This window comes from Ambystoma mexicanum (assembly GCF_040938575.1).
Source record: "Ambystoma mexicanum isolate Mex_15411 chromosome 12 unlocalized genomic scaffold, UKY_AmexF1_1 Mex_chr12_unloc.2, whole genome shotgun sequence".
Taxonomy (NCBI): Eukaryota; Metazoa; Chordata; class Amphibia; order Caudata; family Ambystomatidae; genus Ambystoma; species Ambystoma mexicanum.
In genome coordinates, this window is record NW_027182323.1 from 5,932,396 (window position 1) to 6,004,484 (window position 72,089).

Below are 72,089 nucleotides of genomic sequence, written 5' to 3' on the forward strand. Positions count from 1 at the left end.
TGTAATTTTCTCTGGGAAGAAGTGGTGGCTCTGAAAAGAGCCTTTGGGTGGTGTTTGTAAGTCAAAAATTGTAAATGCTTAACGTCTACTTCAAAATCGTTTTTGTAATTCCAAAAAAGGTCACAATGCATTTTGTACGTTTCTCAGAAAAATCTGATTGCCAGTATAAGTAAGATGGACTCCATACTGCGAAAAATGTATGTACTACAAAACATAATATTTTCATTGTGAAAAGAAGACATGCCAAAATATCTTAGAAAGGCACAAACAGCCTTATTAACATTGCGCCTTGCTTTTTCCATTTGTGGACCAAATGAAGAAGAACGAAGCCACATTTGTCTCTGCGCAATCCGTGAAAATATCACTTGAGAATTAGGAAACATGTCCATAACCTTCCTAAGTCCTTCTTTCATAGCAAATTGCAAAACAATTCCAGTCACATGTCCTAAACTGTTCCCTCCACAATGAATTACAATTATGTCTGGATGTTGCTCTGTCTCCAAAGTAGCACAGAGAGGTAGCAAGTCCAACCACTTCATTCCACGTACTCCATGCCAGCGTACTTCCAAATGTGGGAATCCAAGATCTACAGCTACTCCACAGCTTTCTGCATGCACCTTCAACCAATGTATCCACGAATCTCCTAAAATCCAAACAATCTGTTTTCTGAAACACACAGCCATAGCTATCTTTTGTTCTCTCAGCAAAACGAGTATCTGAGAAAATCTCTCCTGGCACAACCCACCCACCAAACTTTCCTGACCAATCCCTTTCAGTGCTTATTCTCATTTGCATGACTTCTGAACCCAAAAATCCCCGGATGTAACTCCTGATGTCCGCGGACATATCGTAACATGAACAGCCCTTCTACCATTTCCACTACACTCTCTCTGCCATTCCCTCATTGGATGTACCTCAAAAATCACATGACCATGCACCAATCACATTCAAGACCTCTACATCTAACTGCATCATCATAGATCAGCACAGCAAACGTACTCTGAATCTCTCTGAGTACAAGTGTCATATCATTGGCAAGCAGCATCTACCAGAAATACTGTACAAGTCTTCAAGATTTCTACTTGCAGCTCCATGCATATCCATATGCATGAACACAAACTTCAGGTATGCATATTTTCTGTATAGTAGATGAACACATTTTCAAACAGACTTTTACCTTGTAAAATCTGTAAAATGAATTTACTGTACTTTTTTCAATTTTCTAAAATCAACTATAACTTATAAACCTTTATACTATTTACTTTCTTTATACACACACACTCAAATCATGAAATAAATAGACTACATATATTCAAACAAAATTGCATGCAAACACAATCTATGTTTAAACCTTTATAAAAATACTTATACAATTTCATATTTTTTTATATTATTTATTTATTTACTTAATTACTTTAAATTAGACATGACATTGAGGCGCTATTACCTAGAACAGTTTACTTACAGAAATAGTGGTATTCACTAATATATTATAAATTTCACAAGACATAGTAAAGATATTTTTTTTGCTACAGTTAGTCATTCAATACAATTTGTTCATTAAGAACATATCATATGTACTGAACTGATGCAATGTATCTTATGTAAACAAATTAGTTTAATGGTTTTACAGAAGGCACTGAGGATTTCAATTTAAAAAAATCAATATCTAAATTAAAAACAGTGCTCTATACAAAGTTACTAATTTGAAGCTTTTACAATTGCAGTGAAGACTAGTTTCCTGAAAAGAAGCAGCCGAATTCGAAGAAGAAAGAAAAACTATGAAGTTACCTGTTAATTTAAAAAAAAAGTAAGTCAAATATCAAAATAATATTTGTATTATTAATCAAATATACTATAACGTTAATACGAGCTATTTCGGTTTCTAAAAATAGAGATTTTGTACCATTTTGTCCAAAAATTTCCATGTCTTAAACAGCGATTTACAGCCAGAATGGCCCACAAATTTCTATTTTTGGACACACAAATTACCAAACTGAACCACTACACTTTTCATATTATAGAACAAACAACTGTTTTAATTGTATACATTAGATTTACTATTTGTACTTTTCCACACCACCAGCTTACTTTTGTTTTGTTATCTGAACCCCAGTTTAGTAACACATAAATTCAAGAATACCTATCCCTACTAGTTGTAGTTCCCAATGCACAATCACACACCATAACATACATCTTTATCATCTTACTCAAACACTCATGCACACAGCACATATACATTCCAGAACACCCCAACCCATATCTTCTTTATTTTTTTCATCAGACCCTAAAGAATGCCTACCAAAAGTCAAGTCCGTAGAAAGAAATGCAAAAGTAGAGCAAATGAAAATAAAGGTGTCCAACATAAGCATCCATCTCTAGCAGAATTTGTAAAGAAAAGTTGAAACAAAACAGCTAATACAATCATTTAGTGAAACACAAGAAGTTTCAAGTACAACAACTTCGCTTCCTCTATCAAAATGTAAAACACACCAAAAAACAATTAACAGAAAATCAGCTATCAGTACAGATAAAACTACTTCTTCAAATTTTAATATAGTGCAAAGTAAGCATACCAAGAAAAGTATTTTAGCCAAAATATACCGCCAAAACGTCCTTCAAAATCTTATAAAAACAGGAGCGAAATCAGGTTCAAAGCTTAAAACCTATCGTAAGAAATTAATCTTAGAAGCATTGATGGACAGTGCAATTCTTCTGAAAAGAAAGTTATTTATTTTACTGTTAAACAAAATGAAACCGGTAACAAAACTAATAACTAAATTACAAAAAAGACTTCTCAATAAGCGAAATATCAACAGAAAGAACTTCTTAAGTATCAGCGGAGGTGAATGGAATCACACTACAAGCACAGAACCATATTTTAATGAAGAAGCGTACAAACAAAAGCAAACAAATTCAATTGCCATACATAGCAGTGGTCGAGGTTATGAAAAAGTGAATACCATAATGGAACAAGAAGTACTTCTTACAAAAATATGCCCTGAAAACTTAGAGTTACCCCTCCATTCAACTGAATCAGAACGTCTAGTGTAGAAATGGCCATGCACGTCAATGTGTAACATTCCCAAACAATGTTTCAAATCTTTACGCCAATTCCTCAATAAATATGTAAAAAGCAAAGACAAAATCAAAATTAAATTACTGCAAAATATAGATACCTGTCCAGTGCGCAAGTAAACAGGACTACAAGGACATTCATTGGCCTGCATTACAGGACCTACTTGTAAAACCACTTTCCATGATATCAAAAGGATATCAACACATCATTCAACTAAGAAATCTAGTCTATAAACTGTACTATGCTAAAAGTCCTGCTTTAGCACTAGCAAAGTTAAATAACATCCTTCTACATGGTACAGCAGAAGACGTACTTGAAGAAATTCACTATATCCAGAAAAAATATTTTGGAAGTGAAAGCCATTTACAGAATGAAATAGCTTTAAACCAATTAAGCAACAATTCTACACATGGCAACCTTTTGCTAAACACATACAAAAAAGAAATACTAAAATTTAAAAGTACATCAGCTGAAGTACCAAACCATGTATGTGTATGTTGCCGTAGAATTTTTTCTAAAAGTAACACAAAAACTGTGGACCTATCATACAAAATAGAAGACAATGAAGATTCTAAATGGTTTGAATTAGCTCTCTACCTTGTAGCAGAAAACAAATACTGAGCCCTTAATACTTTGCAGTTATTGCACTACAAAACTTGACAACAACCAAACTCCTTCACGTTCTATCACAAATAATTTGGAATTATACCCAGTACCAAAACCTCTACAACAACTTAATTTATATGAGAGCATCATAATTCAAACAGTACACCCATTTCAAGCAAAAATATGCCTTCAACCAAAAACAGCAAAATTACCTCCCTCTGAATTGGTAAAAGGCATTCGTGGAAAAGTAGTTTATTTACCATTAAATCTAAAAGAAAATGTGCATACTCTAGGAGTGCAACGTCCAATGCAGCAATCTTTAATTATATTAGTAAATGGAGTACCTACAAAAGACAAAATATGGCAACAGCTGGTAGATTTATATAAAGTTAAACAAGCCTTCCAATATCTTAAAGAGAATAATGAATATTACAAAGAAATTAATATTGAAGAAAACTTGAAAGATACAACTGAAATAATTCAAGAAACACAAGAAGCTGGTCAATTTGAGCTACTAGATCCCGCTACAATATCAAATACTTTAGACCATTCATCCTTTGCACTGTAATGACACCGTACAAGATGTACTGGAAACTTACCAAATGCGTCAAACAAAAGGATCGCCAAACAGTATATGGGAAAAAAGTATAGAAGCACGTGCTTTTCCTCTACTCTTTCCTACTGGCAAAGGAGGAAGGTATGATGATAGACCTATTCAAATATCAGCTTCAGAATACCGCTCATTACGGATGTATTCTGAAGATCCACATTTTGTCTAAAACTGAGAATACATATTCCACCTACTCTTTGAAAGTGAACTAGCAACTTTATGTTACGGAGTTGCACACATATTAACCCTTTAAGTGCCAAGGACGAGGTATCTCGTCCTTGGAAGTGCATACGCAGTGCCAAGGACGAGATAGCTCGTCCTTTTCGGCACCTTGTTTTGAGCGATCCCTGCAAAGCGGGGATCGCTCAAAACTGTAATCCAACCCCCGGGCTATGTGAGGGGGAGGTCCCCCCTCACTGCCAGGGGGCTGGATTACCTTCAGTTTCACGTCGGCGTGCGTAACGCACGTCGGCGTGAAACTGAAAGTAAATTCCCCGCAGCAGCCATTTTCGGCTGCTGCGGGGAAGAGAGAAGGTAAGAGACCTTCTTTGTCCGCCTCGATTTCCGGCTGTATTTCAAGCCGGAGATCGAGGCGGGTATCGTTGGAAAGGGGAGATTCTCCCCTTTCCAACGATACCCATTGTGTGGCATTGCTGCCCGCGGATCGAGCGCAGGGCGCGCGATCCGTGGGCATCAATGCCACCGGATCAATACAGATCCGTTTGTGTCGCAGGGGGAGGAGGGGGCTGCTTACTAGGTAAGCACCCCCCTCCCGCGTGGCCCCAAGGCATGGGGCCACAGCGGCAGAGACCCCTGGGGGCAGATGATCACTGCCCCCAGGGGTGAGAAAAAAAAAAAAAAAAATCGAGTGATGGAGGAATGTGGGAGGGGGTTTGGGGCCCTGGGGCCCACTAGACCACCAGGGATTTTGTAAAAAATGGTGTCCTTGGAAAGGGGGGGTTCCCCCCTTTCCAAGGACACCACATATAGGAGGCATTGCTGGTCACGGATCGGCGCAGAGTGCCAGCAACCCACTAGACCCCCATGCCTCAAGTAAGCAGCCCTCTCCCCCTCCCGGCCCCCAAAGCATGGGGGTACATGCATGAGAACCCTCGGGCAGATGGCTGACCATCTGCCCCAGGGGAATGAACAAAAAAAATAATTGAAAGTATGTGGAAAGGGGGTGGGGGAAGGGGCGGGGGGCCACTAGCCACCATGGATTTTTTATTGAATGCCCCCCCACCGAAGTAGAAAGGGACACCCCTTGTAACCCTCCCTGGGGGCAGATATCTGCTCCTAGGAAGGGGCATCTGACCCCAGGGAGGGATGCATGAGGTGAGGCCCCCTCTATCTGCCCCCAGGGAGGGTTGCATGAGGTGGGGCCCTCCATTTGGGGTAGGGGGGGTTGAGGGCCACCCCCCGTTGCGGTACATCATGCGCTGCCAATTTAGGGTGGCCCTCAGCCCCCCCCTAAAAAGCAGCCTGTGATTTTGTATATTTTTTTTTGTTTACCCAACTTTGCTTGGTGCAGATGGCCACATTAGTGTGGCTATCTGCCCCCAGGGTGCCCAAACCCTACTGCCCCATCTATTGGGGGTCCTGCCCCACCTTTTGGGGTGGCCCTCTCCCCCCTCACCCCAAATGGAGATGGGGTGTACCTCACGCAGCCGTTTGGAGGAGGCCCAGGGAGGCCTGCATGAGGTGTGTCCCCCAGCCATTGGGGGTGGGGTGGGGGGGCACCCCAAAAGGTGGGGCAGGACCCCCAATAGATGGGGCAGTAAGGTTTGGGCACTCCGGCGCCAGATTGGCACACCAATGTGCCCCTGTGCACAAAGGGGAGTTGGGTTACCAAAGGAAAAAAGTGAAATTGTTGGAAGGTTTTTTAGGGGGGGCGGTGGGGCACCCCAAAGGGTTGGGAAAGTTTCTAAAGGAATGGGGCGTTAACCCCCCCCCCGCCCACAATGGAGTGGGTGCCATGTCATGCAGCCCTCCCTGGGATCAGATATCTGCTCTTAGGAACGGACGCCTGAGCCCAGGGAGGAGTGCAGGACAGCCTCCCCCCTTATCTGCCCCTTGGGAGGGCTACATGAGATGGGCCGTCCCTCAAATTGGGGTGGTGGTGGAGAGGTGCAACCCCCCTCACGTTAGAAAATTCCACAGCGGTGTAGGGGGCCCCTCCGGCCCCACAAAAGGGCAGCCTGCCATTTTGAATTGGGTTCTTCGTTTACTATACCTGCCTTGGCGTAGAGGGGCACATTGGTGTGCCAGTCTGGCGCCGGGGTGCCCAAAACGTACAGGCCAATGCAACAGGGGGGGCCAATATGGGTGGTCTGGTATGTGGGTGGGCTGACACAGATAATATATGTTTTGTTCTTCCCTTTACAGGTCTTGAGCAGTTCAAGCTTCTCCCTTGTTATGTACGTATGAAATTTTGCTTATTCCAACATTTTATAGTGGGTGGAGGGCACATTGCTATTGGGATGGGGGTGAACAGGGCCTGTAGTGTTCTGTTGTGAAGGAAGTGGGTGCTCTGGGGAGGTATTGGGGTGGCCAGGAACACACTTGCCCGGGTTGCGGACAAAACGCCCCCCAGTGCAGCTGAACAGTGCTGTTTCCCTGGGAGGGAAGTTTGCCACTTAGCCATCTGTGCAATATTTTTTTTGTGTGCTGGGGGTTGCCATACACCCATTGGTCTTAGGCCAGTTTACTATCACTGTGCAGTCCAGCCTTCTGTGGAGGTAGATGACTGAGAAGTTTCATGTATGTGGTGGAAGGAGCTGAAAAATGTACAGATATATGCCAGACAGTATGGATGTGTTATTGGTAGGCAAAGCACTGAATGTAATTCTTTTATGTTTCTGTTGCAGTTGCGGCTACTGAAAAGCTTATGCTGACTTATGTAAGTACCACATATATTACTTGGTAATGTGCGGGTGGAGGGTTACTGTGGTGGGAGAAACTGTGGCTGCAGTGTCAGTGGTATGGGTGAGAAAGGGTAGTAGGGCGGTTCGGGGGCCAGTGATGGGAGTGCCTTACATTGAGGAAGGTGGCTGCTTTGCAGAAGGAAAAATTGGCCGACATAAGTAGCAGCTCCTTTTCAAAAATGTTGCCGGTAGTAATGCAGATGGTCATTTTGTTCTGAGCATGGTACGCGTACTTGATACAGAGAACACTACTTTTACTGCAACGATCACCATTTCTGTGGTCCTTTTCCAGCAGTCGTCCCAGTGAGCCCCGCCAGGCTCCCCATCCTTTTGCAGGGGGAAAAGCTGTAACGCAGGGTAGCTAGAGGGGCAGGAGGGGTGGGGGTGAAGTCATTGGCCTTGGGCGTCCATCTCCAGATGGATATTTTGTCCCTCAAAAGCAGCAGTGGGTGCAGGGTGCCCCGGCACGGTCCTCATCCCGTCCTAGAGGGGAAAGCTGCGGTGCTGGCCAGGCAGAGATGTAGGGTGGTGGTGGTTGATGTGTGTGACCTTGGCTGCCTCTCTGCCTTGGTAGTCGAATGGCCCCAAGTTCACCAGTACTTTAGGAGCTGCGCCCCAATTTCTCACAATCAAAGTGTCCAAATTTGCATGCATGTGTAATGAATGGCGCACATTCTGTCAGAGTAACTATATTCGGAGAGGTTACAAAGCACCCTTGCTGCACAGGTCATATCCTCTGTCAGACTAGTCACCCTGCCAAAGTGTAATGGTGTAGCATGTGGAAGTCACCTTACCACCGTGCAGTGCAGGCGGTGGGCCACAGGAGCAGACAACCTTTACTGATTACAATTGCCCCAGCACAACTGTGTTATTGGCACAAGGTGACATACTGTCTTCTTCACCTCTTTCCCACCTCCTTCCCCTAAAACACAAGTGCCAATTACGTAATGACCTACTGTAAATTCACATGAGAGGTGCATGTCCGAATGGGTGACGTGTGTGTCTGGGATTGTTACAAGTGTCATGTGTTCACACAATTATTCAGCTAGTTGATAAACTGTATGTATAGGCATATTCATGGGGGTTCACTTGTTTCCATATCATAGTGACGATGAGGGTTGTGTAGATAATTGCCTACTCTTTCACCCAAAGGCCTGCACGATTTTCCGAGGGCCAACCACATCTGGCTCTCAAAGAGATGCCCTCCTGGTGCATTGGTTTGGGGTTAGGGGGAAGTGCTTTCACCAGCTCAGAGGAGCCATCAGCGATGTCCATGCAAAAGGAGATGCAACCCCCCCACCCTACAGTGGTGCACCTGGGAGGAAAAGATTTAGCGTCTGTGGGAGGGGAAGGGATACATGAGCTGCTAATGGAGGAACTGGAATGGATAGCACAGATGTTTCCAAACAGTGATGGTTTGGTGCCAGATTTACGGGATTTATTTATTTTTATGTTTTTTCTGCAGGATGCCATATGCCCACTTGTCTTATTTCCATTTCCAATCCATGTGCAGTCTAGTCTTCCTTAGTGGTAGATGACTGAGAAGTGTCATGGAACTGGTGGAAGGAAGTGAAAAATGTACAGATAGTTGCCAGACAGTTTGGATGTGTAATTGGTAGGCAAAGCATTGATTTTAATTCTTTTATGTTTCCTTTGCAATTGCGGCTACTGAAAAGCTATTGCTGACTTATGTAAGTACAACATTTATTACTTGGTAATGTGGGGGTGGAGGGTTACTGCGGTGGAAGGAATTGTGGCTGCATTGTCAGTGATAAGGGTGGGAAAGGGTAGTGGGGAGGGTCGGGGGCCAGTGATGGGTGTGCCTTGCATTGAGTAAGGCAGCTGCTTTGCAGAAGGAAAGGTTTGGCCGACATAAGTAGCAGCAAATTTTAAAACATTTTTTCCAGTAGTTATATAGATGGTCATTTTTTTTTAGCATGCTATGCACACTTGTTACAGAGCTCATTCCTTTCACTGCAAAGTTCACCATTTCTGTGGTCCAATTTCAGCAGTGGTCCCAGTGTGCCCTGTCAGGGTCCCCATCCTTTTGCAGGGGGAAAAACTGTAACGCAGGGTAGCTAGAGAGGGGGGTGTCATTGGCCTTGGGCGTCCGTCCCCCAGGTGGATATTTTATCCTCCAAATTCAGCAGTGGTTGCAGGGTGCCCTGGCAGGGTCCAATCCCTTCCAGGAGAGGAAAGCTGTAGTGCTGACCAGGAAGCTATGTAGGGTAGTGGTGGGTGATGGGTGTGACCTTGGCCACCTCCCTTCCTTGGTAGTGAAGTGCCCCCAAGGTCACTAGTGGTCCTGGAGCTATGGCCGAAACACTCACATTGAAATTGTCTGAAGGTGCACCCATTTGTGGTAAATGTGGCACATTCTGTCAGAGTACCTATATTCAGAGAGCGTACAAAGCACACTTCCTGTGGACTTCATATCCTCTGTGAGACTAGTCACCCTGCCAAATTGTAACGATGTAGCATGTGCAAGTCACCTTGTCACCGTGCTGGGCAGGCGGTGGGCCACAGGAGCAGACAACTTTTACTGATTACAATTGCGCCAGCACAACTGTGTTATTGGCACAAGGTGACATACTATCTTCTTCACCTCCTTCCCCTGAAAATAATGTGGCAATTATGTGTCGACCTACTGTTATCTCAAATGAGAGGTGGTTTCCGAATGGGTGAAGTGTGTGTCTGGGATTGTTACAAGAGTCATGTATTGGTGCAATTGTTGTGTAATGTGGTAAAATGTATGTGCAGCCATAATCATGGGGGTTTTCCTGTTTCCATTTCCTAGTGAGGATGAGGGTTGTGTGGATTTTCGGCCACTCTTATATCCAAAGGGCTGCACGACTTTTCCGAGGGCCACCTACATCTGGGTCTGGAAGGGATGGCCTTGCAGTGCATTGGTTTCGGGTGGGGGGGGATGCGCCTTCACCAGCTCCGAGGAGCCATCATCGCTGCCCAAGCAAAAGGAAAGTCCCCCCCTGACCTTATAGTGGTTCACCTGGGAGGAAATGATTTTGCGTCTGTGGGACGGAAGGTGGTACGGGAGCAGCTCATGACAGACCTTGAATGGATTGCACAGAGGTTTCCAAACACTGTGGTGGCCTGGTCCCAGATGATTCCCAGGATGGATTGGAGAACTCAAGAGAATAGAAGGGCCATCAACCGCTCGGTGTGGAAAATGAATGGCGAGTTCACTAGACTGACAGAGGGCAACACCAGAATACGGACCATTCACCATGGCAATATCAAAGGTGCTGTGATGTTTCACAGAGATGGGGTGCACCTTTCCAAAACAGGCATGGAGCTGTTCATTGGAAACATAATGGATTTTGCCCAGACGCTATTTTAGGGGGGGTTTGCCCAGTGACTGATGGACACACTGGAAGATGTGAAAAGTGAATAGAAATGGTAGTAAGTATGTTGGCAGTGAGACTTCCACTTTCTAGCAATTGTTTGCATTCATGACATGTCAAAGCATTCAGTATGTTTCTGCTACTTATTTCTTAGGTACCCATCACTACTTGCTTCAGCCTACATCAATTTGCTTGGCCTTGCAATAATTTTGTCCTTGTGAGCTTTCCCCTTACAATAGACACCCCTATATGAATGAGCAAGTGTTTTTGTCAAAAGTGTGCCAGCAGTTGCCCGGAAGGGCCAGCCATGTACTTTATTTATCTTCCCTTTCTGCTTCTTCATTGCCTATGGATTTCAACTCACCAGATCACTAATACGTTGCATGGTTCCTTCTCACCTCGATTTCCCATCCACAAGCATGCCATGGAGGAGGGCATGATGCAAAGCATGTTGGCTGTTTCTGAATAGGTAGTGTGGCTGAAATCCTCGTCCCCACGCTTGTATTTCTGTACAGTTTAGCGGAATAGTACATTGTCCATAGATTTTTTTGTTCTTTCTTTTAGGTGCAGGTGTGTTGTAGCTGTCTACCCACTTGTAGGAAAGCAGTCAGCTGGTCCTTAGCATTTCACGTGAGTGTTTGCAAAGTACTACTCCGTTTATTGTAGCGTGCAGGGAGTACGTCATATTGCAGAGGGCTGCTACAGTTTGTGAGCAAAGTCTGGACCTTTTGGTGTACTTGTGTGGAGTAGGTTTGTGGCGCTGAATACCACTTACTGTGCTACGTTCCATACTTTCAGAAGCACACATACTTCTTGTTTCAGTCTTCATCTGGTCTTTGGGCATTGAAGGGTTCCATAGCGAAGGTACTCATGGCTTCTCGGCGATCAATGTCTGGTGCGGAGGCATTAGCTGCAGTGATGGAGTCTGGCTCAGAGCAAGGCACAGATGTGTACATGCATTCTGAAACAGATAGTGCTTCTGAGGGGCACGAGGGAAGTGATTGGGGAAGTGAGATGGCCATTGACAAAAGTCCCTCCTCCCACTCATCATCGTCATCATCTGATGATGAAGAGGAAGGAAGAGTGCGTCCACCTTTTCGCACACTTCCCACACGCAGGGGACCTGTAAGGGGACGTGCAAGACGGCCACGCAATGTGGCAGTTCCTAACATGACTCAAGAGTCGCTCTGGGTGCCTCCAGCAATGGCTCAGCCTGTTGTGCCCCCTTTCACTGGTATATCAGGGTGCACAGTGAATACAGAAGGGTTTCAGCCTATTGATTTTTTCAACCTTTTTGTTGATGATGGGTTCATTGCAGATGTGGTTCAGCAAACCAATTTATACGCTGCACAGTTCATGAGGTCTAGGGGTCCCACTCTGAAACCCCACTCCAGAGCACAAGCATGGGTACCCACAAACAATGTTGAAATGAGACAGTTTTGGGGTCTCATTTTGCTCATGGGAATTGGACACAAGCCGTCTGTCGCAATATACTGGTCTACTGTAGCACCACTTTATTGCCCGTTTTTTTCAGCTACAATGAGCAGAAATCGCTTTCAAGCACTGCACCGTATGTTGCACTTCAATGACAACTAGGCAGCATTACCCAAAACGGACCCAAACTTTGATAGGCTGTTCAAACTGAAGCCATTTCTGGACCACTTCACTCACCGATTTGCAGAGGTGTATGTTCCTAGCCAGAACATATCCATTGATGAATCGTTGGTGTTGTTCAAAGGTCGCCTTGTATTCAGGCAATACATTCCTAGCAAGAGATCACGATATGGAATTAAAATGTACATGTTGTGTGAAAGTACCACTGGGTATGTCAGCAGCATGAGAGTCTACACCGGTAAAGACTCTACCCTAAACATTCCGAGCTGCCCAGCCCATTTAGGGACAAGTGAGAAGATTGTTTGGGATCTTCTCACACCATGGCTCCACAAGGGACATCATTTGTATGTAGACAATTTCTACACCGGAATTCCACTGTTCAAGGAATTGTTCAATGTGGGCACTCTGGCATGCGGTACAATCCGCAGTAATCGCAAAGGCTTCCCCAGACAACTTGTGTGTAAGAAGTTGGCCAAGGGACAATGTATGGCATTGCGGCAGGATGAATTGTTAGCAGTGAAATTCTGCGGCAAAAGGGATGTGTACATGCTAAGTACTATTCATGATGAAAGTACTTCAGCTGTCCCTCTGCGCAGGCAGACTCAGCAAGTGTTGAAGCCCAATTGCATTCTGGATTACAACAAGTACATGGGTGGAGTAGACAGAAATGACCAAGTGCTTGAGTCATACCACGCTGAACGCAAGTCGCGTTTCTGGTACAAAAAGTTAGCCACACACATTGTGCATATGGCAACGTACAATGCTTATGTGGTGTACCGTGCAGCTACTCCAGAAAACAAGCTCTCCTTTTTGGATTTTGAATTAGAAATTGTTCAATCTCTGGCTAATGTTTATGTACAAATTCCCTCCTTTCCAGAGGTCGAAGATGTGGCCAGATTGCAAGAGCGACACTTTGGTGATTATGTTCCTCCCACTGCCACGAAGGCACAACCGTACCGAAAATGTAAGGTGTGTACAAAACAAGGAAAGAGGAAGGATACTCGGGTGTACTGTCCCCAACGCCCTTCCCAGCCTGCCCTCTGCTTTCAGTCTTGTTTCCTTTTGTATCATACAAAGGAAAATTATTGGGAGATCGACTGATTTCCGAAAATGCCCATCATTCCTTGAAAGGGACCCTTAGCCACTGAAATCGTGCATGTCTTGTAAAGGAATGGCACTCTTGCACCCTGCCCTGGAGGTGTACCTTCAATGAAAATGCAACAGGATGTCAACTCACTTCACTTGATTTAGCGTGCATTCACGAGCATCGCTAGTCCTGCTTCCTCCACTTGAGGCTTGCCTTGGAAAGGCAACCACAGCCGTAGCTTTCCCTTGAGGCCTGTCAAGAAAATGTACATCAGTCTAGATCCCTCAGCTCAAAGCGTGACTTGCAAAGGAACGCTAATCAGGCTCCTTCCATTGGAGGCGTGCCCTACGAAATAGTAATCATTATGAGTCCCTGTACTTGAGAGTTGTGCCATGCGGGTCTTTCCCCTTTGGCGTGCTTTGGCAAGCAATGCTAGTCCTGCCCCCTCCACTTGAGGCCTGCCTGGGAAAGAGACATCACCACTGGTACCTTTCACTTCAGGTCTGCCTAATAAGGAATAGGCAGTCTAGCTCCCTCTGCGCGTGGTGTGCCTTGCAAAGTAACGCAATGCTTGTTTCTTCCAAAGCAGGCACATCTTGGAAAGAAATGCCACTCTAGCTCCCTCCACTTGAGGTGTGCCTTGGAGTAGGTGGGGACAGCACTCTGCTTTACTCCCCTTTGGCAAGCAATGCTAGTCCTGCCCCCTCCACTTGAGGCCTGCCTGGGAAAGAGACATCACCCCCGGTACCTTTCACTTCGGGTCTGCCTCATAAGGAAAAGGCAGTCTAGCTCCCTCTGCGCGTGGTGTGCCTTGCAAAGTAACACAATGCTTGTTTCTTCCAAAGCAGGCACATCTTGGAAAGAAATGCCACTCTAGCTCCCTCCACTTGAGGTGTGCCTTGGAGTAGGTGGGGACAGCACTCTGCTTTACTCCCCTTTGGCGTGCTTTGGCAAGCAATGCTAGTTCTGCCCCCTCCACTTGAGGCCTGCCTGGGAAAGAGACATCATCCCCGGTACCTTTCACTTCATAAGGAAAAGGCAGTCTAGCTCCCTCTGCGCGTGGTGTGCCTTGCAAAGTAACGCAATGCTTGTTTCTTCCAAAGCAGGCACATCTTGGAAAGGAATGCCACTCCACCGCCTCTAGTTGAGGCGGGCCATTGAGAAGAAGGGTGGAGCACTCTGGGTCACTCCCCTATGGGAGTGCAGCTTGCTCCTGTTCGGGATTGCCTTACAAAAAAAAAAACATCTGGAAAACCCCATCCGCTTCCGGCGTACTTTGGAAAGGAACCCAAATCTGGCTCCTTCCACCTAAGGTTTGGCAAGCAAAGAAAGGCCAGTCCCGCTCCCTCTACTCAAGCCGTGCGTTGTGGAAGACCAGAACACCATTCAGGTTCCCTCCACTCAAGGGGTGTCTTTTCAAAATAATACACGCCACTTTGGCTCCCTCCCTTGAGGTCTAAGTGTCATGAAAGTGGTACTTGGACACCAACTATATGGCAGCGGTGTCTTGCGTAGCTCGTAACATCCTGCCTTGTTTATTGTTTTACTGCGAGTAATGTTATGTGTGGTGTAAGTGACACGTCTTCTGTAGGAATGAATTGGATATGATTGGTGTGTGAATTAGGTAAAGATACAAAGAACATGCAGATGCAATTTCTGTGAATGGACTTTTCCAGCACTGCCGAAATGATTGTCATGTTGCAGGATGGCTGTTTTGTGTGGGTACGGTGGAACATAAGAATGTTTGCCCATAGTTGCTATGGGCATACTGAAAGCTGGTGTGGAAGATAGCGCCTGTAGGGCAGGGTAGCAAAGTCAGCCAGTATGCACTTGCTATCACTGTCCACATGTGATTGCCGGCACATACATACACAGTTGCTATGAAATTGATGCCAAATGATAGTTAAGATATTGCTAGAGACACAGTTGCATTGTACACACATGTCCATGTGGTATAAGTGTGTAGATATGCTCATGTGTAGATATACTTGCTCTGGTGCTAGTGATTTGGTAGAAGTGCAACTGCTGAAATGGATGCCAACTGACTGCAGACACGAAAAGGATACGAATGGCCAGTGATCCTGTGGGTGCCTTGTCGTGGCATCACTGCTCACAAGGACAAACCTTCTTGTGCAACACAAGGAGGTTTGTCCTTGTGCTAAATCCCACCTTGCGTGTCTAACTGCATTGCGTCTGGTATGTATGGGAAGTGTGAGGAAAGGTGCATGTGAAATGGCTTACTGCCAGTACTTTACTGTTTCCTAAGTGCACTACAGCAAAGTTACTATACTAAAGATGTACCCATTGTCACTCAGGTACCACACCTGCACACAAGAGGTCAGCCTCTCATTGGGACACGTGTGGCGATGCGGGAAGGTAGGCCACGTGTTGTTGGCGGTGTGTTTCGGTGAGTGGCCAGAGGGAAATGTCTGAGAATTGTCTTAATTTCCGGCCAATTTCAGAGACATTTCCCTGTGTCCACTCACCGAAACACGTCGCCAACAGCAGATGTCATACCTTCTCGTGTTCCCACAGGTGTCCCGACGAAAAAGGTATCTCGCATGTGTGGGTGCACCTACCGGGGTCGCAAAAGGAAAAGGGTAACCCGCTGGTAACCCCAAGCCTTTCGCCACAGCACAATTTGTTCATGTGGGCAACCTACAGATTTGGGCCTAGGGTGTCGAAGCCAGCAAGGAAAACAGGGAACCCCATGCATTTCCCAAAAGAGGACACCCGTGGGAAAGCACAGAGGTCTGATTTGCGCAAATCGGGCCAGAATTTATTACCCAGACACCCCCGCAAAGTCCGAAATGTGGGGAAAAAAACGCATTTTCCGCACATTTCACTCGACGCACCCATCGAAACACGCCCCCAACACCACATGGCCTACTGTCCCGCGTTCCCACAGGTGTCCCGATGAAAACGGTACCTCACATGCGTGGGTGCACCTACCTGGCCGGCAATGGGCAAGCCGAAAACGCAAGCAACCCCCAGTCTGTTTGAAGAGGGGAATCTCAGCCATTCTGCCGACCGGCACAACACACAGATATGGGCCTCGGGTGTCCAAGCCACCAAGAAAAACAGGGAGCCCCATGCATTTCCGAAAAGAGGACACCCGTGGGAATCCGCAGAGGTGTGATTTGCGCACATTGGAGATCGAGGCGGGTATCGTTGGAAAGAGGAGATTCTCCCCTTTCCAACGATACCCATTGTGTGGCATTGCTGCCCGCGGATCGAGCGCAGGGCGCGCGATTCGTGGGCATCAATGCCACCGGATCAATACAGATCCGTTTGTGTCGCAGGGGGAGGAGGGGGCTGCTTACTAGGTAAGCACCCCCCTCCCGCGTGGCCCCAAGGCATGGGGCCACAGCGGCAGAGACCCCTGGGGGCAGATGATCACTGCCCCCAGGGGTGAGAAAAAAAAAAAAATCGAGTGATGGAGGAAGGTGGGAGGGGGTTTGGGGCCCTGGGGCCCACTAGACCACCAGGGATTTTGTAAAAAATGGTGTCCTTGGAAAGGGGGGGTTCCCCCCTTTCCAAGGACACCACATATAGGAGGCATTGCTGGTCACGGATCGGCGCAGAGCGCTCGATCCGTGACCAGCAACCCACTAGACCCCCATGGATCCGTTTGTGGGGGGGGGGCTGCCTCAAGTAAGCAGCCCTCTCCCCCTCCCGGCCCCCAAAGCATGGGGGTACATGCATGAGAACCCTCGGGCAGATGGCTGACCATCTGCCCCAGGGGAATGAACAAAAAAAATAATTGAAAGTATGTGGAAAGGGGGTGGGGGAAGGGGTGGGGGGCCACTAGCCACCATGGATTTTTTATTGAATGCCCCCCCCACCGAAGTAGAAAGGGACACCCCTTGTAACCCTCCCTGGGGCAGATATCTGCTCCTAGGAAGGGGCATCTGACCCCAGGGAGGGATGCATGAGGTGAGGCCCCCTCTACCTGCCCCCAGGGAGGGTTGCATGAGGTGGGGCCCTCCATTTGGGGTAGGGGGGGGTTGAGGGCCACCCCCCGTTGCGGTACATCATGCGCTGCCAATTTAGGGTGGCCCTCAGCCCCCCCCTAAAAAGCAGCCTGTGATTTTGTATATTTTTTTTTGTTTACCCAACTTTGCTTGGTGCAGATGGCCACATTAGTGTGGCTATCTGCCCCCAGGGTGCCCAAACCCTACTGCCCCATCTATTGGGGGTCCTGCCCCACCTTTTGGGGTGGCCCTCTCCCCCCTCACCCCAAATGGAGGTGGGGTGTACCTCACGCAGCCGTTTGGAGGAGGCCTGCATGAGGTGTGTCCCCCAGCCATTGGGGGTGGGGTGGGGGGGCACCCCAAAAGGTGGGGCAGGACCCCCAATAGATGGGGCAGTAAGGTTTGGGCACTCCGGCCCCAGATTGGCACACCAATGTGCCCCTGTGCACAAAGGGGAGTTGGGTTACCAAAGGAAAAAAGTGAAATTGTTGGAAGGTTTTTTAGGGGGGGCGGTGGGGCACCCCAAAGGGTTGGGAAAGTTTCTAAAGGAATGGGGCGTTAACCCCCCCCCCCGCCCACAATGGAGTGGGTGCCATGTCATGCAGCCCTCCCTGGGATCAGATATCTGCTCTTAGGAACGGACGCCTGAGCCCAGGGAGGAGTGCAGGACAGCCTCCCCCCTTATCTGCCCCTTGGGAGGGCTACATGAGATGGGCCGTCCCTCAAATTGGGGTGGTGGTGGAGAGGTGCAACCCCCCTCACGTTAGAAAATTCCACAGCGGTGTAGGGGGCCCCTCCGGCCCCACAAAAGGGCAGCCTGCCATTTTGAATTGGGTTCTTCGTTTACTATACCTGCCTTGGCGTAGAGGGGCACATTGGTGTGCCAGTCTGGCGCCGGGGTGCCCAAAACGTACAGGCCAATGCAACAGGGGGGGCCAATATGGGTGGTCTGGTATGTGGGTGGGCTGACACAGATAATATATGTTTTGTTCTTCCCTTTACAGGTCTTGAGCAGTTCAAGCTTCTCCCTTGTTATGTACGTATGAAATTTTGCTTATTCCAACATTTTATAGTGGGTGGAGGGCACATTGCTATTGGGATGGGGGTGAACAGGGCCTGTAGTGTTCTGTTGTGAAGGAAGTGGGTGCTCTGGGGAGGTATTGGGGTGGCCAGGAACACACTTGCCCGGGTTGCGGACAAAACGCCCCCCAGTGCAGCTGAACAGTGCTGTTTCCCTGGGAGGGAAGTTTGCCACTTAGCCATCTGTGCAATATTTTTTTTGTGTGCTGGGGGTTGCCATACACCCATTGGTCTTAGGCCAGTTTACTATCACTGTGCAGTCCAGCCTTCTGTGGAGGTAGATGACTGAGAAGTTTCATGTATGTGGTGGAAGGAGCTGAAAAATGTACAGATATATGCCAGACAGTATGGATGTGTTATTGGTAGGCAAAGCACTGAATGTAATTCTTTTATGTTTCTGTTGCAGTTGCGGCTACTGAAAAGCTTATGCTGACTTATGTAAGTACCACATATATTACTTGGTAATGTGCGGGTGGAGGGTTACTGTGGTGGGAGAAACTGTGGCTGCAGTGTCAGTGGTATGGGTGAGAAAGGGTAGTAGGGCGGTTCGGGGGCCAGTGATGGGAGTGCCTTACATTGAGGAAGGTGGCTGCTTTGCAGAAGGAAAAATTGGCCGATATAAGTAGCAGCTCCTTTTCAAAAATGTTGCCGGTAGTAATGCAGATGGTCATTTTGTTCTGAGCATGGTACACGTACTTGATACAGAGAACACTACTTTTACTGCAACGATCACCATTTCTGTGGTCCTTTTCCAGCAGTCGTCCCAGTGAGCCCCGCCAGGCTCCCCATCCTTTTGCAGGGGGAAAAGCTGTAACGCAGGGTAGCTAGAGGGGCAGGAGGGGTGGGGGTGAAGTCATTGGCCTTGGGCGTCCATCTCCCAGATGGATATTTTGTCCCTCAAAAGCAGCAGTGGGTGCAGGGTGCCCCGGCACGGTCCCCATCCCGTCCTAGAGGGGAAAGCTGCGGTGCTGGCCAGGCAGAGATGTAGGGTGGTGGTGGTTGATGTGTGTGACCTTGGCTGCCTCTCTGCCTTGGTAGTCGAATGGCCCCAAGTTCACCAGTACTTTAGGAGCTGCGCCCCAATTTCTCACAATCAAAGTGTCCAAATTTGCATGCATGTGTAATGAATGGCGCACATTCTGTCAGAGTAACTATATTCGGAGAGGTTACAAAGCACCCTTGCTGCACAGGTCATATCCTCTGTCAGACTAGTCACCCTGCCAAAGTGTAATGGTGTAGCATGTGGAAGTCACCTTACCACCGTGCAGTGCAGGCGGTGGGCCACAGGAGCAGACAACCTTTACTGATTACAATTGCCCCAGCACAACTGTGTTATTGGCACAAGGTGACATACTGTCTTCTTCACCTCTTTCCCACCTCCTTCCCCTAAAACACAAGTGCCAATTACGTAATGACCTACTGTAAATTCACATGAGAGGTGCATGTCCGAATGGGTGACGTGTGTGTCTGGGATTGTTACAAGAGTCATGTGTTCACACAATTATTCAGCTAGTTGATAAACTGTATGTATAGGCATATTCATGGGGGTTCACTTGTTTCCATATCATAGTGACGATGAGGGTTGTGTAGATAATTGCCTACTCTTTCACCCAAAGGGCTGCACGATTTTCCGAGGGCCAACCACATCTGGCTCTCAAAGAGATGCCCTCCTGGTGCATTGGTTTGGGGTTAGGGGGAAGTGCTTTCACCAGCTCAGAGGAGCCATCAGCGATGTCCATGCAAAAGGAGATGCAACCCCCCCACCCTACAGTGGTGCACCTGGGAGGAAAAGATTTAGCGTCTGTGGGAGGGGAAGGGATACATGAGCTGCTAATGGAGGAACTGGAATGGATAGCACAGATGTTTCCAAACAGTGATGGTTTGGTGCCAGATTTACGGGATTTATTTATTTTTATGTTTTTTCTGCAGGATGCCATATGCCCACTTGTCTTATTTCCATTTCCAATCCAGGTGCAGTCTAGTCTTCCTTAGTGGTAGATGACTGAGAAGTGTCATGGAACTGGTGGAAGGAAGTGAAAAATGTACAGATAGTTGCCAGACAGTTTGGATGTGTAATTGGTAGGCAAAGCATTGATTTTAATTCTTTTATGTTTCCTTTGCAATTGCGGCTACTGAAAAGCTATTGCTGACTTATGTAAGTACAACATTTATTACTTGGTAATGTGGGGGTGGAGGGTTACTGCGGTGGAAGGAATTGTGGCTGCATTGTCAGTGATAAGGGTGGGAAAGGGTAGTGGGGAGGGTCGGGGGCCAGTGATGGGTGTGCCTTGCATTGAGTAAGGCAGCTGCTTTGCAGAAGGAAAGGTTTGGCCGACATAAGTAGCAGCAAATTTTAAAACATTTTTTCCAGTAGTTATATAGATGGTCATTTTTTCTGAGCATGCTATGCACACTTGTTACAGAGCTCATTCCTTTCACTGCAAAGTTCACCATTTCTGTGGTCCAATTTCAGCAGTGGTCCCAGTGTGCCCTGTCAGGGTCCCCATCCTTTTGCAGGGGGAAAAACTGTAACGCAGGGTAGCTAGAGAGGGGGGTGTCATTGGCCTTGGGCGTCCGTCCCCCAGGTGGATATTTTATCCTCCAAATTCAGCAGTGGTTGCAGGGTGCCCTGGCAGGGTCCAATCCCTTCCAGGAGAGGAAAGCTGTAGTGCTGACCAGGAAGCTATGTAGGGTAGTGGTGGGTGATGGGTGTGACCTTGGCCACCTCCCTTCCTTGGTAGTGAAGTCCCCCCAAGGTCACTAGTGGTCCTGGAGCTATGGCCGAAACACTCACATTGAAATTGTCTGAAGGTGCACCCATTTGTGGTAAATGTGGCACATTCTGTCAGAGTACCTATATTCAGAGAGCGTACAAAGCACACTTCCTGTGGACTTCATATCCTCTGTGAGACTAGTCACCCTGCCAAATTGTAACGATGTAGCATGTGCAAGTCACCTTGTCACCGTGCTGGGCAGGCGGTGGGCCACAGGAGCAGACAACTTTTACTGATTACAATTGCGCCAGCACAACTGTGTTATTGGCACAAGGTGACATACTATCTTCTTCACCTCCTTCCCCTGAAAATAATGTGGCAATTATGTGTCGACCTACTGTTATCTCAAATGAGAGGTGGTTTCCGAATGGGTGAAGTGTGTGTCTGGGATTGTTACAAGAGTCATGTATTGGTGCAATTGTTGTGTAATGTGGTAAAATGTATGTGCAGCCATAATCATGGGGGTTTTCCTGTTTCCATTTCCTAGTGAGGATGAGGGTTGTGTGGATTTTCGGCCACTCTTATATCCAAAGGGCTGCACGACTTTTCCGAGGGCCACCTACATCTGGGTCTGGAAGGGATGGCCTTGCAGTGCATTGGTTTCGGGTGGGGGGGGATGCGCCTTCACCAGCTCCGAGGAGCCATCATCGCTGCCCAAGCAAAAGGAAAGGCCCCCCCCTGACCTTATAGTGGTTCACCTGGGAGGAAATGATTTTGCGTCTGTGGGACGGAAGGTGGTACGGGAGCAGCTCATGACAGACCTTGAATGGATTGCACAGAGGTTTCCAAACACTGTGGTGGCCTGGTCCCAGATGATTCCCAGGATGGATTGGAGAACTCAAGAGAATAGAAGGGCCATCAACCGCTCGGTGTGGAAAATGAATGGCGAGTTCACTAGACTGACAGAGGGCAACACCAGAATACGGACCATTCACCATGGCAATATCAAAGGTGCTGTGATGTTTCACAGAGATGGGGTGCACCTTTCCAAAACAGGCATGGAGCTGTTCATTGGAAACATAATGGATTTTGCCCAGACGCTATTTTAGGGGGGGTTTGCCCAGTGACTGATGGACACACTGGAAGATGTGAAAAGTGAATAGAAATGGTAGTAAGTATGTTGGCAGTGAGACTTCCACTTTCTAGCAATTGTTTGCATTCATGACATGTCAAAGCATTCAGTATGTTTCTGCTACTTATTTCTTAGGTACCCATCACTACTTGCTTCAGCCTACATCAATTTGCTTGGCCTTGCAATAATTTTGTCCTTGTGAGCTTTCCCCTTACAATAGACACCCCTATATGAATGAGCAAGTGTTTTTGTCAAAAGTGTGCCAGCAGTTGCCCGGAAGGGCCAGCCATGTACTTTATTTATCTTCCCTTTCTGCTTCTTCATTGCCTATGGATTTCAACTCACCAGATCACTAATACGTTGCATGGTTCCTTCTCACCTCGATTTCCCATCCACAAGCATGCCATGGAGGAGGGCATGATGCAAAGCATGTTGGCTGTTTCTGAATAGGTAGTGTGGCTGAAATCCTCGTCCCCACGCTTGTATTTCTGTACAGTTTAGCGGAATAGTACATTGTCCATAGATTTTTTTGTTCTTTCTTTTAGGTGCAGGTGTGTTGTAGCTGTCTACCCACTTGTAGGAAAGCAGTCAGCTGGTCCTTAGCATTTCACGTGAGTGTTTGCAAAGTACTACTCCGTTTATTGTAGCGTGCAGGGAGTACGTCATATTGCAGAGGGCTGCTACAGTTTGTGAGCAAAGTCTGGACCTTTTGGTGTACTTGTGTGGAGTAGGTTTGTGGCGCTGAATACCACTTACTGTGCTACGTTCCATACTTTCAGAAGCACACATACTTCTTGTTTCAGTCTTCATCTGGTCTTTGGGCAGTGAAGGGTTCCATAGCGAAGGTACTCATGGCTTCTCGGCGATCAATGTCTGGTGCGGAGGCATTAGCTGCAGTGATGGAGTCTGGCTCAGAGCAAGGCACAGATGTGTACATGCATTCTGAAACAGATAGTGCTTCTGAGGGGCACGAGGGAAGTGATTGGGGAAGTGAGATGGCCATTGACAAAAGTCCCTCCTCCCACTCATCATCGTCATCATCTGATGATTAAGAGGAAGGAAGAGTGCGTCCACCTTTTCGCACACTTCCCACACGCAGGGGACCTGTAAAGGGACGTGCAAGACGGCCACGCAATGTGGCAGTTCCTAACATGACTCAAGAGTCGCTCTGGGTGCCTCCAGCAATGGCTCAGCCTGTTGTGCCCCCTTTCACTGGTATATCAGGGTGCACAGTGAATACAGAAGGGTTTCAGCCTATTGATTTTTTCAACCTTTTTGTTGATGATGGGTTCATTGCAGATGTGGTTCAGCAAACCAATTTATACGCTGCACAGTTCATGAGGTCTAGGGGTCCCACTCTGAAACCCCACTCCAGAGCACAAGCATGGGTACCCACAAACAATGTTGAAATGAGACAGTTTTGGGGTCTCATTTTGCTCATGGGAATTGGACACAAGCCGTCTGTCGCAATATACTGGTCTACTGTAGCACCACTTTATTGCCCGTTTTTTTCAGCTACAATGAGCAGAAATCGCTTTCAAGCACTGCACCGTATGTTGCACTTCAATGACAACTAGGCAGCATTACCCAAAACGGACCCAAACTTTGATAGGCTGTTCAAACTGAAGCCATTTCTGGACCACTTCACTCACCGATTTGCAGAGGTGTATGTTCCTAGCCAGAACATATCCATTGATGAATCGTTGGTGTTGTTCAAAGGTCGCCTTGTATTCAGGCAATACATTCCTAGCAAGAGATCACGATATGGAATTAAAATGTACATGTTGTGTGAAAGTACCACTGGGTATGTCAGCAGCATGAGAGTCTACACCGGTAAAGACTCTACCCTAAACATTCCGAGCTGCCCAGCCCATTTAGGGACAAGTGAGAAGATTGTTTGGGATCTTCTCACACCATGGCTCCACAAGGGACATCATTTGTATGTAGACAATTTCTACACCGGAATTCCACTGTTCAAGGAATTGTTCAATGTGGGCACTCTGGCATGCGGTACAATCCGCAGTAATCGCAAAGGCTTCCCCAGACAACTTGTGTGTAAGAAGTTGGCCAAGGGACAATGTATGGCATTGCGGCAGGATGAATTGTTAACAGTGAAATTCTGCGGCAAAAGGGATGTGTACATGCTAAGTACTATTCATGATGAAAGTACTTCAGCTGTCCCTCTGCGCAGGCAGACTCAGCAAGTGTTGAAGCCCAATTGCATTCTGGATTACAACAAGTACATGGGTGGAGTAGACAGAAATGACCAAGTGCTTGAGTCATACCACGCTGAACGCAAGTCGCGTTTCTGGTACAAAAAGTTAGCCACACACATTGTGCATATGGCAACGTACAATGCTTATGTGGTGTACCGTGCAGCTACTCCAGAAAACAAGCTCTCCTTTTTGGATTTTGAATTAGAAATTGTTCAATCTCTGGCTAATGTTTATGTACAAATTCCCTCCTTTCCAGAGGTCGAAGATGTGGCCAGATTGCAAGAGCGACACTTTGGTGATTATGTTCCTCCCACTGCCACGAAGGCACAACCGTACCGAAAATGTAAGGTGTGTACAAAACAAGGAAAGAGGAAGGATACTCGGGTGTACTGTCCCCAACGCCCTTCCCAGCCTGCCCTCTGCTTTCAGTCTTGTTTCCTTTTGTATCATACAAAGGAAAATTATTGGGAGATCGACTGATTTCCGAAAATGCCCATCATTCCTTGAAAGGGACCCTTAGCCACTGAAATCGTGCATGTCTTGTAAAGGAATGGCACTCTTGCACCCTGCCCTGGAGGTGTACCTTCAATGAAAATGCAACAGGATGTCAACTCACTTCACTTGATTTAGCGTGCATTCACGAGCATCGCTAGTCCTGCTTCCTCCACTTGAGGCTTGCCTTGGAAAGGCAACCACAGCCGTAGCTTTCCCTTGAGGCCTGTCAAGAAAATGTACATCAGTCTAGATCCCTCAGCTCAAAGCGTGACTTGCAAAGGAACGCTAATCAGGCTCCTTCCATTGGAGGCGTGCCCTACGAAATAGTAATCATTATGAGTCCCTGTACTTGAGAGTTGTGCCATGCGGGTCTTTCCCCTTTGGCGTGCTTTGGCAAGCAATGCTAGTCCTGCCCCCTCCACTTGAGGCCTGCCTGGGAAAGAGACATCACCACTGGTACCTTTCACTTCAGGTCTGCCTAATAAGGAATAGGCAGTCTAGCTCCCTCTGCGCGTGGTGTGCCTTGCAAAGTAACGCAATGCTTGTTTCTTCCAAAGCAGGCACATCTTGGAAAGAAATGCCACTCTAGCTCCCTCCACTTGAGGTGTGCCTTGGAGTAGGTGGGGACAGCACTCTGCTTTACTCCCCTTTGGCAAGCAATGCTAGTCCTGCCCCCTCCACTTGAGGCCTGCCTGGGAAAGAGACATCACCCCCGGTACCTTTCACTTCGGGTCTGCCTCATAAGGAAAAGGCAGTCTAGCTCCCTCTGCGCGTGGTGTGCCTTGCAAAGTAACACAATGCTTGTTTCTTCCAAAGCAGGCACATCTTGGAAAGAAATGCCACTCTAGCTCCCTCCACTTGAGGTGTGCCTTGGAGTAGGTGGGGACAGCACTCTGCTTTACTCCCCTTTGGCGTGCTTTGGCAAGCAATGCTAGTTCTGCCCCCTCCACTTGAGGCCTGCCTGGGAAAGAGACATCATCCCCGGTACCTTTCACTTCATAAGGAAAAGGCAGTCTAGCTCCCTCTGCGCGTGGTGTGCCTTGCAAAGTAACGCAATGCTTGTTTCTTCCAAAGCAGGCACATCTTGGAAAGGAATGCCACTCCACCGCCTCTAGTTGAGGCGGGCCATTGAGAAGAAGGGTGGAGCACTCTGGGTCACTCCCCTATGGGAGTGCAGCTTGCTCCTGTTCGGGATTGCCTTACAAAAAAAAACATCTGGAAAACCCCATCCGCTTCCGGCGTACTTTGGAAAGGAACCCAAATCTGGCTCCTTCCACCTAAGGTTTGGCAAGCAAAGAAAGGCCAGTCCCGCTCCCTCTACTCAAGCCGTGCGTTGTGGAAGACCAGAACACCATTCAGGTTCCCTCCACTCAAGGGGTGTCTTTTCAAAATAATACACGCCACTTTGGCTCCCTCCCTTGAGGTCTAAGTGTCATGAAAGTGGTACTTGGACACCAACTATATGGCAGCGGTGTCTTGCGTAGCTCGTAACATCCTGCCTTGTTTATTGTTTTACTGCGAGTAATGTTATGTGTGGTGTAAGTGACACGTCTTCTGTAGGAATGAATTGGATATGATTGGTGTGTGAATTAGGTAAAGATACAAAGAACATGCAGATGCAATTTCTGTGAATGGACTTTTCCAGCACTGCCGAAATGATTGTCATGTTGCAGGATGGCTGTTTTGTGTGGGTACGGTGGAACATAAGAATGTTTGCCCATAGTTGCTATGGGCATACTGAAAGCTGGTGTGGAAGATAGCGCCTGTAGGGCAGGGTAGCAAAGTCAGCCAGTATGCACTTGCTATCACTGTCCACATGTGATTGCCGGCACATACATACACAGTTGCTATGAAATTGATGCCAAATGATAGTTAAGATATTGCTAGAGACACAGTTGCATTGTACACACATGTCCATGTGGTATAAGTGTGTAGATATGCTCATGTGTAGATATACTTGCTCTGGTGCTAGTGATTTGGTAGAAGTGCAACTGCTGAAATGGATGCCAACTGACTGCAGACACGAAAAGGATACGAATGGCCAGTGATCCTGTGGGTGCCTTGTCGTGGCATCACTGCTCACAAGGACAAACCTTCTTGTGCAACACAAGGAGGTTTGTCCTTGTGCTAAATCCCACCTTGCGTGTCTAACTGCATTGCGTCTGGTATGTATGGGAAGTGTGAGGAAAGGTGCATGTGAAATGGCTTACTGCCAGTACTTTACTGTTTCCTAAGTGCACTACAGCAAAGTTACTATACTAAAGATGTACCCATTGTCACTCAGGTACCACACCTGCACACAAGAGGTCAGCCTCTCATTGGGACACGTGTGGCGATGCGGGAAGGTAGGCCACGTGTTGTTGGCGGTGTGTTTCGGTGAGTGGCCAGAGGGAAATGTCTGAGAATTGTCTTAATTTCCGGCCAATTTCAGAGACATTTCCCTGTGTCCACTCACCGAAACACGTCGCCAACAGCAGATGTCATACCTTCTCGTGTTCCCACAGGTGTCCCGACGAAAAAGGTATCTCGCATGTGTGGGTGCACCTACCGGGGTCGCAAAAGGAAAAGGGTAACCCGCTGGTAACCCCAAGCCTTTCGCCACAGCACAATTTGTTCATGTGGGCAACCTACAGATTTGGGCCTAGGGTGTCGAAGCCAGCAAGGAAAACAGGGAACCCCATGCATTTCCCAAAAGAGGACACCCGTGGGAAAGCACAGAGGTCTGATTTGCGCAAATCGGGCCAGAATTTATTACCCAGACACCCCCGTAAAGTCCGAAATGTGGGGAAAAAAACGCATTTTCCGCACATTTCACTCGACGCACCCATCGAAACACGCCCCCAACACCACATGGCCTACTGTCCCGCGTTCCCACAGGTGTCCCGATGAAAACGGTACCTCACATGCGTGGGTGCACCTACCTGGCCGGCAATGGGCAAGCCGAAAACGCAAGCAACCCCCAGTCTGTTTGAAGAGGGGAATCTCAGCCATTCTGCCGACCGGCACAACACACAGATATGGGCCTCGGGTGTCCAAGCCACCAAGAAAAACAGGGAGCCCCATGCATTTCCGAAAAGAGGACACCCGTGGGAATCCGCAGAGGTGTGATTTGCGCACATTGGAGATCGAGGCGGGTATCGTTGGAAAGGGGAGATTCTCCCCTTTCCAACGATACCCATTGTGTGGCATTGCTGCCCGCGGATCGAGCGCAGGGCGCGCGATCCGTGGGCATCAATGCCACCGGATCAATACAGATCCGTTTGTGTCGCAGGGGGAGGAGGGGGCTGCTTACTAGGTAAGCACCCCCCTCCCGCGTGGCCCCAAGGCATGGGGCCACAGCGGCAGAGACCCCTGGGGGCAGATGATCACTGCCCCCAGGTGTGAGAAAAAAAAAAAAAAAATCGAGTGATGGAGGAAGGTGGGAGGGGGTTTGGGGCCCTGGGGCCCACTAGACCACCAGGGATTTTGTAAAAAATGGTGTCCTTGGAAAGGGGGGGTTCCCCCCTTTCCAAGGACACCACATATAGGAGGCATTGCTGGTCACGGATCGGCGCAGAGCGCTCGATCCGTGACCAGCAACCCACTAGACCCCCATGGATCCGTTTGTGGGGGGGGGGCTGCCTCAAGTAAGCAGCCCTCTCCCCCTCCCGGCCCCCAAAGCATGGGGGTACATGCATGAGAACCCTCGGGCAGATGGCTGACCATCTGCCCCAGGGGAATGAACAAAAAAAATAATTGAAAGTATGTGGAAAGGGGGTGGGGAAGGGGTGGGGGGCCACTAGCCACCATGGATTTTTTATTGAATGCCCCCCCCACCGAAGTAGAAAGGGACACCCCTTGTAACCCTCCCTGGGGCAGATATCTGCTCCTGGGAAGGGGCATCTGACCCCAGGGAGGGATGCATGAGGTGAGGCCCATTCTATCTGCCCCCAGGGAGGGTTGCATGAGGTGGGGCCCTCCATTTGGGGTAGGGGGGGTTGAGGGCCACCCCCCGTTGCGGTACATCATGCGCTGCCAATTTAGGGTGGCCCTCAGCCCCCCCCTAAAAAGCAGCCTGTGATTTTGTATATTTTTTTTTGTTTACCCAACTTTGCTTGGTGCAGATGGCCACACTAATGTGGCCATCTGCCCCCAGGGTGCCCAAACCCTACTGCCCCATCTATTGGGGGTCCTGCCCCACCTTTTGGGGTGGCCCTCTCCCCCCTCACCCCAAATGGAGGTGGGGTGTACCTCACGCAGCCGTTTGGAGGAGGCCCAGGGAGGCCTGCATGAGGTGTGTCCCCCAGCCATTGGGGGTGGGGTGGGGGGGCACCCCAAAAGGTGGGGCAGGACCCCCAATAGATGGGGCAGTAAGGTTTGGGCACTCCGGCGCCAGATTGGCACACCAATGTGCCCCTGTGCACAAAGGGGAGTTGGGTTACCAAAGGAAAAAAGTGAAATTGTTGGAAGGTTTTTTAGGGGGGGCGGTGGGGCACCCCAAAGGGTTGGGAAAGTTTCTAAAGGAATGGGGCGTTAACCCCCCCCCCCGCCCACAATGGAGTGGGTGCCATGTCATGCAGCCCTCCCTGGGATCAGATATCTGCTCTTAGGAACGGACGCCTGAGCCCAGGGAGGAGTGCAGGACAGCCTCCCCCCTTATCTGCCCCTTGGGAGGGCTACATGAGATGGGCCGTCCCTCAAATTGGGGTGGTGGTGGAGAGGTGCAACCCCCCTTACGTTAGAAAATTCCACAGCGGTGTAGGGGGCCCCTCCGGCCCCACAAAAGGGCAGCCTGCCATTTTGAATTGGGTTCTTCGTTTACTATACCTGCCTTGGCGTAGAGGGGCACATTGGTGTGCCAGTCTGGCGCCGGGGTGCCCAAAACGTACAGGCCAATGCAACAGGGGGGGCCAATATGGGTGGTCTGGTATGTGGGTGGGCTGACACAGATAATATATGTTTTGTTCTTCCCTTTACAGGTCTTGAGCAGTTCAAGCTTCTCCCTTGTTATGTACGTATGAAATTTTGCTTATTCCAACATTTTATAGTGGGTGGAGGGCACATTGCTATTGGGATGGGGGTGAACAGGGCCTGTAGTGTTCTGTTGTGAAGGAAGTGGGTGCTCTGGGGAGGTATTGGGGTGGCCAGGAACACACTTGCCCGGGTTGCGGACAAAACGCCCCCCAGTGCAGCTGAACAGTGCTGTTTCCCTGGGAGGGAAGTTTGCCACTTAGCCATCTGTGCAATATTTTTTTTGTGTGCTGGGGGTTGCCATACACCCATTGGTCTTAGGCCAGTTTACTATCACTGTGCAGTCCAGCCTTCTGTGGAGGTAGATGACTGAGAAGTTTCATGTATGTGGTGGAAGGAGCTGAAAAATGTACAGATATATGCCAGACAGTATGGATGTGTTATTGGTAGGCAAAGCACTGAATGTAATTCTTTTATGTTTCTGTTGCAGTTGCGGCTACTGAAAAGCTTATGCTGACTTATGTAAGTACCACATATATTACTTGGTAATGTGCGGGTGGAGGGTTACTGTGGTGGGAGAAACTGTGGCTGCAGTGTCAGTGGTATGGGTGAGAAAGGGTAGTAGGGCGGTTCGGGGGCCAGTGATGGGAGTGCCTTACATTGAGGAAGGTGGCTGCTTTGCAGAAGGAAAAATTGGCCGACATAAGTAGCAGCTCCTTTTCAAAAATGTTGCCGGTAGTAATGCAGATGGTCATTTTGTTCTGAGCATGGTACACGTACTTGATACAGAGAACACTACTTTTACTGCAACGATCACCATTTCTGTGGTCCTTTTCCAGCAGTCGTCCCAGTGAGCCCCGCCAGGCTCCCCATCCTTTTGCAGGGGGAAAAGCTGTAACGCAGGGTAGCTAGAGGGGCAGGAGGGGTGGGGGTGAAGTCATTGGCCTTGGGCGTCCATCTCCCAGATGGATATTTTGTCCCTCAAAAGCAGCAGTGGGTGCAGGGTGCCCCGGCACGGTCCCCATCCCGTCCTAGAGGGGAAAGCTGCGGTGCTGGCCAGGCAGAGATGTAGGGTGGTGGTGGTTGATGTGTGTGACCTTGGCTGCCTCTCTGCCTTGGTAGTCGAATGGCCCCAAGTTCACCAGTACTTTAGGAGCTGCGCCCCAATTTCTCACAATCAAAGTGTCCAAATTTGCATGCATGTGAAATGAATGGCGCACATTCTGTCAGAGTAACTATATTCGGAGAGGTTACAAAGCACCCTTGCTGCACAGGTCATATCCTCTGTCAGACTAGTCACCCTGCCAAAGTGTAATGGTGTAGCATGTGGAAGTCACCTTACCACCGTGCAGTGCAGGCGGTGGGCCACAGGAGCAGACAACCTTTACTGATTACAATTGCCCCAGCACAACTGTGTTATTGGCACAAGGTGACATACTGTCTTCTTCACCTCTTTCCCACCTCCTTCCCCTAAAACACAAGTGCCAATTACGTAATGACCTACTGTAAATTCACATGAGAGGTGCATGTCCGAATGGGTGACGTGTGTGTCTGGGATTGTTACAAGAGTCATGTGTTCACACAATTATTCAGCTAGTTGATAAACTGTATGTATAGGCATATTCATGGGGGTTCACTTGTTTCCATATCATAGTGACGATGAGGGTTGTGTAGATAATTGCCTACTCTTTCACCCAAAGGGCTGCACGATTTTCCGAGGGCCAACCACATCTGGCTCTCAAAGAGATGCCCTCCTGGTGCATTGGTTTGGGGTTAGGGGGAAGTGCTTTCACCAGCTCAGAGGAGCCATCAGCGATGTCCATGCAAAAGGAGATGCAACCCCCCCACCCTACAGTGGTGCACCTGGGAGGAAAAGATTTAGCGTCTGTGGGAGGGGAAGGGATACATGAGCTGCTAATGGAGGAACTGGAATGGATAGCACAGATGTTTCCAAACAGTGATGGTTTGGTGCCAGATTTACGGGATTTATTTATTTTTATGTTTTTTCTGCAGGATGCCATATGCCCACTTGTCTTATTTCCATTTCCAATCCATGTGCAGTCTAGTCTTCCTTAGTGGTAGATGACTGAGAAGTGTCATGGAACTGGTGGAAGGAAGTGAAAAATGTACAGATAGTTGCCAGACAGTTTGGATGTGTAATTGGTAGGCAAAGCATTGATTTTAATTCTTTTATGTTTCCTTTGCAATTGCGGCTACTGAAAAGCTATTGCTGACTTATGTAAGTACAACATTTATTACTTGGTAATGTGGGGGTGGAGGGTTACTGCGGTGGAAGGAATTGTGGCTGCATTGTCAGTGATAAGGGTGGGAAAGGGTAGTGGGGAGGGTCGGGGGCCAGTGATGGGTGTGCCTTGCATTGAGTAAGGCAGCTGCTTTGCAGAAGGAAAGGTTTGGCCGACATAAGTAGCAGCAAATTTTAAAACATTTTTTCCAGTAGTTATATAGATGGTCATTTTTTCTGAGCATGCTATGCACACTTGTTACAGAGCTCATTCCTTTCACTGCAAAGTTCACCATTTCTGTGGTCCAATTTCAGCAGTGGTCCCAGTGTGCCCTGTCAGGGTCCCCATCCTTTTGCAGGGGGAAAAACTGTAACGCAGGGTAGCTTGCAGGGGGAAAAACTGTAACGCAGGGTAGCTAGAGAGGGGGGTGTCATTGGCCTTGGGCGTCCGTCCCCCAGGTGGATATTTTATCCTCCAAATTCAGCAGTGGTTGCAGGGTGCCCTGGCAGGGTCCAATCCCTTCCAGGAGAGGAAAGCTGTAGTGCTGACCAGGAAGCTATGTAGGGTAGTGGTGGGTGATGGGTGTGACCTTGGCCACCTCCCTTCCTTGGTAGTGAAGTGCCCCCAAGGTCACTAGTGGTCCTGGAGCTATGGCCGAAACACTCACATTGAAATTGTCTGAAGGTGCACCCATTTGTGGTAAATGTGGCACATTCTGTCAGAGTACCTATATTCAGAGAGCGTACAAAGCACACTTCCTGTGGACTTCATATCCTCTGTGAGACTAGTCACCCTGCCAAATTGTAACGATGTAGCATGTGCAAGTCACCTTGTCACCGTGCTGGGCAGGCGGTGGGCCACAGGAGCAGACAACTTTTACTGATTACAATTGCGCCAGCACAACTGTGTTATTGGCACAAGGTGACATACTATCTTCTTCACCTCCTTCCCCTGAAAATAATGTGGCAATTATGTGTCGACCTACTGTTATCTCAAATGAGAGGTGGTTTCCGAATGGGTGAAGTGTGTGTCTGGGATTGTTACAAGAGTCATGTATTGGTGCAATTGTTGTGTAATGTGGTAAAATGTATGTGCAGCCATAATCATGGGGGTTTTCCTGTTTCCATTTCCTAGTGAGGATGAGGGTTGTGTGGATTTTCGGCCACTCTTATATCCAAAGGGCTGCACGACTTTTCCGAGGGCCACCTACATCTGGGTCTGGAAGGGATGGCCTTGCAGTGCATTGGTTTCGGGTGGGGGGGGATGCGCCTTCACCAGCTCCGAGGAGCCATCATCGCTGCCCAAGCAAAAGGAAAGGCCCCCCCCCTGACCTTATAGTGGTTCACCTGGGAGGAAATGATTTTGCGTCTGTGGGACGGAAGGTGGTACGGGAGCAGCTCATGACAGACCTTGAATGGATTGCACAGAGGTTTCCAAACACTGTGGTGGCCTGGTCCCAGATGATTCCCAGGATGGATTGGAGAACTCAAGAGAATAGAAGGGCCATCAACCGCTCGGTGTGGAAAATGAATGGCGAGTTCACTAGACTGACAGAGGGCAACACCAGAATACGGACCATTCACCATGGCAATATCAAAGGTGCTGTGATGTTTCACAGAGATGGGGTGCACCTTTCCAAAACAGGCATGGAGCTGTTCATTGGAAACATAATGGATTTTGCCCAGACGCTATTTTAGGGGGGGTTTGCCCAGTGACTGATGGACACACTGGAAGATGTGAAAAGTGAATAGAAATGGTAGTAAGTATGTTGGCAGTGAGACTTCCACTTTCTAGCAATTGTTTGCATTCATGACATGTCAAAGCATTCAGTATGTTTCTGCTACTTATTTCTTAGGTACCCATCACTACTTGCTTCAGCCTACATCAATTTGCTTGGCCTTGCAATAATTTTGTCCTTGTGAGCTTTCCCCTTACAATAGCCACCCCTATATGAATGAGCAAGTGTTTTTGTCAAAAGTGTGCCAGCAGTTGCCCGGAAGGGCCAGCCATGTACTTTATTTATCTTCCCTTTCTGCTTCTTCATTGCCTATGGATTTCAACTCACCAGATCACTAATACGTTGCATGGTTCCTTCTCACCTCGATTTCCCATCCACAAGCATGCCATGGAGGAGGGCATGATGCAAAGCATGTTGGCTGTTTCTGAATAGGTAGTGTGGCTGAAATCCTCGTCCCCACGCTTGTATTTCTGTACAGTTTAGCGGAATAGTACATTGTCCATAGATTTTTTTGTTCTTTCTTTTAGGTGCAGGTGTGTTGTAGCTGTCTACCCACTTGTAGGAAAGCAGTCAGCTGGTCCTTAGCATTTCACGTGAGTGTTTGCAAAGTACTACTCCGTTTATTGTAGCGTGCAGGGAGTACGTCATATTGCAGAGGGCTGCTACAGTTTGTGAGCAAAGTCTGGACCTTTTGGTGTACTTGTGTGGAGTAGGTTTGTGGCGCTGAATACCACTTACTGTGCTACGTTCCATACTTTCAGAAGCACACATACTTCTTGTTTCAGTCTTCATCTGGTCTTTGGGCAGTGAAGGGTTCCATAGCGAAGGTACTCATGGCTTCTCGGCGATCAATGTCTGGTGCGGAGGCATTAGCTGCAGTGATGGAGTCTGGCTCAGAGCAAGGCACAGATGTGTACATGCATTCTGAAACAGATAGTGCTTCTGAGGGGCACGAGGGAAGTGATTGGGGAAGTGAGATGGCCATTGACAAAAGTCCCTCCTCCCACTCATCATCGTCATCATCTGATGATGAAGAGGAAGGAAGAGTGCGTCCACCTTTTCGCACACTTCCCACACGCAGGGGACCTGTAAGGGGACGTGCAAGACGGCCACGCAATGTGGCAGTTCCTAACATGACTCAAGAGTCGCTCTGGGTGCCTCCAGCAATGGCTCAGCCTGTTGTGCCCCCTTTCACTGGTATATCAGGGTGCACAGTGAATACAGAAGGGTTTCAGCCTATTGATTTTTTCAACCTTTTTGTTGATGATGGGTTCATTGCAGATGTGGTTCAGCAAACCAATTTATACGCTGCACAGTTCATGAGGTCTAGGGGTCCCACTCTGAAACCCCACTCCAGAGCACAAGCATGGGTACCCACAAACAATGTTGAAATGAGACAGTTTTGGGGTCTCATTTTGCTCATGGGAATTGGACACAAGCCGTCTGTCGCAATATACTGGTCTACTGTAGCACCACTTTATTGCCCGTTTTTTTCAGCTACAATGAGCAGAAATCGCTTTCAAGCACTGCACCGTATGTTGCACTTCAATGACAACTAGGCAGCATTACCCAAAACGGACCCAAACTTTGATAGGCTGTTCAAACTGAAGCCATTTCTGGACCACTTCACTCACCGATTTGCAGAGGTGTATGTTCCTAGCCAGAACATATCCATTGATGAATCGTTGGTGTTGTTCAAAGGTCGCCTTGTATTCAGGCAATACATTCCTAGCAAGAGATCACGATATGGAATTAAAATGTACATGTTGTGTGAAAGTACCACTGGGTATGTCAGCAGCATGAGAGTCTACACCGGTAAAGACTCTACCCTAAACATTCCGAGCTGCCCAGCCCATTTAGGGACAAGTGAGAAGATTGTTTGGGATCTTCTCACACCATGGCTCCACAAGGGACATCATTTGTATGTAGACAATTTCTACACCGGAATTCCACTGTTCAAGGAATTGTTCAATGTGGGCACTCTGGCATGCGGTACAATCCGCAGTAATCGCAAAGGCTTCCCCAGACAACTTGTGTGTAAGAAGTTGGCCAAGGGACAATGTATGGCATTGCGGCAGGATGAATTGTTAGCAGTGAAATTCTGCGGCAAAAGGGATGTGTACATGCTAAGTACTATTCATGATGAAAGTACTTCAGCTGTCCCTCTGCGCAGGCAGACTCAGCAAGTGTTGAAGCCCAATTGCATTCTGGATTACAACAAGTACATGGGTGGAGTAGACAGAAATGACCAAGTGCTTGAGTCATACCACGCTGAACGCAAGTCGCGTTTCTGGTACAAAAAGTTAGCCACACACATTGTGCATATGGCAACGTACAATGCTTATGTGGTGTACCGTGCAGCTACTCCAGAAAACAAGCTCTCCTTTTTGGATTTTGAATTAGAAATTGTTCAATCTCTGGCTAATGTTTATGTACAAATTCCCTCCTTTCCAGAGGTCGAAGATGTGGCCAGATTGCAAGAGCGACACTTTGGTGATTATGTTCCTCCCACTGCCACGAAGGCACAACCGTACCGAAAATGTAAGGTGTGTACAAAACAAGGAAAGAGGAAGGATACTCGGGTGTACTGTCCCCAACGCCCTTCCCAGCCTGCCCTCTGCTTTCAGTCTTGTTTCCTTTTGTATCATACAAAGGAAAATTATTGGGAGATCGACTGATTTCCGAAAATGCCCATCATTCCTTGAAAGGGACCCTTAGCCACTGAAATCGTGCATGTCTTGTAAAGGAATGGCACTCTTGCACCCTGCCCTGGAGGTGTACCTTCAATGAAAATGCAACAGGATGTCAACTCACTTCACTTGATTTAGCGTGCATTCACGAGCATCGCTAGTCCTGCTTCCTCCACTTGAGGCTTGCCTTGGAAAGGCAACCACAGCCGTAGCTTTCCCTTGAGGCCTGTCAAGAAAATGTACATCAGTCTAGATCCCTCGGCTCAAAGCGTGACTTGCAAAGGAACGCTAATCAGGCTCCTTCCATTGGAGGCGTGCCCTACGAAATAGTAATCATTATGAGTCCCTGTACTTGAGAGTTGTGCCATGCGGGTCTTTCCCCTTTGGCGTGCTTTGGCAAGCAATGCTAGTCCTGCCCCCTCCACTTGAGGCCTGCCTGGGAAAGAGGTACCTTTCACTTCAGGTCTGCCTAATAAGGAATAGGCAGTCTAGCTCCCTCTGCGCGTGGTGTGCCTTGCAAAGTAACGCAATGCTTGTTTCTTCCAAAGCAGGCACATCTTGGAAAGAAATGCCACTCTAGCTCCCTCCACTTGAGGTGTGCCTTGGAGTAGGTGGGGACAGCACTCTGCTTTACTCCCCTTTGGCAAGCAATGCTAGTCCTGCCCCCTCCACTTGAGGCCTGCCTGGGAAAGAGACATCACCCCCGGTACCTTTCACTTCGGGTCTGCCTCATAAGGAAAAGGCAGTCTAGCTCCCTCTGCGCGTGGTGTGCCTTGCAAAGTAACACAATGCTTGTTTCTTCCAAAGCAGGCACATCTTGGAAAGAAATGCCACTCTAGCTCCCTCCACTTGAGGTGTGCCTTGGAGTAGGTGGGGACAGCACTCTGCTTTACTCCCCTTTGGCGTGCTTTGGCAAGCAATGCTAGTTCTGCCCCCTCCACTTGAGGCCTGCCTGGGAAAGAGACATCATCCCCGGTACCTTTCACTTCATAAGGAAAAGGCAGTCTAGCTCCCTCTGCGCGTGGTGTGCCTTGCAAAGTAACGCAATGCTTGTTTCTTCCAAAGCAGGCACATCTTGGAAAGGAATGCCACTCCACCGCCTCTAGTTGAGGCGGGCCATTGAGAAGAAGGGTGGAGCACTCTGGGTCACTCCCCTATGGGAGTGCAGCTTGCTCCTGTTCGGGATTGCCTTACAAAAAAAAACATCTGGAAAACCCCATCCGCTTCCGGCGTACTTTGGAAAGGAACCCAAATCTGGCTCCTTCCACCTAAGGTTTGGCAAGCAAAGAAAGGCCAGTCCCGCTCCCTCTACTCAAGCCGTGCGTTGTGGAAGACCAGAACACCATTCAGGTTCCCTCCACTCAAGGGGTGTCTTTTCAAAATAATACACGCCACTTTGGCTCCCTCCCTTGAGGTCTAAGTGTCATGAAAGTGGTACTTGGACACCAACTATATGGCAGCGGTGTCTTGCGTAGCTCGTAACATCCTGCCTTGTTTATTGTTTTACTGCGAGTAATGTTATGTGTGGTGTAAGTGACACGTCTTCTGTAGGAATGAATTGGATATGATTGGTGTGTGAATTAGGTAAAGATACAAAGAACATGCAGATGCAATTTCTGTGAATGGACTTTTCCAGCACTGCCGAAATGATTGTCATGTTGCAGGATGGCTGTTTTGTGTGGGTACGGTGGAACATAAGAATGTTTGCCCATAGTTGCTATGGGCATACTGAAAGCTGGTGTGGAAGATAGCGCCTGTAGGGCAGGGTAGCAAAGTCAGCCAGTATGCACTTGCTATCACTGTCCACATGTGATTGCCGGCACATACATACACAGTTGCTATGAAATTGATGCCAAATGATAGTTAAGATATTGCTAGAGACACAGTTGCATTGTACACACATGTCCATGTGGTATAAGTGTGTAGATATGCTCATGTGTAGATATACTTGCTCTGGTGCTAGTGATTTGGTAGAAGTGCAACTGCTGAAATGGATGCCAACTGACTGCAGACACGAAAAGGATACGAATGGCCAGTGATCCTGTGGGTGCCTTGTCGTGGCATCACTGCTCACAAGGACAAACCTTCTTGTGCAACACAAGGAGGTTTGTCCTTGTGCTAAATCCCACCTTGCGTGTCTAACTGCATTGCGTCTGGTATGTATGGGAAGTGTGAGGAAAGGTGCATGTGAAATGGCTTACTGCCAGTACTTTACTGTTTCCTAAGTGCACTACAGCAAAGTTACTATACTAAAGATGTACCCATTGTCACTCAGGTACCACACCTGCACACAAGAGGTCAGCCTCTCATTGGGACACGTGTGGCGATGCGGGAAGGTAGGCCACGTGTTGTTGGCGGTGTGTTTCGGTGAGTGGCCAGAGGGAAATGTCTGAGAATTGTCTTAATTTCCGGCCAATTTCAGAGACATTTCCCTGTGTCCACTCACCGAAACACGTCGCCAACAGCAGATGTCATACCTTCTCGTGTTCCCACAGGTGTCCCGACGAAAAAGGTATCTCGCATGTGTGGGTGCACCTACCGGGGTCGCAAAAGGAAAAGGGTAACCCGCTGGTAACCCCAAGCCTTTCGCCACAGCACAATTTGTTCATGTGGGCAACCTACAGATTTGGGCCTAGGGTGTCGAAGCCAGCAAGGAAAACAGGGAACCCCATGCATTTCCCAAAAGAGGACACCCGTGGGAAAGCACAGAGGTCTGATTTGCGCAAATCGGGCCAGAATTTATTACCCAGACACCCCCGTAAAGTCCGAAATGTGGGGAAAAAAACGCATTTTCCGCACATTTCACTCGACGCACCCATCGAAACACGCCCCCAACACCACATGGCCTACTGTCCCGCGTTCCCACAGGTGTCCCGATGAAAACGGTACCTCACATGCGTGGGTGCACCTACCTGGCCGGCAATGGGCAAGCCGAAAACGCAAGCAACCCCCAGTCTGTTTGAAGAGGGGAATCTCAGCCATTCTGCCGACCGGCACAACACACAGATATGGGCCTCGGGTGTCCAAGCCACCAAGAAAAACAGGGAGCCCCATGCATTTCCGAAAAGAGGACACCCGTGGGAATCCGCAGAGGTGTGATTTGCGCACATTGGAGATCGAGGCGGGTATCGTTGGAAAGGGGAGATTCTCCCCTTTCCAACGATACCCATTGTGTGGCATTGCTGCCCGCGGATCGAGCGCAGGGCGCGCGATCCGTGGGCATCAATGCCACCGGATCAATACAGATCCGTTTGTGTCGCAGGGGGAGGAGGGGGCTGCTTACTAGGTAAGCACCCCCCTCCCGCGTGGCCCCAAGGCATGGGGCCACAGCGGCAGAGACCCCTGGGGGCAGATGATCACTGCCCCCAGGGGTGAGAAAAAAAAAAAAAAAAATCGAGTGATGGAGGAAGGTGGGAGGGGGTTTGGGGCCCTGGGGCCCACTAGACCACCAGGGATTTTGTAAAAAATGGTGTCCTTGGAAAGGGGGGGTTCCCCCCTTTCCAAGGACACCACATATAGGAGGCATTGCTGGTCACGGATCGGCGCAGAGCCACTAGCCACCATGGATTTTTTATTGAATGCCCCCCCCACCGAAGTAGAAAGGGACACCCCTTGTAACCCTCCCTGGGGCAGATATCTGCTCCTGGGAAGGGGCATCTGACCCCAGGGAGGGATGCATGAGGTGAGGCCCATTCTATCTGCCCCCAGGGAGGGTTGCATGAGGTGGGGCCCTCCATTTGGGGTAGGGGGGGTTGAGGGCCACCCCCCGTTGCGGTACATCATGCGCTGCCAATTTAGGGTGGCCCTCAGCCCCCCCCTAAAAAGCAGCCTGTGATTTTGTATATTTTTTTTTGTTTACCCAACTTTGCTTGGTGCAGATGGCCACACTAATGTGGCCATCTGCCCCCAGGGTGCCCAAACCCTACTGCCCCATCTATTGGGGGTCCTGCCCCACCTTTTGGGGTGGCCCTCTCCCCCCTCACCCCAAATGGAGGTGGGGTGTACCTCACGCAGCCGTTTGGAGGAGGCCCAGGGAGGCCTGCATGAGGTGTGTCCCCCAGCCATTGGGGGTGGGGTGGGGGGGCACCCCAAAAGGTGGGGCAGGACCCCCAATAGATGGGGCAGTAAGGTTTGGGCACTCCGGCGCCAGATTTGCACACCAATGTGCCCCTGTGCACAAAGGGGAGTTGGGTTACCAAAGGAAAAAAGTGAAATTGTTGGAAGGTTTTTTAGGGGGGGCGGTGGGGCACCCCAAAGGGTTGGGAAAGTTTCTAAAGGAATGGGGCGTTAACCCCCCCCCCCCGCCCACAATGGAGTGGGTGCCATGTCATGCAGCCCTCCCTGGGATCAGATATCTGCTCTTAGGAACGGACGCCTGAGCCCAGGGAGGAGTGCAGGACAGCCTCCCCCCTTATCTGCCCCTTGGGAGGGCTACATGAGATGGGCCGTCCCTCAAATTGGGGTGGTGGTGGAGAGGTGCAACCCCCCTCACGTTAGAAAATTCCACAGCGGTGTAGGGGGCCCCTCCGGCCCCACAAAAGGGCAGCCTGCCATTTTGAATTGGGTTCTTCGTTTACTATACCTGCCTTGGCGTAGAGGGGCACATTGGTGTGCCAGTCTGGCGCCGGGGTGCCCAAAACGTACAGGCCAATGCAACAGGGGGGGCCAATATGGGTGGTCTGGTATGTGGGTGGGCTGACACAGATAATATATGTTTTGTTCTTCCCTTTACAGGTCTTGAGCAGTTCAAGCTTCTCCCTTGTTATGTACGTATGAAATTTTGCTTATTCCAACATTTTATAGTGGGTGGAGGGCACATTGCTATTGGGATGGGGGTGAACAGGGCCTGTAGTGTTCTGTTGTGAAGGAAGTGGGTGCTCTGGGGAGGTATTGGGGTGGCCAGGAACACACTTGCCCGGGTTGCGGACAAAACGCCCCCCAGTGCAGCTGAACAGTGCTGTTTCCCTGGGAGGGAAGTTTGCCACTTAGCCATCTGTGCAATATTTTTTTTGTGTGCTGGGGGTTGCCATACACCCATTGGTCTTAGGCCAGTTTACTATCACTGTGCAGTCCAGCCTTCTGTGGAGGTAGATGACTGAGAAGTTTCATGTATGTGGTGGAAGGAGCTGAAAAATGTACAGATATATGCCAGACAGTATGGATGTGTTATTGGTAGGCAAAGCACTGAATGTAATTCTTTTATGTTTCTGTTGCAGTTGCGGCTACTGAAAAGCTTATGCTGACTTATGTAAGTACCACATATATTACTTGGTAATGTGCGGGTGGAGGGTTACTGTGGTGGGAGAAACTGTGGCTGCAGTGTCAGTGGTATGGGTGAGAAAGGGTAGTAGGGCGGTTCGGGGGCCAGTGATGGGAGTGCCTTACATTGAGGAAGGTGGCTGCTTTGCAGAAGGAAAAATTGGCCGACATAAGTAGCAGCTCCTTTTCAAAAATGTTGCCGGTAGTAATGCAGATGGTCATTTTGTTCTGAGCATGGTACACGTACTTGATACAGAGAACACTACTTTTACTGCAACGATCACCATTTCTGTGGTCCTTTTCCAGCAGTCGTCCCAGTGAGCCCCGCCAGGCTCCCCATCCTTTTGCAGGGGGAAAAGCTGTAACGCAGGGTAGCTAGAGGGGCAGGAGGGGTGGGGGTGAAGTCATTGGCCTTGGGCGTCCATCTCCCAGATGGATATTTTGTCCCTCAAAAGCAGCAGTGGGTGGAGGGTGCCCCGGCACGGTCCCCATCCCGTCCTAGAGGGGAAAGCTGCGGTGCTGGCCAGGCAGAGATGTAGGGTGGTGGTGGTTGATGTGTGTGACCTTGGCTGCCTCTCTGCCTTGGTAGTCGAATGGCCCCAAGTTCACCAGTACTTTAGGAGCTGCGCCCCAATTTCTCACAATCAAAGTGTCCAAATTTGCATGCATGTGTAATGAATGGCGCACATTCTGTCAGAGTAACTATATTCGGAGAGGTTACAAAGCACCCTTGCTGCACAGGTCATATCCTCTGTCAGACTAGTCACCCTGCCAAAGTGTAATGGTGTAGCATGTGGAAGTCACCTTACCACCGTGCAGTGCAGGCGGTGGGCCACAGGAGCAGACAACCTTTACTGATTACAATTGCCCCAGCACAACTGTGTTATTGGCACAAGGTGACATACTGTCTTCTTCACCTCTTTCCCACCTCCTTCCCCTAAAACACAAGTGCCAATTACGTAATGACCTACTGTAAATTCACATGAGAGGTGCATGTCCGAATGGGTGACGTGTGTGTCTGGGATTGTTACAAGAGTCATGTGTTCACACAATTATTCAGCTAGTTGATAAACTGTATGTATAGGCATATTCATGGGGGTTCACTTGTTTCCATATCATAGTGACGATGAGGGTTGTGTAGATAATTGCCTACTCTTTCACCCAAAGGGCTGCACGATTTTCCGAGGGCCAACCACATCTGGCTCTCAAAGAGATGCCCTCCTGGTGCATTGGTTTGGGGTTAGGGGGAAGTGCTTTCACCAGCTCAGAGGAGCCATCAGCGATGTCCATGCAAAAGGAGATGCAACCCCCCCACCCTACAGTGGTGCACCTGGGAGGAAAAGATTTAGCGTCTGTGGGAGGGGAAGGGATACATGAGCTGCTAATGGAGGAACTGGAATGGATAGCACAGATGTTTCCAAACAGTGATGGTTTGGTGCCAGATTTACGGGATTTATTTATTTTTATGTTTTTTCTGCAGGATGCCATATGCCCACTTGTCTTATTTCCATTTCCAATCCATGTGCAGTCTAGTCTTCCTTAGTGGTAGATGACTGAGAAGTGTCATGGAACTGGTGGAAGGAAGTGAAAAATGTACAGATAGTTGCCAGACAGTTTGGATGTGTAATTGGTAGGCAAAGCATTGATTTTAATTCTTTTATGTTTCCTTTGCAATTGCGGCTACTGAAAAGCTATTGCTGACTTATGTAAGTACAACATTTATTACTTGGTAATGTGGGGGTGGAGGGTTACTGCGGTGGAAGGAATTGTGGCTGCATTGTCAGTGATAAGGGTGGGAAAGGGTAGTGGGGAGGGTCGGGGGCCAGTGATGGGTGTGCCTTGCATTGAGTAAGGCAGCTGCTTTGCAGAAGGAAAGGTTTGGCCGACATAAGTAGCAGCAAATTTTAAAACATTTTTTCCAGTAGTTATATAGATGGTCATTTTTTCTGAGCATGCTATGCACACTTGTTACAGAGCTCATTCCTTTCACTGCAAAGTTCACCATTTCTGTGGTCCAATTTCAGCAGTGGTCCCAGTGTGCCCTGTCAGGGTCCCCATCCTTTTGCAGGGGGAAAAACTGTAACGCAGGGTAGCTAGAGAGGGGGGTGTCATTGGCCTTGGGCGTCCGTCCCCCAGGTGGATATTTTATCCTCCAAATTCAGCAGTGGTTGCAGGGTGCCCTGGCAGGGTCCAATCCCTTCCAGGAGAGGAAAGCTGTAGTGCTGACCAGGAAGCTATGTAGGGTAGTGGTGGGTGATGGGTGTGACCTTGGCCACCTCCCTTCCTTGGTAGTGAAGTGCCCCCAAGGTCACTAGTGGTCCTGGAGCTATGGCCGAAACAGTCACATTGAAATTGTCTGAAGGTGCACCCATTTGTGGTAAATGTGGCACATTCTGTCAGAGTACCTATATTCAGAGAGCGTACAAAGCACACTTCCTGTGGACTTCATATCCTCTGTGAGACTAGTCACCCTGCCAAATTGTAACGATGTAGCATGTGCAAGTCACCTTGTCACCGTGCTGGGCAGGCGGTGGGCCACAGGAGCAGACAACTTTTACTGATTACAATTGCGCCAGCACAACTGTGTTATTGGCACAAGGTGACATACTATCTTCTTCACCTCCTTCCCCTGAAAATAATGTGGCAATTATGTGTCGACCTACTGTTATCTCAAATGAGAGGTGGTTTCCGAATGGGTGAAGTGTGTGTCTGGGATTGTTACAAGAGTCATGTATTGGTGCAATTGTTGTGTAATGTGGTAAAATGTATGTGCAGCCATAATCATGGGGGTTTTCCTGTTTCCATTTCCTAGTGAGGATGAGGGTTGTGTGGATTTTCGGCCACTCTTATATCCAAAGGGCTGCACGACTTTTCCGAGGGCCACCTACATCTGGGTCTGGAAGGGATGGCCTTGCAGTGCATTGGTTTCGGGTGGGGGGGGATGCGCCTTCACCAGCTCCGAGGAGCCATCATCGCTGCCCAAGCAAAAGGAAAGGCCCCCCCCCTGACCTTATAGTGGTTCACCTGGGAGGAAATGATTTTGCGTCTGTGGGACGGAAGGTGGTACGGGAGCAGCTCATGACAGACCTTGAATGGATTGCACAGAGGTTTCCAAACACTGTGGTGGCCTGGTCCCAGATGATTCCCAGGATGGATTGGAGAACTCAAGAGAATAGAAGGGCCATCAACCGCTCGGTGTGGAAAATGAATGGCGAGTTCACTAGACTGACAGAGGGCAACACCAGAATACGGACCATTCACCATGGCAATATCAAAGGTGCTGTGATGTTTCACAGAGATGGGGTGCACCTTTCCAAAACAGGCATGGAGCTGTTCATTGGAAACATAATGGATTTTGCCCAGACGCTATTTTAGGGGGGGTTTGCCCAGTGACTGATGGACACACTGGAAGATGTGAAAAGTGAATAGAAATGGTAGTAAGTATGTTGGCAGTGAGACTTCCACTTTCTAGCAATTGTTTGCATTCATGACATGTCAAAGCATTCAGTATGTTTCTGCTACTTATTTCTTAGGTACCCATCACTACTTGCTTCAGCCTACATCAATTTGCTTGGCCTTGCAATAATTTTGTCCTTGTGAGCTTTCCCCTTACAATAGACACCCCTATATGAATGAGCAAGTGTTTTTGTCAAAAGTGTGCCAGCAGTTGCCCGGAAGGGCCAGCCATGTACTTTATTTATCTTCCCTTTCTGCTTCTTCATTGCCTATGGATTTCAACTCACCAGATCACTAATACGTTGCATGGTTCCTTCTCACCTCGATTTCCCATCCACAAGCATGCCATGGAGGAGGGCATGATGCAAAGCATGTTGGCTGTTTCTGAATAGGTAGTGTGGCTGAAATCCTCGTCCCCACGCTTGTATTTCTGTACAGTTTAGCGGAATAGTACATTGTCCATAGATTTTTTTGTTCTTTCTTTTAGGTGCAGGTGTGTTGTAGCTGTCTACCCACTTGTAGGAAAGCAGTCAGCTGGTCCTTAGCATTTCACGTGAGTGTTTGCAAAGTACTACTCCGTTTATTGTAGCGTGCAGGGAGTACGTCATATTGCAGAGGGCTGCTACAGTTTGTGAGCAAAGTCTGGACCTTTTGGTGTACTTGTGTGGAGTAGGTTTGTGGCGCTGAATACCACTTACTGTGCTACGTTCCATACTTTCAGAAGCACACATACTTCTTGTTTCAGTCTTCATCTGGTCTTTGGGCAGTGAAGGGTTCCATAGCGAAGGTACTCATGGCTTCTCGGCGATCAATGTCTGGTGCGGAGGCATTAGCTGCAGTGATGGAGTCTGGCTCAGAGCAAGGCACAGATGTGTACATGCATTCTGAAACAGATAGTGCTTCTGAGGGGCACGAGGGAAGTGATTGGGGAAGTGAGATGGCCATTGACAAAAGTCCCTCCTCCCACTCATCATCGTCATCATCTGATGATGAAGAGGAAGGAAGAGCGCGTCCACCTTTTCGCACACTTCCCACACGCAGGGGACCTGTAAGGGGACGTGCAAGACGGCCACGCAATGTGGCAGTTCCTAACATGACTCAAGAGTCGCTCTGGGTGCCTCCAGCAATGGCTCAGCCTGTTGTGCCCCCTTTCACTGGTATATCAGGGTGCACAGTGAATACAGAAGGGTTTCAGCCTATTGATTTTTTCAACCTTTTTGTTGATGATGGGTTCATTGCAGATGTGGTTCAGCAAACCAATTTATACGCTGCACAGTTCATGAGGTCTAGGGGTCCCACTCTGAAACCCCACTCCAGAGCACAAGCATGGGTACCCACAAACAATGTTGAAATGAGACAGTTTTGGGGTCTCATTTTGCTCATGGGAATTGGACACAAGCCGTCTGTCGCAATATACTGGTCTACTGTAGCACCACTTTATTGCCCGTTTTTTTCAGCTACAATGAGCAGAAATCGCTTTCAAGCACTGCACCGTATGTTGCACTTCAATGACAACTAGGCAGCATTACCCAAAACGGACCCAAACTTTGATAGGCTGTTCAAACTGAAGCCATTTCTGGACCACTTCACTCACCGATTTGCAGAGGTGTATGTTCCTAGCCAGAACATATCCATTGATGAATCGTTGGTGTTGTTCAAAGGTCGCCTTGTATTCAGGCAATACATTCCTAGCAAGAGATCACGATATGGAATTAAAATGTACATGTTGTGTGAAAGTACCACTGGGTATGTCAGCAGCATGAGAGTCTACACCGGTAAAGACTCTACCCTAAACATTCCGAGCTGCCCAGCCCATTTAGGGACAAGTGAGAAGATTGTTTGGGATCTTCTCACACCATGGCTCCACAAGGGACATCATTTGTATGTAGACAATTTCTACACCGGAATTCCACTGTTCAAGGAATTGTTCAATGTGGGCACTCTGGCATGCGGTACAATCCGCAGTAATCGCAAAGGCTTCCCCAGACAACTTGTGTGTAAGAAGTTGGCCAAGGGACAATGTATGGCATTGCGGCAGGATGAATTGTTAGCAGTGAAATTCTGCGGCAAAAGGGATGTGTACATGCTAAGTACTATTCATGATGAAAGTACTTCAGCTGTCCCTCTGCGCAGGCAGACTCAGCAAGTGTTGAAGCCCAATTGCATTCTGGATTACAACAAGTACATGGGTGGAGTAGACAGAAATGACCAAGTGCTTGAGTCATACCACGCTGAACGCAAGTCGCGTTTCTGGTACAAAAAGTTAGCCACACACATTGTGCATATGGCAACGTACAATGCTTATGTGGTGTACCGTGCAGCTACTCCAGAAAACAAGCTCTCCTTTTTGGATTTTGAATTAGAAATTGTTCAATCTCTGGCTAATGTTTATGTACAAATTCCCTCCTTTCCAGAGGTCGAAGATGTGGCCAGATTGCAAGAGCGACACTTTGGTGATTATGTTCCTCCCACTGCCACGAAGGCACAACCGTACCGAAAATGTAAGGTGTGTACAAAACAAGGAAAGAGGAAGGATACTCGGGTGTACTGTCCCCAACGCCCTTCCCAGCCTGCCCTCTGCTTTCAGTCTTGTTTCCTTTTGTATCATACAAAGGAAAATTATTGGGAGATCGACTGATTTCCGAAAATGCCCATCATTCCTTGAAAGGGACCCTTAGCCACTGAAATCGTGCATGTCTTGTAAAGGAATGGCACTCTTGCACCCTGCCCTGGAGGTGTACCTTCAATGAAAATGTAACAGGATGTCAACTCACTTCACTTGATTTAGCGTGCATTCACGAGCATCGCTAGTCCTGCTTCCTCCACTTGAGGCTTGCCTTGGAAAGGCAACCACAGCCGTAGCTTTCCCTTGAGGCCTGTCAAGAAAATGTACATCAGTCTAGATCCCTCAGCTCAAAGCGTGACTTGCAAAGGAACGCTAATCAGGCTCCTTCCATTGGAGGCGTGCCCTACGAAATAGTAATCATTATGAGTCCCTGTACTTGAGAGTTGTGCCATGCGGGTCTTTCCCCTTTGGCGTGCTTTGGCAAGCAATGCTAGTCCTGCCCCCTCCACTTGAGGCCTGCCTGGGAAAGAGACATCACCACTGGTACCTTTCACTTCAGGTCTGCCTAATAAGGAATAGGCAGTCTAGCTCCCTCTGCGCGTGGTGTGCCTTGCAAAGTAACGCAATGCTTGTTTCTTCCAAAGCAGGCACATCTTGGAAAGAAATGCCACTCTAGCTCCCTCCACTTGAGGTGTGCCTTGGAGTAGGTGGGGACAGCACTCTGCTTTACTCCCCTTTGGCGTGCTTTGGCAAGCAATGCTAGTTCTGCCCCCTCCACTTGAGGCCTGCCTGGGAAAGAGACATCATCCCCGGTACCTTTCACTTCATAAGGAAAAGGCAGTCTAGCTCCCTCTGCGCGTGGTGTGCCTTGCAAAGTAACGCAATGCTTGTTTCTTCCAAAGCAGGCACATCTTGGAAAGGAATGCCACTCCACCGCCTCTAGTTGAGGCGGGCCATTGAGAAGAAGGGTGGAGCACTCTGGGTCACTCCCCTATGGGAGTGCAGCTTGCTCCTGTTCGGGATTGCCTTACAAAAAAAAACATCTGGAAAACCCCATCCGCTTCCGGCGTACTTTGGAAAGGAACCCAAATCTGGCTCCTTCCACCTAAGGTTTGGCAAGCAAAGAAAGGCCAGTCCCGCTCCCTCTACTCAAGCCGTGCGTTGTGGAAGACCAGAACACCATTCAGGTTCCCTCCACTCAAGGGGTGTCTTTTCAAAATAATACACGCCACTTTGGCTCCCTCCCTTGAGGTCTAAGTGTCATGAAAGTGGTACTTGGACACCAACTATATGGCAGCGGTGTCTTGCGTAGCTCGTAACATCCTGCCTTGTTTATTGTTTTACTGCGAGTAATGTTATGTGTGGTGTAAGTGACACGTCTTCTGTAGGAATGAATTGGATATGATTGGTGTGTGAATTAGGTAAAGATACAAAGAACATGCAGATGCAATTTCTGTGAATGGACTTTTCCAGCACTGCCGAAATGATTGTCATGTTGCAGGATGGCTGTTTTGTGTGGGTACGGTGGAACATAAGAATGTTTGCCCATAGTTGCTATGGGCATACTGAAAGCTGGTGTGGAAGATAGCGCCTGTAGGGCAGGGTAGCAAAGTCAGCCAGTATGCACTTGCTATCACTGTCCACATGTGATTGCCGGCACATACATACACAGTTGCTATGAAATTGATGCCAAATGATAGTTAAGATATTGCTAGAGACACAGTTGCATTGTACACACATGTCCATGTGGTATAAGTGTGTAGATATGCTCATGTGTAGATATACTTGCTCTGGTGCTAGTGATTTGGTAGAAGTGCAACTGCTGAAATGGATGCCAACTGACTGCAGACACGAAAAGGATACGAATGGCCAGTGATCCTGTGGGTGCCTTGTCGTGGCATCACTGCTCACAAGGACAAACCTTCTTGTGCAACACAAGGAGGTTTGTCCTTGTGCTAAATCCCACCTTGCGTGTCTAACTGCATTGCGTCTGGTATGTATGGGAAGTGTGAGGAAAGGTGCATGTGAAATGGCTTACTGCCAGTACTTTACTGTTTCCTAAGTGCACTACAGCAAAGTTACTATACTAAAGATGTACCCATTGTCACTCAGGTACCACACCTGCACACAAGAGGTCAGCCTCTCATTGGGACACGTGTGGCGATGCGGGAAGGTAGGCCACGTGTTGTTGGCGGTGTGTTTCGGTGAGTGGCCAGAGGGAAATGTCTGAGAATTGTCTTAATTTCCGGCCAATTTCAGAGACATTTCCCTGTGTCCACTCACCGAAACACGTCGCCAACAGCAGATGTCATACCTTCTCGTGTTCCCACAGGTGTCCCGACGAAAAAGGTATCTCGCATGTGTGGGTGCACCTACCGGGGTCGCAAAAGGAAAAGGGTAACCCGCTGGTAACCCCAAGCCTTTCGCCACAGCACAATTTGTTCATGTGGGCAACCTACAGATTTGGGCCTAGGGTGTCGAAGCCAGCAAGGAAAACAGGGAACCCCATGCATTTCCCAAAAGAGGACACCCGTGGGAAAGCACAGAGGTCTGATTTGCGCAAATCGGGCCAGAATTTATTACCCAGACACCCCCGTAAAGTCCGAAATGTGGGGAAAAAAACGCATTTTCCGCACATTTCACTGGACGCACCCATCGAAACACGCCCCCAACACCACATGGCCTACTGTCCCGCGTTCCCACAGGTGTCCCGATGAAAACGGTACCTCACATGCGTGGGTGCACCTACCTGGCCGGCAATGGGCAAGCCGAAAACGCAAGCAACCCCCAGTCTGTTTGAAGAGGGGAATCTCAGCCATTCTGCCGACCGGCACAACACACAGATATGGGCCTCGGGTGTCCAAGCCACCAAGAAAAACAGGGAGCCCCATGCATTTCCGAAAAGAGGACACCCGTGGGAATCCGCAGAGGTGTGATTTGCGCACATTGGAGATCGAGGCGGGTATCGTTGGAAAGGGGAGATTCTCCCCTTTCCAACGATACCCATTGTGTGGCATTGCTGCCCGCGGATCGAGCGCAGGGCGCGCGATCCGTGGGCATCAATGCCACCGGATCAATACAGATCCGTTTGTGTCGCAGGGGGAGGAGGGGGCTGCTTACTAGGTAAGCACCCCCCTCCCGCGTGGCCCCAAGGCATGGGGCCACAGCGGCAGAGACCCCTGGGGGCAGATGATCACTGCCCCCAGGGGTGAGAAAAAAAAAAAAAAAATCGAGTGATGGAGGAAGGTGGGAGGGGGTTTGGGGCCCTGGGGCCCACTAGACCACCAGGGATTTTGTAAAAAATGGTGTCCTTGGAAAGGGGGGGTTCCCCCCTTTCCAAGGACACCACATATAGGAGGCATTGCTGGTCACGGATCGGCGCAGAGCGCTCGATCCGTGACCAGCAACCCACTAGACCCCCATGGATCCGTTTGTGGGGGGGGGGCTGCCTCAAGTAAGCAGCCCTCTCCCCCTCCCGGCCCCCAAAGCATGGGGGTACATGCATGAGAACCCTCGGGCAGATGGCTGACCATCTGCCCCAGGGGAATGAACAAAAAAAATAATTGAAAGTATGTGGAAAGGGGGTGGGGGAAGGGGTGGGGGGCCACTAGCCACCATGGATTTTTTATTGAATGCCCCCCCCACCGAAATAGAAAGGGACACCCCTTGTAACCCTCCCTGGGGCAGATATCTGCTCCTAGGAAGGGGCATCTGACCCCAGGGAGGGATGCATGAGGTGAGGCCCCCTCTATCTGCCCCCAGGGAGGGTTGCATGAGGTGGGGCCCTCCATTTGGGGTAGGGGGGGGTTGAGGGCCACCCCCCGTTGCGGTACATCATGCGCTGCCAATTTAGGGTGGCCCTCAGCCCCCCCCTAAAAAGCAGCCTGTGATTTTGTATATTTTTTTTTGTTTACCCAACTTTGCTTGGTGCAGATGGCCACACTAATGTGGCCATCTGCCCCCAGGGTGCCCAAACCCTACTGCCCCATCTATTGGGGGTCCTGCCCCACCTTTTGGGGTGGCCCTCTCCCCCCTCACCCCAAATGGAGGTGGGGTGTACCTCACGCAGCCGTTTGGAGGAGGCCCAGGGAGGCCTGCATGAGGTGTGTCCCCCAGCCATTGGGGGTGGGGTGGGGGGGCACCCCAAAAGGTGGGGCAGGACCCCCAATAGATGGGGCAGTAAGGTTTGGGCACTCCGGCGCCAGATTGGCACACCAATGTGCCCCTGTGCACAAAGGGGAGTTGGGTTACCAAAGGAAAAAAGTGAAATTGTTGGAAGGTTTTTTAGGGGGGGCGGTGGGGCACCCCAAAGGGTTGGGAAAGTTTCTAAAGGAATGGGGCGTTAACCCCCCCCCGCCCACAATGGAGTGGGTGCCATGTCATGCAGCCCTCCCTGGGATCAGATATCTGCTCTTAGGAACGGACGCCTGAGCCCAGGGAGGAGTGCAGGACAGCCTCCCCCCTTATCTGCCCCTTGGGAGGGCTACATGAGATGGGCCGTCCCTCAAATTGGGGTGGTGGTGGAGAGGTGCAACCCCCCTCACGTTAGAAAATTCCACAGCGGTGTAGGGGGCCCCTCCGGCCCCACAAAAGGGCAGCCTGCCATTTTGAATTGGGTTCTTCGTTTACTATACCTGCCTTGGCGTAGAGGGGCACATTGGTGTGCCAGTCTGGCGCCGGGGTGCCCAAAACGTACAGGCCAATGCAACAGGGGGGGCCAATATGGGTGGTCTGGTATGTGGGTGGGCTGACACAGATAATATATGTTTTGTTCTTCCCTTTACAGGTCTTGAGCAGTTCAAGCTTCTCCCTTGTTATGTACGTATGAAATTTTGCTTATTCCAACATTTTATAGTGGGTGGAGGGCACATTGCTATTGGGATGGGGGTGAACAGGGCCTGTAGTGTTCTGTTGTGAAGGAAGTGGGTGCTCTGGGGAGGTATTGGGGTGGCCAGGAACACACTTGCCCGGGTTGCGGACAAAACGCCCCCCAGTGCAGCTGAACAGTGCTGTTTCCCTGGGAGGGAAGTTTGCCACTTAGCCATCTGTGCAATATTTTTTTTGTGTGCTGGGGGTTGCCATACACCCATTGGTCTTAGGCCAGTTTACTATCACTGTGCAGTCCAGCCTTCTGTGGAGGTAGATGACTGAGAAGTTTCATGTATGTGGTGGAAGGAGCTGAAAAATGTACAGATATATGCCAGACAGTATGGATGTGTTATTGGTAGGCAAAGCACTGAATGTAATTCTTTTATGTTTCTGTTGCAGTTGCGGCTACTGAAAAGCTTATGCTGACTTATGTAAGTACCACATATATTACTTGGTAATGTGCGGGTGGAGGGTTACTGTGGTGGGAGAAACTGTGGCTGCAGTGTCAGTGGTATGGGTGAGAAAGGGTAGTAGGGCGGTTCGGGGGCCAGTGATGGGAGTGCCTTACATTGAGGAAGGTGGCTGCTTTGCAGAAGGAAAAATTGGCCGACATAAGTAGCAGCTCCTTTTCAAAAATGTTGCCGGTAGTAATGCAGATGGTCATTTTGTTCTGAGCATGGTACGCGTACTTGATACAGAGAACACTACTTTTACTGCAACGATCACCATTTCTGTGGTCCTTTTCCAGCAGTCGTCCCAGTGAGCCCCGCCAGGCTCCCCATCCTTTTGCAGGGGGAAAAGCTGTAACGCAGGGTAGCTAGAGGGGCAGGAGGGGTGGGGGTGAAGTCATTGGCCTTGGGCGTCCATCTCCCAGATGGATATTTTGTCCCTCAAAAGCAGCAGTGGGTGCAGGGTGCCCCGGCACGGTCCCCATCCCGTCCTAGAGGGGAAAGCTGCGGTGCTGGCCAGGCAGAGATGTAGGGTGGTGGTGGTTGATGTGTGTGACCTTGGCTGCCTCTCTGCCTTGGTAGTCGAATGGCCCCAAGTTCACCAGTACTTTAGGAGCTGCGCCCCAATTTCTCACAATCAAAGTGTCCAAATTTGCATGCATGTGTAATGAATGGCGCACATTCTGTCAGAGTAACTATATTCGGAGAGGTTACAAAGCACCCTTGCTGCACAGGTCATATCCTCTGTCAGACTAGTCACCCTGCCAAAGTGTAATGGTGTAGCATGTGGAAGTCACCTTACCACCGTGCAGTGCAGGCGGTGGGCCACAGGAGCAGACAACCTTTACTGATTACAATTGCCCCAGCACAACTGTGTTATTGGCACAAGGTGACATACTGTCTTCTTCACCTCTTTCCCACCTCCTTCCCCTAAAACACAAGTGCCAATTACGTAATGACCTACTGTAAATTCACATGAGAGGTGCATGTCCGAATGGGTGACGTGTGTGTCTGGGATTGTTACAAGAGTCATGTGTTCACACAATTATTCAGCTAGTTGATAAACTGTATGTATAGGCATATTCATGGGGGTTCACTTGTTTCCATATCATAGTGACGATGAGGGTTGTGTAGATAATTGCCTACTCTTTCACCCAAAGGGCTGCACGATTTTCCGAGGGCCAACCACATCTGGCTCTCAAAGAGATGCCCTCCTGGTGCATTGGTTTGGGGTTAGGGGGAAGTGCTTTCACCAGCTCAGAGGAGCCATCAGCGATGTCCATGCAAAAGGAGATGCAACCCCCCCACCCTACAGTGGTGCACCTGGGAGGAAAAGATTTAGCGTCTGTGGGAGGGGAAGGGATACATGAGCTGCTAATGGAGGAACTGGAATGGATAGCACAGATGTTTCCAAACAGTGATGGTTTGGTGCCAGATTTACGGGATTTATTTATTTTTATGTTTTTTCTGCAGGATGCCATATGCCCACTTGTCTTATTTCCATTTCCAATCCATGTGCAGTCTAGTCTTCCTTAGTGGTAGATGACTGAGAAGTGTCATGGAACTGGTGGAAGGAAGTGAAAAATGTACAGATAGTTGCCAGACAGTTTGGATGTGTAATTGGTAGGCAAAGCATTGATTTTAATTCTTTTATGTTTCCTTTGCAATTGCGGCTACTGAAAAGCTATTGCTGACTTATGTAAGTACAACATTTATTACTTGGTAATGTGGGGGTGGAGGGTTACTGCGGTGGAAGGAATTGTGGCTGCATTGTCAGTGATAAGGGTGGGAAAGGGTAGTGGGGAGGGTCGGGGGCCAGTGATGGGTGTGCCTTGCATTGAGTAAGGCAGCTGCTTTGCAGAAGGAAAGGTTTGGCCGACATAAGTAGCAGCAAATTTTAAAACATTTTTTCCAGTAGTTATATAGATGGTCATTTTTTCTGAGCATGCTATGCACACTTGTTACAGAGCTCATTCCTTTCACTGCAAAGTTCACCATTTCTGTGGTCCAATTTCAGCAGTGGTCCCAGTGTGCCCTGTCAGGGTCCCCATCCTTTTGCAGGGGGAAAAACTGTAACGCAGGGTAGCTAGAGAGGGGGGTGTCATTGGCCTTGGGCGTCCGTCCCCCAGGTGGATATTTTATCCTCCAAATTCAGCAGTGGTTGCAGGGTGCCCTGGCAGGGTCCAATCCCTTCCAGGAGAGGAAAGCTGTAGTGCTGACCAGGAAGCTATGTAGGGTAGTGGTGGGTGATGGGTGTGACCTTGGCCACCTCCCTTCCTTGGTAGTGAAGTGCCCCCAAGGTCACTAGTGGTCCTGGAGCTATGGCCGAAACACTCACATTGAAATTGTCTGAAGGTGCACCCATTTGTGGTAAATGTGGCACATTCTGTCAGAGTACCTATATTCAGAGAGCGTACAAAGCACACTTCCTGTGGACTTCATATCCTCTGTGAGACTAGTCACCCTGCCAAATTGTAACGATGTAGCATGTGCAAGTCACCTTGTCACCGTGCTGGGCAGGCGGTGGGCCACAGGAGCAGACAACTTTTACTGATTACAATTGCGCCAGCACAACTGTGTTATTGGCACAAGGTGACATACTATCTTCTTCACCTCCTTCCCCTGAAAATAATGTGGCAATTATGTGTCGACCTACTGTTATCTCAAATGAGAGGTGGTTTCCGAATGGGTGAAGTGTGTGTCTGGGATTGTTACAAGAGTCATGTATTGGTGCAATTGTTGTGTAATGTGGTAAAATGTATGTGCAGCCATAATCATGGGGGTTTTCCTGTTTCCATTTCCTAGTGAGGATGAGGGTTGTGTGGATTTTCGGCCACTCTTATATCCAAAGGGCTGCACGACTTTTCCGAGGGCCACCTACATCTGGGTCTGGAAGGGATGGCCTTGCAGTGCATTGGTTTCGGGTGGGGGGGGATGCGCCTTCACCAGCTCCGAGGAGCCATCATCGCTGCCCAAGCAAAAGGAAAGGCCCCCCCCCTGACCTTATAGTGGTTCACCTGGGAGGAAATGATTTTGCGTCTGTGGGACGGAAGGTGGTACGGGAGCAGCTCATGACAGACCTTGAATGGATTGCACAGAGGTTTCCAAACACTGTGGTGGCCTGGTCCCAGATGATTCCCAGGATGGATTGGAGAACTCAAGAGAATAGAAGGGCCATCAACCGCTCGGTGTGGAAAATGAATGGCGAGTTCACTAGACTGACAGAGGGCAACACCAGAATACGGACCATTCACCATGGCAATATCAAAGGTGCTGTGATGTTTCACAGAGATGGGGTGCACCTTTCCAAAACAGGCATGGAGCTGTTCATTGGAAACATAATGGATTTTGCCCAGACGCTATTTTAGGGGGGGTTTGCCCAGTGACTGATGGACACACTGGAAGATGTGAAAAGTGAATAGAAATGGTAGTAAGTATGTTGGCAGTGAGACTTCCACTTTCTAGCAATTGTTTGCATTCATGACATGTCAAAGCATTCAGTATGTTTCTGCTACTTATTTCTTAGGTACCCATCACTACTTGCTTCAGCCTACATCAATTTGCTTGGCCTTGCAATAATTTTGTCCTTGTGAGCTTTCCCCTTACAATAGACACCCCTATATGAATGAGCAAGTGTTTTTGTCAAAAGTGTGCCAGCAGTTGCCCGGAAGGGCCAGCCATGTACTTTATTTATCTTCCCTTTCTGCTTCTTCATTGCCTATGGATTTCAACTCACCAGATCACTAATACGTTGCATGGTTCCTTCTCACCTCGATTTCCCATCCACAAGCATGCCATGGAGGAGGGCATGATGCAAAGCATGTTGGCTGTTTCTGAATAGGTAGTGTGGCTGAAATCCTCGTCCCCACGCTTGTATTTCTGTACAGTTTAGCGGAATAGTACATTGTCCATAGATTTTTTTGTTCTTTCTTTTAGGTGCAGGTGTGTTGTAGCTGTCTACCCACTTGTAGGAAAGCAGTCAGCTGGTCCTTAGCATTTCACGTGAGTGTTTGCAAAGTACTACTCCGTTTATTGTAGCGTGCAGGGAGTACGTCATATTGCAGAGGGCTGCTACAGTTTGTGAGCAAAGTCTGGACCTTTTGGTGTACTTGTGTGGAGTAGGTTTGTGGCGCTGAATACCACTTACTGTGCTACGTTCCATACTTTCAGAAGCACACATACTTCTTGTTTCAGTCTTCATCTGGTCTTTGGGCAGTGAAGGGTTCCATAGCGAAGGTACTCATGGCTTCTCGGCGATCAATGTCTGGTGCGGAGGCATTAGCTGCAGTGATGGAGTCTGGCTCAGAGCAAGGCACAGATGTGTACATGCATTCTGAAACAGATAGTGCTTCTGAGGGGCACGAGGGAAGTGATTGGGGAAGTGAGATGGCCATTGACAAAAGTCCCTCCTCCCACTCATCATCGTCATCATCTGATGATGAAGAGGAAGGAAGAGTGCGTCCACCTTTTCGCACACTTCCCACACGCAGGGGACCTGTAAGGGGACGTGCAAGACGGCCACGCAATGTGGCAGTTCCTAACATGACTCAAGAGTCGCTCTGGGTGCCTCCAGCAATGGCTCAGCCTGTTGTGCCCCCTTTCACTGGTATATCAGGGTGCACAGTGAATACAGAAGGGTTTCAGCCTATTGATTTTTTCAACCTTTTTGTTGATGATGGGTTCATTGCAGATGTGGTTCAGCAAACCAATTTATACGCTGCACAGTTCATGAGGTCTAGGGGTCCCACTCTGAAACCCCACTCCAGAGCACAAGCATGGGTACCCACAAACAATGTTGAAATGAGACAGTTTTGGGGTCTCATTTTGCTCATGGGAATTGGACACAAGCCGTCTGTCGCAATATACTGGTCTACTGTAGCACCACTTTATTGCCCGTTTTTTTCAGCTACAATGAGCAGAAATCGCTTTCAAGCACTGCACCGTATGTTGCACTTCAATGACAACTAGGCAGCATTACCCAAAACGGACCCAAACTTTGATAGGCTGTTCAAACTGAAGCCATTTCTGGACCACTTCACTCACCGATTTGCAGAGGTGTATGTTCCTAGCCAGAACATATCCATTGATGAATCGTTGGTGTTGTTCAAAGGTCGCCTTGTATTCAGGCAATACATTCCTAGCAAGAGATCACGATATGGAATTAAAATGTACATGTTGTGTGAAAGTACCACTGGGTATGTCAGCAGCATGAGAGTCTACACCGGTAAAGACTCTACCCTAAACATTCCGAGCTGCCCAGCCCATTTAGGGACAAGTGAGAAGATTGTTTGGGATCTTCTCACACCATGGCTCCACAAGGGACATCATTTGTATGTAGACAATTTCTACACCGGAATTCCACTGTTCAAGGAATTGTTCAATGTGGGCACTCTGGCATGCGGTACAATCCGCAGTAATCGCAAAGGCTTCCCCAGACAACTTGTGTGTAAGAAGTTGGCCAAGGGACAATGTATGGCATTGCGGCAGGATGAATTGTTAGCAGTGAAATTCTGCGGCAAAAGGGATGTGTACATGCTAAGTACTATTCATGATGAAAGTACTTCAGCTGTCCCTCTGCGCAGGCAGACTCAGCAAGTGTTGAAGCCCAATTGCATTCTGGATTACAACAAGTACATGGGTGGAGTAGACAGAAATGACCAAGTGCTTGAGTCATACCACGCTGAACGCAAGTCGCGTTTCTGGTACAAAAAGTTAGCCACACACATTGTGCATATGGCAACGTACAATGCTTATGTGGTGTACCGTGCAGCTACTCCAGAAAACAAGCTCTCCTTTTTGGATTTTGAATTAGAAATTGTTCAATCTCTGGCTAATGTTTATGTACAAATTCCCTCCTTTCCAGAGGTCGAAGATGTGGCCAGATTGCAAGAGCGACACTTTGGTGATTATGTTCCTCCCACTGCCACGAAGGCACAACCGTACCGAAAATGTAAGGTGTGTACAAAACAAGGAAAGAGGAAGGATACTCGGGTGTACTGTCCCCAACGCCCTTCCCAGCCTGCCCTCTGCTTTCAGTCTTGTTTCCTTTTGTATCATACAAAGGAAAATTATTGGGAGATCGACTGATTTCCGAAAATGCCCATCATTCCTTGAAAGGGACCCTTAGCCACTGAAATCGTGCATGTCTTGTAAAGGAATGGCACTCTTGCACCCTGCCCTGGAGGTGTACCTTCAATGAAAATGCAACAGGATGTCAACTCACTTCACTTGATTTAGCGTGCATTCACGAGCATCGCTAGTCCTGCTTCCTCCACTTGAGGCTTGCCTTGGAAAGGCAACCACAGCCGTAGCTTTCCCTTGAGGCCTGTCAAGAAAATGTACATCAGTCTAGATCCCTCAGCTCAAAGCGTGACTTGCAAAGGAACGCTAATCAGGCTCCTTCCATTGGAGGCGTGCCCTACGAAATAGTAATCATTATGAGTCCCTGTACTTGAGAGTTGTGCCATGCGGGTCTTTCCCCTTTGGCGTGCTTTGGCAAGCAATGCTAGTCCTGCCCCCTCCACTTGAGGCCTGCCTGGGAAAGAGACATCACCACTGGTACCTTTCACTTCAGGTCTGCCTAATAAGGAATAGGCAGTCTAGCTCCCTCTGCGCGTGGTGTGCCTTGCAAAGTAACGCAATGCTTGTTTCTTCCAAAGCAGGCACATCTTGGAAAGAAATGCCACTCTAGCTCCCTCCACTTGAGGTGTGCCTTGGAGTAGGTGGGGACAGCACTCTGCTTTACTCCCCTTTGGCAAGCAATGCTAGTCCTGCCCCCTCCACTTGAGGCCTGCCTGGGAAAGAGACATCACCCCCGGTACCTTTCACTTCGGGTCTGCCTCATAAGGAAAAGGCAGTCTAGCTCCCTCTGCGCGTGGTGTGCCTTGCAAAGTAACACAATGCTTGTTTCTTCCAAAGCAGGCACATCTTGGAAAGAAATGCCACTCTAGCTCCCTCCACTTGAGGTGTGCCTTGGAGTAGGTGGGGACAGCACTCTGCTTTACTCCCCTTTGGCGTGCTTTGGCAAGCAATGCTAGTTCTGCCCCCTCCACTTGAGGCCTGCCTGGGAAAGAGACATCATCCCCGGTACCTTTCACTTCATAAGGAAAAGGCAGTCTAGCTCCCTCTGCGCGTGGTGTGCCTTGCAAAGTAACGCAATGCTTGTTTCTTCCAAAGCAGGCACATCTTGGAAAGGAATGCCACTCCACCGCCTCTAGTTGAGGCGGGCCATTGAGAAGAAGGGTGGAGCACTCTGGGTCACTCCCCTATGGGAGTGCAGCTTGCTCCTGTTCGGGATTGCCTTACAAAAAAAAACATCTGGAAAACCCCATCCGCTTCCGGCGTACTTTGGAAAGGAACCCAAATCTGGCTCCTTCCACCTAAGGTTTGGCAAGCAAAGAAAGGCCAGTCCCGCTCCCTCTACTCAAGCCGTGCGTTGTGGAAGACCAGAACACCATTCAGGTTCCCTCCACTCAAGGGGTGTCTTTTCAAAATAATACACGCCACTTTGGCTCCCTCCCTTGAGGTCTAAGTGTCATGAAAGTGGTACTTGGACACCAACTATATGGCAGCGGTGTCTTGCGTAGCTCGTAACATCCTGCCTTGTTTATTGTTTTACTGCGAGTAATGTTATGTGTGGTGTAAGTGACACGTCTTCTGTAGGAATGAATTGGATATGATTGGTGTGTGAATTAGGTAAAGATACAAAGAACATGCAGATGCAATTTCTGTGAATGGACTTTTCCAGCACTGCCGAAATGATTGTCATGTTGCAGGATGGCTGTTTTGTGTGGGTACGGTGGAACATAAGAATGTTTGCCCATAGTTGCTATGGGCATACTGAAAGCTGGTGTGGAAGATAGCGCCTGTAGGGCAGGGTAGCAAAGTCAGCCAGTATGCACTTGCTATCACTGTCCACATGTGATTGCCGGCACATACATACACAGTTGCTATGAAATTGATGCCAAATGATAGTTAAGATATTGCTAGAGACACAGTTGCATTGTACACACATGTCCATGTGGTATAAGTGTGTAGATATGCTCATGTGTAGATATACTTGCTCTGGTGCTAGTGATTTGGTAGAAGTGCAACTGCTGAAATGGATGCCAACTGACTGCAGACACGAAAAGGATACAAATGGCCAGTGATCCTGTGGGTGCCTTGTCGTGGCATCACTGCTCACAAGGACAAACCTTCTTGTGCAACACAAGGAGGTTTGTCCTTGTGCTAAATCCCACCTTGCGTGTCTTACTGCATTGCGTCTGGTATGTATGGGAAGTGTGAGGAAAGGTGCATGTGAAATGGCTTACTGCCAGTACTTTACTGTTTCCTAAGTGCACTACAGCAAAGTTACTATACTAAAGATGTACCCATTGTCCACAACTGCACACAAGAGGTCAGCCTCTCATTGGGACACGTGTGGCGATGCGGGAAGGTAGGCCACGTGTTGTTGGCGGTGTGTTTCGGTGAGTGGCCAGAGGGAAATGTCTGAGAATTGTCTTAATTTCCGGCCAATTTCAGAGACATTTCCCTGTGTCCACTCACCGAAACACGAAGCCAACAGCAGATGTCATACCTTCTCGTGTTCCCACAGGTGTCCCGACGAAAAAGGTATCTCGCATGTGTGGGTGCACCTACCGGGGTCGCAAAAGGAAAAGGGTAACCCGCTGGTAACCCCAAGCCTTTCGCCACAGCACAATTTGTTCATGTGGGCAACCTACAGATTTGGGCCTAGGGTGTCGAAGCCAGCAAGGAAAACAGGGAACCCCATGCATTTCCCAAAAGAGGACACCCGTGGGAAAGCACAGAGGTCTGATTTGCGCAAATCGGGCCAGAATTTATTACCCAGACACCCCCGTAAAGTCCGAAATGTGGGGAAAAAAACGCATTTTCCGCACATTTCACTCGACGCACCCATCGAAACACGCCCCCAACACCACATGGCCTACTGTCCCGCGTTCCCACAGGTGTCCCGATGAAAACGGTACCTCACATGCGTGGGTGCACCTACCTGGCCGGCAATGGGCAAGCCGAAAACGCAAGCAACCCCCAGTCTGTTTGAAGAGGGGAATCTCAGCCATTCTGCCGACCGGCACAACACACAGATATGGGCCTCGGGTGTCCAAGCCACCAAGAAAAACAGGGAGCCCCATGCATTTCCGAAAAGAGGACACCCGTGGGAATCCGCAGAGGTGTGATTTGCGCACATTGGAGATCGAGGCGGGTATCGTTGGAAAGGGGAGATTCTCCCCTTTCCAACGATACCCATTGTGTGGCATTGCTGCCCGCGGATCGAGCGCAGGGCGCGCGATCCGTGGGCATCAATGCCACCGGATCAATACAGATCCGTTTGTGTCGCAGGGGGAGGAGGGGGCTGCTTACTAGGTAAGCACCCCCCTCCCGCGTGGCCCCAAGGCATGGGGCCACAGCGGCAGAGACCCCTGGGGGCAGATGATCACTGCCCCCAGGGGTGAGAAAAAAAAAAAAAAAATCGAGTGATGGAGGAAGGTGGGAGGGGGTTTGGGGCCCTGGGGCCCACTAGACCACCAGGGATTTTGTAAAAAATGGTGTCCTTGGAAAGGGGGGGTTCCCCCCTTTCCAAGGACACCACATATAGGAGGCATTGCTGGTCACGGATCGGCGCAGAGCGCTCGATCCGTGACCAGCAACCCACTAGACCCCCATGGATCCGTTTGTGGGGGGGGGCTGCCTCAAGTAAGCAGCCCTCTCCCCCTCCCGGCCCCCAAAGCATGGGGGTACATGCATGAGAACCCTCGGGCAGATGGCTGACCATCTGCCCCAGGGGAATGAACAAAAAAAATAATTGAAAGTATGTGGAAAGGGGGTGGGGGAAGGGGTGGGGGGCCACTAGCCACCATGGATTTTTTATTGAATGCCCCCCCCACCGAAGTAGAAAGGGACACCCCTTGTAACCCTCCCTGGGGCAGATATCTGCTCCTGGGAAGGGGCATCTGACCCCAGGGAGGGATGCATGAGGTGAGGCCCCCTCTATCTGCCCCCAGGGAGGGTTGCATGAGGTGGGGCCCTCCATTTGGGGTAGGGGGGGGTTGAGGGCCACCCCCCGTTGCGGTACATCATGCGCTGCCAATTTAGGGTGGCCCTCAGCCCCCCCCTAAAAAGCAGCCTGTGATTTTGTATATTTTTTTTTGTTTACCCAACTTTGCTTGGTGCAGATGGCCACACTAATGTGGCCATCTGCCCCCAGGGTGCCCAAACCCTACTGCCCCATCTATTGGGGGTCCTGCCCCACCTTTTGGGGTGGCCCTCTCCCCCCTCACCCCAAATGGAGGTGGGGTGTACCTCACGCAGCCGTTTGGAGGAGGCCCAGGGAGGCCTGCATGAGGTGTGTCCCCCAGCCATTGGGGGTGGGGTGGGGGGGGCACCCCAAAAGGTGGGGCAGGACCCCCAATAGATGGGGCAGTAAGGTTTGGGCACTCCGGCGCCAGATTGGCACACCAATGTGCCCCTGTGCACAAAGGGGAGTTGGGTTACCAAAGGAAAAAAGTGAAATTGTTGGAAGGTTTTTTAGGGGGGGCGGTGGGGCACCCCAAAGGGTTGGGAAAGTTTCTAAAGGAATGGGGCGTTAACCCCCCCCCCCGCCCACAATGGAGTGGGTGCCATGTCATGCAGCCCTCCCTGGGATCAGATATCTGCTCTTAGGAACGGACGCCTGAGCCCAGGGAGGAGTGCAGGACAGCCTCCCCCCTTATCTGCCCCTTGGGAGGGCTACATGAGATGGGCCGTCCCTCAAATTGGGGTGGTGGTGGAGAGGTGCAACCCCCCTCACGTTAGAAAATTCCACAGCGGTGTAGGGGGCCCCTCCGACCCCACAAAAGGGCAGCCTGCCATTTTGAATTGGGTTCTTCGTTTACTATACCTCACTTGGCGTAGAGGGGCACATTGGTGTGCCAATCTGGCGCCGGGGTGCCCAAAACGTACAGGCCAATGCAACAGGGGGGGCCAATATGGGTGGTCTGGTATGTGGGTGGGCTGACACAGATAATATATGTTTTGTTCTTCCCTTTACAGGTCTTGAGCAGTTCAAGCTTCTCCCTTGTTATGTACGTATGAAATTTTGCTTATTCCAACATTTTATAGTGGGTGGAGGGCACATTGCTATTGGGATGGGGGTGAACAGGGCCTGTAGTGTTCTGTTGTGAAGGAAGTGGGTGCTCTGGGGAGGTATTGGGGTGGCCAGGAACACACTTGCCCGGGTTGTGGACAAAACGCCCCCCAGTGCAGCTGAACAGTGCTGTTTCCCTGGGAGGGAAGTTTGCCACTTAGCCATCTGTGCAATATTTTTTTTTGTGTGCTGGGGGTTGCCATACACCCATTGGTCTTAGGCCAGTTTACTATCACTGTGCAGTCCAGCCTTCTGTGGAGGTAGATGACTGAGAAGTTTCATGTATGTGGTGGAAGGAGCTGAAAAATGTACAGATATATGCCAGACAGTATGGATGTGTTATTGGTAGGCAAAGCACTGAATGTAATTCTTTTATGTTTCTGTTGCAGTTGCGGCTACTGAAAAGCTTATGCTGACTTATGTAAGTACCACATATATTACTTGGTAATGTGCGGGTGGAGGGTTACTGTGGTGGGAGAAACTGTGGCTGCAGTGTCAGTGGTATGGGTGAGAAAGGGTAGTAGGGCGGTTCGGGGGCCAGTGATGGGAGTGCCTTACATTGAGGAAGGTGGCTGCTTTGCAGAAGGAAAAATTGGCCGACATAAGTAGCAGCTCCTTTTCAAAAATGTTGCCGGTAGTAATGCAGATGGTCATTTTGTTCTGAGCATGGTACGCGTACTTGATACAGAGAACACTACTTTTACTGCAACGATCACCATTTCTGTGGTCCTTTTCCAGCAGTCGTCCCAGTGAGCCCCGCCAGGCTCCCCATCCTTTTGCAGGGGGAAAAGCTGTAACGCAGGGTAGCTAGAGGGGCAGGAGGGGTGGGGGTGAAGTCATTGGCCTTGGGCGTCCATCTCCCAGATGGATATTTTGTCCCTCAAAAGCAGCAGTGGGTGCAGGGTGCCCCGGCACGGTCCCCATCCCGTCCTAGAGGGGAAAGCTGCGGTGCTGGCCAGGCAGAGATGTAGGGTGGTGGTGGTTGATGTGTGTGACCTTGGCTGCCTCTCTGCCTTGGTAGTCGAATGGCCCCAAGTTCACCAGTACTTTAGGAGCTGCGCCCCAATTTCTCACAATCAAAGTGTCCAAATTTGCATGCATGTGTAATGAATGGCGCACATTCTGTCAGAGTAACTATATTCGGAGAGGTTACAAAGCACCCTTGCTGCACAGGTCATATCCTCTGTCAGACTAGTCACCCTGCCAAAGTGTAATGGTGTAGCATGTGGAAGTCACCTTACCACCGTGCAGTGCAGGCGGTGGGCCACAGGAGCAGACAACCTTTACTGATTACAATTGCCCCAGCACAACTGTGTTATTGGCACAAGGTGACATACTGTCTTCTTCACCTCTTTCCCACCTCCTTCCCCTAAAACACAAGTGCCAATTACGTAATGACCTACTGTAAATTCACATGAGAGGTGCATGTCCGAATGGGTGACGTGTGTGTCTGGGATTGTTACAAGAGTCATGTGTTCACACAATTATTCAGCTAGTTGATAAACTGTATGTATAGGCATATTCATGGGGGTTCACTTGTTTCCATATCATAGTGACGATGAGGGTTGTGTAGATAATTGCCTACTCTTTCACCCAAAGGGCTGCACGATTTTCCGAGGGCCAACCACATCTGGCTCTCAAAGAGATGCCCACCTGGTGCATTGGTTTGGGGTTAGGGGGAAGTGCTTTCACCAGCTCAGAGGAGCCATCAGCGATGTCCATGCAAAAGGAGATGCAACCCCCCCACCCTACAGTGGTGCACCTGGGAGGAAAAGATTTAGCGTCTGTGGGAGGGGAAGGGATACATGAGCTGCTAATGGAGGAACTGGAATGGATAGCACAGATGTTTCCAAACAGTGATGGTTTGGTGCCAGATTTACGGGATTTATTTATTTTTATGTTTTTTCTGCAGGATGCCATATGCCCACTTGTCTTATTTCCATTTCCAATCCATGTGCAGTCTAGTCTTCCTTAGTGGTAGATGACTGAGAAGTGTCATGGAACTGGTGGAAGGAAGTGAAAAATGTACAGATAGTTGCCAGACAGTTTGGATGTGTAATTGGTAGGCAAAGCATTGATTTTAATTCTTTTATGTTTCCTTTGCAATTGCGGCTACTGAAAAGCTATTGCTGACTTATGTAAGTACAACATTTATTACTTGGTAATGTGGGGGTGGAGGGTTACTGCGGTGGAAGGAATTGTGGCTGCATTGTCAGTGATAAGGGTGGGAAAGGGTAGTGGGGAGGGTCGGGGGCCAGTGATGGGTGTGCCTTGCATTGAGTAAGGCAGCTGCTTTGCAGAAGGAAAGGTTTGGCCGACATAAGTAGCAGCAAATTTTAAAACATTTTTTCCAGTAGTTATATAGATGGTCATTTTTTCTGAGCATGCTATGCACACTTGTTACAGAGCTCATTCCTTTCACTGCAAAGTTCACCATTTCTGTGGTCCAATTTCAGCAGTGGTCCCAGTGTGCCCTGTCAGGGTCCCCATCCTTTTGCAGGGGGAAAAACTGTAACGCAGGGTAGCTAGAGAGGGGGGTGTCATTGGCCTTGGGCGTCCGTCCCCCAGGTGGATATTTTATCCTCCAAATTCAGCAGTGGTTGCAGGGTGCCCTGGCAGGGTCCAATCCCTTCCAGGAGAGGAAAGCTGTAGTGCTGACCAGGAAGCTATGTAGGGTAGTGGTGGGTGATGGGTGTGACCTTGGCCACCTCCCTTCCTTGGTAGTGAAGTGCCCCCAAGGTCACTAGTGGTCCTGGAGCTATGGCCGAAACACTCACATTGAAATTGTCTGAAGGTGCACCCATTTGTGGTAAATGTGGCACATTCTGTCAGAGTACCTATATTCAGAGAGCGTACAAAGCACACTTCCTGTGGACTTCATATCCTCTGTGAGACTAGTCACCCTGCCAAATTGTAACGATGTAGCATGTGCAAGTCACCTTGTCACCGTGCTGGGCAGGCGGTGGGCCACAGGAGCAGACAACTTTTACTGATTACAATTGCGCCAGCACAACTGTGTTATTGGCACAAGGTGACATACTATCTTCTTCACCTCCTTCCCCTGAAAATAATGTGGCAATTATGTGTCGACCTACTGTTATCTCAAATGAGAGGTGGTTTCCGAATGGGTGAAGTGTGTGTCTGGGATTGTTACAAGAGTCATGTATTGGTGCAATTGTTGTGTAATGTGGTAAAATGTATGTGCAGCCATAATCATGGGGGTTTTCCTGTTTCCTAGTGAGGATGAGGGTTGTGTGGATTTTCGGCCACTCTTATATCCAAAGGGCTGCACGACTTTTCCGAGGGCCACCTACATCTGGGTCTGGAAGGGATGGCCTTGCAGTGCATTGGTTTGGGGTGGGGGGGGATGCGCCTTCACCAGCTCCGAGGAGCCATCATCGCTGCCCAAGCAAAAGGAAAGGCCCCCCCCCTGACCTTATAGTGGTTCACCTGGGAGGAAATGATTTTGCGTCTGTGGGACGGAAGGTGGTACGGGAGCAGCTCATGGCAGACCTTGAATGGATTGCACAGAGGTTTCCAAACACTGTGGTGGCCTGGTCCCAGATGATTCCCAGGATGGATTGGAGAACTCAAGAGAATAGAAGGGCCATCAACCGCTCGGTGTGGAAAATGAATGGCGAGTTCACTAGACTGACAGAGGGCAACACCAGAATACGGACCATTCACCATGGCAATATCAAAGGTGCTGTGATGTTTCACAGAGATGGGGTGCACCTTTCCAAAACAGGCATGGAGCTGTTCATTGGAAACATAATGGATTTTGCCCAGACGCTATTTTAGGGGGGGTTTGCCCAGTGACTGATGGACACACTGGAAGATGTGAAAAGTGAATAGAAATGGTAGTAAGTATGTTGGCAGTGAGACTTCCACTTTCTAGCAATTGTTTGCATTCATGACATGTCAAAGCATTCAGTATGTTTCTGCTACTTATTTCTTAGGTACCCATCACTACTTGCTTCAGCCTACATCAATTTGCTTGGCCTTGCAATAATTTTGTCCTTGTGAGCTTTCCCCTTACAATAGACACCCCTATATGAATGAGCAAGTGTTTTTGTCAAAAGTGTGCCAGCAGTTGCCCGGAAGGGCCAGCCATGTACTTTATTTATCTTCCCTTTCTGCTTCTTCATTGCCTATGGATTTCAACTCACCAGATCACTAATACGTTGCATGGTTCCTTCTCACCTCGATTTCCCATCCACAAGCATGCCATGGAGGAGGGCATGATGCAAAGCATGTTGGCTGTTTCTGAATAGGTAGTGTGGCTGAAATCCTCGTCCCCACGCTTGTATTTCTGTACAGTTTAGCGGAATAGTACATTGTCCATAGATTTTTTGTTCTCTTTCTTTTAGGTGCAGGTGTGTTGTAGCTGTCTACCCACTTGTAGGAAAGCAGTCAGCTGGTCCTTAGCATTTCACGTGAGTGTTTGCAAAGTACTACTCTGTTTATTGTAGCGTGCAGGGAGTACGTCATATTGCAGAGGGCTGCTACAGTTTGTGAGCAAAGTCTGGACCTTTTGGTGTACTTGTGTGGAGTAGGTTTGTGGCGCTGAATACCACTTACTGTGCTACGTTCCATACTTTCAGAAGCACACATACTTCTTGTTTCAGTCTTCATCTGGTCTTTGGGCAGTGAAGGGTTCCATAGCGAAGGTACTCATGGCTTCTCGGCGATCAATGTCTGGTGCGGAGGCATTAGCTGCAGTGATGGAGTCTGGCTCAGAGCAAGGCACAGATGTGTACATGCATTCTGAAACAGATAGTGCTTCTGAGGGGCACGAGGGAAGTGATTGGGGAAGTGAGATGGCCATTGACAAAAGTCCCTCCTCCCACTCATCATCGTCATCATCTGATGATGAAGAGGAAGGAAGAGTGCGTCCACCTTTTCGCACACTTCCCACACGCAGGGGACCTGTAAGGGGACGTGCAAGACGGCCACGCAATGTGGCAGTTCCTAACATGACTCAAGAGTCGCTCTGGGTGCCTCCAGCAATGGCTCAGCCTGTTGTGCCCCCTTTCACTGGTATATCAGGGTGCACAGTGAATACAGAAGGGTTTCAGCCTATTGATTTTTTCAACCTTTTTGTTGATGATGGGTTCATTGCAGATGTGGTTCAGCAAACCAATTTATACGCTGCACAGTTCATGAGGTCTAGGGGTCCCACTCTGAAACCCCACTCCAGAGCACAAGCATGGGTACCCACAAACAATGTTGAAATGAGACAGTTTTGGGGTCTCATTTTGCTCATGGGAATTGGACACAAGCCGTCTGTCGCAATATACTGGTCTACTGTAGCACCACTTTATTGCCCGTTTTTTTCAGCTACAATGAGCAGAAATCGCTTTCAAGCACTGCACAGTATGTTGCACTTCAATGACAACTAGGCAGCATTACCCAAAACGGACCCAAACTTTGATAGGCTGTTCAAACTGAAGCCATTTCTGGACCACTTCACTCACCGATTTGCAGAGGTGTATGTTCCTAGCCAGAACATATCCATTGATGAATCGTTGGTGTTGTTCAAAGGTCGCCTTGTATTCAGGCAATACATTCCTAGCAAGAGATCACGATATGGAATTAAAATGTACATGTTGTGTGAAAGTACCACTGGGTATGTCAGCAGCATGAGAGTCTACACCGGTAAAGACTCTACCCTAAACATTCCGGGCTGCCCAGCCCATTTAGGGACAAGTGAGAAGATTGTTTGGGATCTTCTCACACCATGGCTCCACAAGGGACATCATTTGTATGTAGACAATTTCTACACCGGAATTCCACTGTTCAAGGAATTGTTCAATGTGGGCACTCTGGCATGCGGTACAATCCGCAGTAATCGCAAAGGCTTCCCCAGACAACTTGTGTGTAAGAAGTTGGCCAAGGGACAATGTATGGCATTGCGGCAGGATGAATTGTTAGCAGTGAAATTCTGCGGCAAAAGGGATGTGTACATGCTAAGTACTATTTATGATGAAAGTACTTCAGCTGTCCCTCTGCACAGGCAGACTCAGCAAGTGTTGAAGCCCAATTGCATTCTGGATTACAACAAGTACATGGGTGGAGTTGATAGAAATGACCAAGTGCTTGAGTCATACCACGCTGAACGCAAGTCGCGTTTCTGGTACAAAAAGTTAGCCACACACATTGTGCATATGGCAACGTACAATGCTTATGTGGTGTACCGTGCAGCTACTCCAGAAAACAAGCTCTCCTTTTTGGATTTTGAATTAGAAATTGTTCAATCTCTGGCTAATGTTTATGTACAAATTCCCTCCTTTCCAGAGGTCGAAGATGTGGCCAGATTGCAAGAGCGACACTTTGGTGATTATGTTCCTCCCACTGCCACGAAGGCACAACCGTACCGAAAATGTAAGGTGTGTACAAAACAAGGAAAGAGGAAGGATACTCGGGTGTACTGTCCCCAACGCCCTTCCCAGCCTGCCCTCTGCTTTCAGTCTTGTTTCCTTTTGTATCATACAAAGGAAAATTATTGGGAGATCGACTGATTTCCGAAAATGCCCATCATTCCTTGAAAGGGACCCTTAGCCACTGAAATCGTGCATGTCTTGTAAAGGAATGGCACTCTTGCACCCTGCCCTGGAGGTGTACCTTCAATGAAAATGCAACAGGATGTCAACTCACTTCACTTGATTTAGCGTGCATTCACGAGCATCGCTAGTCCTGCTTCCTCCACTTGAGGCTTGCCTTGGAAAGGCAACCACAGCCGTAGCTTTCCCTTGAGGCCTGTCAAGAAAATGTACATCAGTCTAGATCCCTCAGCTCAAAGCGTGACTTGCAAAGGAACGCTAATCAGGCTCCTTCCATTGGAGGCGTGCCCTACGAAATAGTAATCATTATGAGTCCCTGTACTTGAGAGTTGTGCCATGCGGGTCTTTCCCCTTTGGCGTGCTTTGGCAAGCAATGCTAGTCCTGCCCCCTCCACTTGAGGCCTGCCTGGGAAAGAGACATCACCACTGGTACCTTTCACTTCAGGTCTGCCTAATAAGGAATAGGCAGTCTAGCTCCCTCTGCGCGTGGTGTGCCTTGCAAAGTAACGCAATGCTTGTTTCTTCCAAAGCAGGCACATCTTGGAAAGAAATGCCACTCTAGCTCCCTCCACTTGAGGTGTGCCTTGGAGTAGGTGGGGACAGCACTCTGCTTTACTCCCCTTTGGCAAGCAATGCTAGTCCTGCCCCCTCCACTTGAGGCCTGCCTGGGAAAGAGACATCACCCCCGGTACCTTTCACTTCGGGTCTGCCTCATAAGGAAAAGGCAGTCTAGCTCCCTCTGCGCGTGGTGTGCCTTGCAAAGTAACACAATGCTTGTTTCTTCCAAAGCAGGCACATCTTGGAAAGAAATGCCACTCTAGCTCCCTCCACTTGAGGTGTGCCTTGGAGTAGGTGGGGACAGCACTCTGCTTTACTCCCCTTTGGCGTGCTTTGGCAAGCAATGCTAGTTCTGCCCCCTCCACTTGAGGCCTGCCTGGGAAAGAGACATCATCCCCGGTACCTTTCACTTCATAAGGAAAAGGCAGTCTAGCTCCCTCTGCGCGTGGTGTGGCTTGCAAAGTAACGCAATGCTTGTTTCTTCCAAAGCAGGCACATCTTGGAAAGGAATGCCACTCCACCGCCTCTAGTTGAGGCGGGCCATTGAGAAGAAGGGTGGAGCACTCTGGGTCACTCCCCTATGGGAGTGCAGCTTGCTCCTGTTCGGGATTGCCTTACAAAAAAAAACATCTGGAAAACCCCATCCGCTTCCGGCGTACTTTGGAAAGGAACCCAAATCTGGCTCCTTCCACCTAAGGTTTGGCAAGCA